Source organism: Primulina eburnea, chromosome 3, assembly GCF_022965805.1.
Source record: "Primulina eburnea isolate SZY01 chromosome 3, ASM2296580v1, whole genome shotgun sequence".
Taxonomy (NCBI): domain Eukaryota; kingdom Viridiplantae; phylum Streptophyta; class Magnoliopsida; order Lamiales; family Gesneriaceae; genus Primulina; species Primulina eburnea.
This window is the reverse complement of record NC_133103.1, coordinates 48,122,596-48,194,684: the sequence shown is the minus strand read 5'-3', so window position 1 is coordinate 48,194,684 and position 72,089 is coordinate 48,122,596. Positions and strand designations below refer to the sequence as shown.

Here is a 72,089-nt window from a genome sequence, read left to right as displayed (position 1 = left end):
ATCGGCCTAGCTAGGGTAGAACCGTCGAGTCTTTGTCAGAACCGCGAAGACTCTATACTTACGGTGTATCGATGAGTTTAGATGTAGATCGACGTCTATTGTAGACATTCGATACAGCATACCAAAGTCTAAATTAGATCGGGATCCCTAGATTAGAGATAAGATAAGATCAGATCACGAGTCATTGATTCATGTAGTCAGATTAGATACATGTTGTAATGATTGTTTATGCTTTTATATATGTTTTTATATGATTGCATTGATACATTGTTTATACTGGGATATTTATATCTCACCGGAGTTATCCGGCTGTTGTCTTGTTTGTAAGTGTGCATGGCAACAAGTGGGACATGTTCAGGGTCACAGAGATGAAGAAAGATCGAGATTAGAGTGGTGATTCCGGACTTGGATATAGATAAGTTTTATTACTTGATTGTAGTAGTTGAACCTTAGTTTTGAACTAAATACATGTTATACATGATTTGTATTATTATACTGGTTTGTATAATAAGAATGATTCCATTACCTTCCGCATTTTAAAAAAAAAATTAGACCATGTTTATTCTAATTGATTGAATTAGTCCCAATGACGATTAAGAAATGATTAGCGTCCGGGTCCCCACAACAGGTGGTATCAGAGCGATAGATCCTTTAGATTGAGATAGAAGAGGCTAGTGAGCGGGGTAGATTGAGGTTTTCTTTCCTGCTTTTGAATGCTAGCATGTCTTACTGCTTTAATACATGTTACTTCTTTATCTGATCGATATAGTAATATGTTTTATTGAGATTGGATCAGTACTGATTCTAGATCAACAGTAAGATGATCAGAGGAAGATTGAAACAGAATTGAGGTATATGTTACTAATCTATTTGATTATCAGATATGCCTCCGAGACGAGTACCAGAACAGGGAAGTACATCAAATCTTCCAATGGATGTCACCCCGAGTCCAATGGAAACGTTACTGAAACGATTTCAATCTTTTCACCCGCCAACTTTGAAAGGAACAGAGAATGCTGTGGAATGCCAGAGTTGGCTTGATGATATTGAAATGTTGTTTGAATCATTAGAATATACAGATGAGAGGAGAGTGAAATTGATTGGACACCAGTTACATGATGTTGCAAAGGACTGGTGGATTACGAGAAAAAGAGCCTGGGAGCATAGAGGTACGGCTATTACCTGGAATATATTTAGAACTGAATTCTACCAACGTTTCTTTCCAGTGTCTTACCGAAAGGACAAGGGGGCGGAATTTTCCAATTTAAAGCAGGGACAGATGAACATAGAAGAGTACGTGTCAAAGTTCTCCTCCTTGCTGAAATTTGCTCCACATGTGGCTGACAGCGAGGAAGCTACTGCTGACCAGTTCATCAATGGCCTGAACCCCGATATTTTCACATTGGTGAACACAGGGCGACCGAATAACTTCACTGATGCCCTGAACAGAGCTAAGGGAGCAGAAACCGGTCTAATGAGACAAAAAGGGGCTTCATTTGTGCCTCCAGCACCGAGACCACAACAACCACCTCCTAGATTTTAAGGTGGCAGCAACAGTGGAGGGAAGAAGGAATTTTTGAAAGCCAGAGGAAAGCAATTCAAGAAATCTGGCAGTAGTTCTTCCAGCTCCGGTGGTTCCAGACAGAGCCAGAGTTACACTGGAGTTTATTGTAAGACTTGCGGAGGAAGACATGCAACCGAGCAATGCCAGGGAGTGACTGGTAGTTGCAACATCTGCGAACAGCCAGGACATTTTGCTAAAGTATGTCCACAGAGGGGTTCTCAAAGATCTCAGGGAGCCGAGTCATCGGGATCAGCAGCACAGACTGAGAGACGACCAGCTGCTGTTCATACATTCCAGCCAGCGCCAGCTCAGTCACAGCAGAGGCCAGGAGGTAGCCAGAAGGTTAGCCAGCCTCCTAGACAACAGGCCAGAGTGTTCGCTTTGACAGAGGAGCAGGCCCAGGAAGCACCAGATGACGTAGTGGCAGGTAACTGTTCTTTATGTGGTTACCCTGCTTATGTATTAATTGATACCCGTGCTTCACATACATTTATTTCTGAACGATTTGCATTAAGTCATGCATTGCCTGTAGAGTCTTTAGCTACTGTAGTGTCTGTCTCTTCGCCTTTGGGGACATGTTTAATATCCGTAAATTCTGTTAAGCATTGTGTACTACAGTATGACGGACATGAGATTGAATTAGATTGCATCGTACTTGGGTTGTCCGATTTCGATTGTATTATCGGTATTGATATGCTGACCAAGTACAGAGCGACCGTTGATTGTTTCCACAAGATAGTGAGATTCAGACCAGATATGGCTGAAGAGCGGAAATTTTACGATAAGGGTTCTAGATCGAGAATTCCTTTAATATCTGTATTATCTATGACTCGATTGTTACAGAAAGGAGCAGAATGATTCCTTGTATATTCAGTAGATTTACTGATGTCGAGTCCAGCATTGGCATACCTGCCAGTAGTACGTGAGTTTGCTGACGTCTTCCAAGATGAGATTCCGGGATTACCTCCAGTCCGAGAGATAGACTTCAGCATTGAATTGATGCCAGGTACAATGCCGATCTCTAGAGCTCCGTACAGAATGGCACCAATTGAATTGAAAGAATTGAAGAATCAGCTGGAAGACTTACTGGCCAAGGGGTACATCAGACCGAGTGTTTCTCCTTGGGGTGCTCCAGTATTGTTTGTAAGAAAGAAGGACGATTCGATGAGACTCTGCATCGACTATCGGCAACTGAACAAGGCAATGATAAAGAATAAATATCCTTTGCCTCGTATTGATGATTTATTCGATCAGTTGCAGGGTTCTTCCGTATATTCCAAAATTGATTTAAGATTGGGATATCATCAGCTGAGAGTCAGAGATTCTGATATCTCAAAGACAGCATTCAGAACCAGGTATGGACATTATGAATTTATTGTCATGTCGTTTGGTTTGACGAATGCTCCAGCTGTGTTTATGAGATTGATGAACCGTATCTTCCAAAAATATCTCGATGATTTTGTGATTATCTTCATCGATGATATTTTTATTTATTCAAAGAATATGATTGAGCATGCTGAGCATTTAAGAACTGTGTTACGAATCTTAAGGGCTGAGAAGTTATATGCTAAACTGTCGAAATGCGAGTTTTGATTGAGACAGGTAGTATTTCTAGGGCATATAATATCCGGAGACGGGATATCAGTGGATCCCAGTAAAGTGGAAGCCGTGATTTCTTGGCCAAGACCGACGTCAGTGCCCGAAATTCGTAGTTTCATGGGTTTAGAGGGATATTACCGTTGTTTCATTAAAGATTTCTCAAGTATTGCTAAACCAATTACTCAGCTGACTCAGAAAAATGCTCCATTTGTTTGGTCTGAAGAATGTGAGACCAGTTTTCTGGAATTGAAGAAGAGGTTGACCAGTGCCCCGATAATGACTATTTCATCCGGTACTGGTGATTTTGTGGTTTATTGCGACGCTTCTCACAAAGGGTTGGGATGTGTTCTGATGCAACGAGGGCATGTTATCGCTTATGCCTCAAGACAGCTTAAACCACATGAGACCCGTTATCCAATTCATGACCTAGAATTGGCACCCAATGTCTTTGCATTAAAGATATGGCGACACTACCTATATGGAGAGAAGTTTGAGATATATTTTGATCATAAGAGTTTGAAATATCTGTTTTCACAGTCTGAATTGAATATGAGACAGCGAAGATGGCTTGATTTGCTTAAAGACTTTGATTGTGAAATCAAATACTATCCAGGAAAGTCTAATGCAGCAGCTGATGCACTAAGTCGAAAGGTATGTTCCTTATCCTTGTCGACGATCGGTGTTTCAAATTTGATAAAAGACTGCTGTTTGTCTGGATAAGCATTTGAAACAGATTATAGACCGTTGAGACTCTATACGGTGCAAGTAGAACCAGAACTGATTATGAAGATTAAGACAGCTCAGAAAGTTGATCAGAATATACAGAAATCAGTATCGATGGTCAGAACAGGACATCGATCGGAATATCAGGTACGTGATAACGTCTTGTATGTGAATAATCGTCTGGTTATGCCAAATGTTTCAGATTTGAGACGACAAATATTGTCAGAAGCGCACAACAGTCGATTCAGTATTCATCCTGGTGGCAGAAAGATGTATAATGATTTGAAAAGACAGTTCTGGTGGAAACAAATGAAGACTGACATTGCCGAATTTGTCTCCAAATGTCTGAATTGCCAGCAGGTCAAGGCAGAAAGAAAGAAACCAGGAGGGTTATTACAGAGTTTGTCTATTCCTGAATGGAAATGGGACCACATTTCCATGGATTTTGTAACGTAGTTGCCGCGTTCCTCCAAAGGTTGTGATGCGATTTGGGTCGTATTGATCGACTGACCAAATCTGCATGTTTTATTCTGTACAAGATGACATACAGATTTGACCAAATGGCAGAGATCTATGTCAGAGAAGTTGTTAGATTACACGGAGTGCCGAAGTCAATTGTATCAGACCGTGATCCTCGATTTACTTCGCACTTCTGGCAGAGTTTGCAGCAGGCTCTGGGTACGAAGTTACATCTGAGTACCGCGTATCATCCACAGACAGACGGACAGTCAGAACGGACTATCCAGACACTGGAGGATATGCTGAGAGCAGTAGTGCTTGATTTTAGCACTAATTGGCAAGATGCATTGCCTCTTTATGAATTTTCGTATAACAACAGCTATCAGACGAGTATTGAGATGGCACCATTTGAAGCGTTGTACGGAAAGAAGTGCAGATCCCCTCTATATTGGGATGATATCTCTGAAGTGCCTGAGATTGGACCTGATATGATCAGAGATATGACAGAAAAAGTGAAGCTAATTCGAAAGAAAATGAAGGCACGCAAGATAGACATGCCAAATATGCCAATGTCCGACGTAGACCGTTGGTATTTGAGGCAGGAGACCGAGTATTTCTAAAGATTTCACCTTTCAGAGGAGTTGTCAGATTTGGCAAGAAAGGGAAACTGTCTCCACGGTACATTGGGCCTTATGAAATTCTCGAGAAGATAGGAGGTCGTGCCTATCGACTTGCCTTACTGCCTTCATTATCCGGGATACATGATGTCTTTCATGTATCGTTACTAAGGAAATACCTTCCTAATGCTTCACATGCTATTCAACCAGACGAGGCCGAACTGGATGAGACGTTGAGCTTTGTTGAAAAACCGATTCAGATTATCGATCGTAAAGAAAAACAGCTCAGAACGAAGACTATTCCACTTGTAAAAGTTCAATGGACTCGTCATGGCACTAGAAGCAACCTGGGAAACTGAATCAGATATGAGACAAGAGTTCCCAGAGTTATTTCGATGATGTAATTTGTTTGTACAGTTGTTGTATGTATACTCCTTATTGATACGATTGATTACCTGAGATTTCGGGGACGAAATCGTATCTTAGGGGGGGAGAAATGTAATGCCCAAGATTTTATATCATGTTAAATTACGATTAGTAATTTTTAATCGAGACGATTATGAAAGGGCTAACCAAGACATGAAATGAGATCGCGTGTGAAAATTGATGTGCAAAGACAGTAGCATCGGCGCACATGCGCGACTATATGCGCGCACATGCGCGAGAAGTCCAGAGAGGTTGGCGCACATGCGCGACTTGGATTCGCGCACATGCGCGAGACAACCCGAGAGTTGGCAATTTGGAACAAAGGCCTCGCGCATATGCGCCAAGATGTGTGGCGCATATGCGCGAGTCTCCGTGAAGCTACGCGCCGAGACATATGGTCTCGCGCATATGCGCCAAGTTAGGTCGCGCATATGCGCGAGACGTGTGCTACAAAGAGTGAGCCACTCGTCCAGTTGCATGTGCTTGTATGTATATATATATATATATATATACGTCATCGTGTTCCTATTAACGACAGCTACAACATGACGTAAGTTTTGTTACGTTTACTAAGATTTGAAATTATGCTATGTCCAGAATCAGATACGATTCATATATAGTGTTCTTGACATAGTAGACATCATAGAATCGAAGTCAGATTAAGAAACAGATATCACATGGAATTGTTATGAATTTCAGAGTTAAATTGACTGAGATGTGATGTCAGATTTGTACGGTAGTTGATTATAAGTTAATGGAATTGGTATAGACTGATATGGTATTACCAGTATCGCAAGATTGTACTGTTGTATCGTCAGAATTTGATAAAACAGAGGTGTCGTGATTTGATTAAAATATTGATACAGTATATTTATATTGTCATTGCCAGATTGAACGTGACAGATTTTGAGTCCAGAATTCGATTGTATCAAAGCGACATCAAGAAAGGTATAAATAAATGTTGATTCGGGATTGCACAACTCGAGTTAGGTTTGACTTGAGTTTCCCTAAATCACAAACTTTATTTTATTGCATTGATATTTGCAAATTATCAGATTGATATGTTAATCTATTGACTTAGAGCAGAGTCATAATTTGAGTCTAGGGCAGAACCGCCGAATCTTTGTCAGAACCGCGAAGACTCTAGACTTACGGTGTATCGAAGAGCTTAGATGTAGATCGATATCTATTGTAGACATTCGATACAGCATACCAAAGTATAAATTAGATCGGGATCCCTAGATTAGAGATAAGATATGATCAGATCACGAGTCATTGATTCATGTAGTCAGATTAGATACATGTTGTAATGATTGTTTATGCTTTTATATATGTTTTTATATGATTGCATTGATACATTGTTTATACTGGGATATTTATATATCACCGGAGTTATCCGGCTGTTGTCTTGTTTGTATGTGTGCATGGCAACAAGTGGGACATGTTTAGGGTCACAGAGATGAAGAAAGATCGAGATTAGAATGGTGATTCCGGACTTGGATATAGATAGGTTTTATTACTTGATTGTAGTAGTTGAACCTTAGTTTTGAACTAAATACATGTTATACATGATTTGTATTATTATACTGGTTTGTATAATAAGAATGATTCCATTACCTTTCGCATTTAAAAAAAAAATTAGACCCTGTTTATTCTAATTGATTGAATTAGTCCCAATGACGATTAAGAAATGATTAGCGTCCGGGTCCCTACATTTATTTTGTGAAACCCAATTACGATTGACTTAAACATTATTAGTACTACTGAACAAGCTATTCATGTTAGAATAGAATGTTTGAGGACTAAAACTGTGGTCTGTGCATCTTTCATGTATGGTTTCAATACAATTGTCCAAAGAAGAGTACTTTGAGATGACTTGAAATGGTTTGGGTCAACATGCTCCTTGTCATGGTTAATCTTGGGTATTTTAACAGTGTGTTATCTCCAGATGAGAAAAAAGGAGGGCTCAAGGTTAAGAACTATTAAATTAGAGATTTTGTTGATTGTGTTGCTACACAGGATCTGTTGGATCTTCGGTTCATTGGTAGCCTCTTTACTTGGATGAGCCCAAAGTATGTAGTAAATTGGATCATGTTCTTGTTAATCACACCTGGAATTCATCGAATCTCGATGGCTTTGCTGAATTTGTGGCTCCGGATTGTATATTGGATCATACTCTTACTGTTGTTTACTTGAGCACCAGCAACAGAAAGTGAAACCATTCAAGTTCCTCAACATGTGGGCTCTCAGTGGTGAGTTCGTGGAACTAGTGATGAACAACTGGTATTTCAATGGCCATGGCACGTCGCAATATCGCCTTAAACAAATGTTCAAACGCTTAAAACAACCTCTGAAACTGCTGAATAGGAATCATTTCAGCAACATATCTACTAGGTAAAAGGCAGCGGTAAATAAGCTACAATCTATGAAAATGGACATGTTGCGATCAGGGGTGATGTAGATGATTATAGAGATGTGAAAAAAACACTGAGATGTTACTACAAGCTGAGAGATTGTTTGTCGCACAGAAAGCTAAACTTAAATACTTAAAACAAGGTGACAGATGCACATAATTCTTCCTTGACTTGATTAAGAGAAACAATAAGATGAATGCTATTAAGGCCATCCACAGAGAAAACGGTACCACAATCACGTGCATGAATGAGATGGCACATTATTTTACTGAATTCTACCGAGGACTTCTTGGACGAAAAATAGACATAATACAGACAGATCGGGATACAATCTGGGAGGGGCCGTGTGTCCCAGCAGCTGAATGGAATGCTTTGTTAGAAACAGTGACAGTGGAGGAAATTGAAGGGGCTCTACATGATATTGATAATGAAAAATCTCCGGGTCGGATGGGTTTGGGTTTTTGTTTTTCAAGAGAGCGTGAGGTGTTATTAAAGAAGATGTATGTGCGGCTATTGTGGGGACCCGGACGCTAATCAAGTTCTTAATCATCGTTGGGACTAATTAATCAATTATAAAACAGGGTCTAACTTTTTTTTTTAAATACAAAGCGGAAACGTAATGTAATTTACTCAAATTACATATTAAACATGAACATACATCTTAGTATAAAAGTACAAGTCCTGTACAACATACATTTATTCAACTAGGGTTTAACAGCTAATATCAAGTGTCTAACCCTATTTCTAAACCAAGTCCGGAATCACCACGCTATCTGTCTTCTCTCATCCTCTTCTTGACCCTGATCCAGCCCCACCTGTTGTCATGCACACATACAAACAAGACAACAGCCGGATAACTCCGGTGAGATATAAATATCCCAGTATAAACAATGTAAACATGCAGTCATATAAAAGCATATACGAAAGCATATATAAGAAGTATTCATAACATGTCTCAAATCAGAAACATAAATTCATATCAAACATTCAATAATCATGAATGGCATAAACAGTGTAAATCAACATGTCATATCAGACTCAACTCAACCGACGCGTCGTCTCAGACTCGACTCTACTGACGCGTCGTCTCAGACTCGACTCAACTCTATCCTAGGGATCCCGATGTCTGAATATAGGTATTATATCGAATCTCAGTCGATAGGAATGAATCAATTCCTAAACGGCATCGATATAATTCATATATCAGTGTCTGGGCGAATCAGCCACAGAATTGACGACTCAGTCAATAACCCGACGAATCAGCCGGTAATTAGGCGAATCAGCCCATAATCAGACAACTCAGCCTGTAATTAAGCGAATCAGCTTATATTTAGACGAATCAGTCAATCACCAGACGAATCAGCCGGTGACTAGGCGAATCAGCCTATAATGAACGTATCAGTCAATAACCCGACGAATCAGCCGGTGACTAGGCGAATCAGCCGGTGACTCAACGACTCAGTAATCAATACATACAGTCAGTATCTAAGCAAATCAGTCAATGACTAGCGAATCAGCAGTCATTACATGCAGTAGCTATAAATCAATAAGCTACAAATATCAATCTTATCACACAGTAGCTATAAATCAATAAACTACAATCATAAGTCTGATTAATTGCAAATATCAATGCAATAAGTAAAAGTATGTGATTTAGGGAAACTCGAGTCAAACCTCACTCGAGTTGTGCAATCCCAACTCAACATTAATTTATACCTTTCACTCTGATACTCTGACGCTGTCGAAGTCTCGAACCCCAAGCCTGTCAATACTCAATCTGACAACAACAATATCGAGGGTACGGTATCAATACACCACTCAATCAATACTGGGTATAATCAGAATTTAATCAAATTCTGTTTCAATATCATAACGTCATAATTTCAATATATCCAGCCCTACCATATCAGTCAGATATCAATCCCAACATCTCATAATCAAGAACAACTCAATTCTGATATCAAATATCAGTCAATCTAACTCTGAAATTCATAACAATTTCATATGGTATCCGTTTCTCAATCCAGTTCAGATTATACGATGTCTAATATGCCAAGAACATCATATATGAATCATATCAGATTCTGACAATACCAAAATTTCAAATCTTAACAAAACGTAACAAAACTTACGTCCTGTAATAGCTATCGTTGCTAGGAATACGGTGTCGTACTCGAATTCAAAATCAGACGGACGGATTTCTTGCAAAAAGCGTAAGGATTTTGCAATCCCTTCCTCGGCCCTTTCTCTGAATTTCTCTCTTTTCATTCTGAGAGAATTCGTGCATGTTTATATATATATATATATATATATATATATATATATATATATATATATATATATATATATATATATATATATATATATATACTAACGTACATGCAAAACGCCGAGTGGCACTTCCTTCACGCGACACGCCTCGCGCTCGAGCGGTAAGAAAGTACCGCTCGGGCGCGAGCTCGGCGCTCGGGCGGTGACAATCTGCCGCCCGGGCGCGAGGTTCTCTGTCCGGATGCTCCTCCATTGGCGCTCGAGCGGTACTATTCTACCGCTCGGGTGCCACCTCTTCTGCCCGAGACTCTTCTTTGTTGAACATTGGCGCTTGGGCGGTCTCTTTCTACCGCTCGGGCGCCACATGTTCGAAAATCACATAACTCATATGTGTTACCCAATTTGGTCTCGGAGTGGTCTAACTTTACTCATATCCGTTCCTTATCAATAAATCAGCTCAGATTACGTTAATCATTTCAGATTACATTAATCAAATTCTTGGGCATTACATTTCTCCCCCTCTTAGATCTGAGTTCGTCCTCGAACTCTCCACAAGCAAGCCAAATCTATTAGAAGAAATGAATAACAGAGTTTAACATCCAAACTCGTTTTACTAACATCATTCTGAGGTATTTTTCTTTGATCAAGCTCTGATTCTGGTCTGGAATCAGAAGTCAAGAATTATAATATCATAATCCTTCTTCAACTCGTTCTAGCCGAATCAATCCTGCATTACTGGCTATACAACATCCGTATATTCCAATCTGCAATCTATAACAAAACAATACCATCTGTAGTTGTTATCCTATCTGTTTATTCCAATCTAGAACATAATCAATCTTCATCTTCCACTACCAATCGTCATCATCCGACATTGGTTTCTTAAATCTATCCATTCTGAACTATCTTGATAGCTACTGTCATACAATCAATCATGTCATGACAATAATCTATATCAACTAGTACTAACATCCAGTACCAAAGCTCTACAATTATCTTTTAATATCTGATAATATACTCGGACTATCTGTCAATCCGCAATAAATCTGCACAAGAGAGCTTAGGATATAATCTATCACAAGTACAACTCCATCAAAATCATAATCTGATATCATCTAATTCTTGCATTCTCGTCAATCTGACTATTTCTTTGACATTGATCTATGTCATCTGGTTCTGTTTGTACGTAATCTGGTACAAACTGATAGATATAGATTGAATAATCTGTCAATCATAATCATATCATATCATAATCTAAAGAAAATGGCGATAATTTCATTACGAAAGCCATAGAAATGTACTCCCATTTCTGTTCAGAACTATACAAAATCTGTAATAATCTTCTGATTTCTATCTTTTCTGGCTTCTTCTGTTAGCAATTCAGACTTATCAGTACACTTTCTGCCAACATTTCTGTACAAATTCTGTTACAACTGATCTAATCTGTTTATATCACGACTATCTGTTCGAATACAATACATTCTCAATCATCAGACTGAACACTGAATCCATTACTGTAAGTTTCTGACACTATCTGTCATTTCTGATTCGAACTATTTGACATATACAATCAGTTAATAACATAAATTAAAGCGAAAATACCTACCTGGTATTCGGCTCTGACTGTCAATATCAAGCTTTGCTGTACAATTCTGACACATCTGACATCACAGAATAATCAATCTCATACAATACAGTATTACTTGCCTGGTATTCTGATCGACACTCTGTTCTGACTATCGATATTGAGTTCAAAACATTCTAATCAGCGTTTTGAACTGCTAACGTTTCAAAATCAGCTCTGGTTCAGACGGTACAATATAATCTTGATTGTCTACTATCTTTCTCAATCAGGATTCAAAATTCAACAATTTCTAAGATCAGTTCAAGACTAAAATCAATCTCTCTGATTGGAATCAGATCTGAAGTCTTATCAGAGAAAACATCGAGAACTTTCTTATCATTGGTAAATCAGCCAATGATAGACTCAACTTCAGTAAATCAACTGAATACATAAGGAGTTACTCTGCTCCTTTCTGTAATAATTGAGTCATAGCTAGTACGAATATCAAAGGAATTCTCAGTCTAGAATTCTTATCGTACAATATTCATCTCTTGATCATCTCAGGTCTGATTCTCACCATCTTCTGGAACTAATCTATGGTAGCTCTGTACTCGGTCAGCATATCAATATCAGTAATGCAGTCCCAACATCAGAGAACACTAGCACAACACAAGCCACCACATGATCTAATTCGATCTCATTCTCATCCTACTGTAGTATACAAGATCTAACAGAAATTACTGATACAAGATCTTTTCTCAAGGAAAGAAACACTACTACAGTAAATAAAGACTCAACAGATAATGCATACATCAATGCAAATCTTTCAGAAATAAAAGTATGTGAAGCACCGGCATCACTCAATACATATGCAGGATAATCAAACAAATCAGTTACCTGCAATATTATCATCTGGTGCTTCCTGAGCCTGCTCCTTGGTCAAAGCAAATACTCTGGCCTGCTGTCTAGGAGGCTGGCCAACTGTCTGGCTTCCTCCTGGCCTCTGCTGTGACTGAGACGGTGCTGGCTGAACTGGAGGAACGGCAACTGATCGTCTACCCCACTGTGCCGCTGATCCAGATGGTTCAGCTCCCTGGAATCATTGGGAACCCCTCTGTGGACATACTCTGGCAAAATGTCCCTGTTGCTTGCAGAAGTGGCAGCTACCAAGTACTCCTTGGCATTGTTCAGTGGAATGTCTCCCTCCACAATTTCCGCAGTAAACGCCAGTATAACTCTGCTGAGAATCACTAGAGCTAGAAGAACTGCCGCCAGACTTCTTAAATTGCTTTCTTCTAGCTTTCAGAAAATCTTTCGTTCCACCACTGCTACTGCCACTCTCAAATCTGGGAGGTGGTTGTTGTTGTCTCGACACTGGAGGAACAAATTCAGCTCCTCTCTGCCTTATCAGGCCTGCTTCAGCGCCCTTTGCTCTATTCATGGCATCAGCAAAGTTATTCGGTCGTCCTGTGTTCACCAATGTAAAAATATCGGGATTCAGGCCATTGATAAACTGATCGGCAACGGCTTCGTCATTTTCAGATACATGAGGAGCAAACTTCAACAAGGTAGAGAACTTGGTCACATATTCTTCAATGTTCAGCTGACCCTGTCTCAAATTGGCAAATTCCGCCCCCTTGTCCTTTCTGTACGATATTGGGAAGAATCTCTGATAAAACTCAGTTTTAAACACATCCCAAGTAATAATCGTACCTCGTTGCTCCAAGGCCCTCTTCATCGTTACCCACCAGCTTTGTGCAACATCAAGCAACTGGTGCCCAATCAATTTAATTCGGCGCTCATCACTGTACTCCAGTGAATCAAACAGCATCTCAATGCTACCTAACCAACTCTCACACTCGACTGATGTCTCAGTACCCGTCAGAGTGGGTGGTTTGAATGACTGAAACCTCTTCAGCAAGGTTTCCATTGGAGTCGGTGTTACATCCATTGGAGGATTCGATGTACTACCCTGTTCTGGTATTCTTCTGGGAGGCATATCTGAAACTCAAAAGGATTAGTAACCCAATCCAACACATCTGTTTCAATTCAGTCCTTCCTCCGACCATCTTACTGCTGATCGAGAATCAATTCAGATTCGTTCCCAATAATACATATTACAGAATCAAATCAGATAAATCAAGTAACATGTATTATATAAAGCAGTAAGTCATGCTAGCAATCACAAGCAAGGAAAGAAAACCTCAATCTACCCCGCTCACTAGCCTCTTGTATCCCAATCTCAAGAATCTACAGCTCTGATACCACCTGTTGTGGGGACCCGGACGCTAATCAAGTTCTTAATCATCGTTGGGACTAATTAATCAATTATAAAACAGGGTCTAAATTTTTTTTTAAAAAATACAAAGCGGAAACGTAATGTAATTTACTCAAAGTACATATTAAACATGAACATACATCTCAGTATAAAAGTACAAGTCCTGTACAACATACATTTATTCAACTAGGGTTTAACAGCTAATATCAAGTGTCTAACCCTATTTCTAAACCAAGTCCGGAATCACCACGTTATCTGTCTTCTCTCATCCTCTTCTTGACCCTGATCCAGCCCCACCTGTTGTCATGCACACATACAAACAAGACAACAGCCGGATAACTCCGGTGAGATATAAATATCCCAGTATAAACAATATAAACATGCAGTCATATAAAAGCATATACGAAAGCATATATAAGAAGTATTCATAACATGTCTCAAATCAGAAACATAAATTCATATCAAACATTCAATAATCATGAATGGCATAAACAGTGTAAATCAACATGTCATATCAGACTCGACTCAACCGACGCGTCGTCTCAGACTCGACTCTACTGACGCGTCGTCTCAGACTCGACTCAACTCTATCCTAGGGATCCCGATGTCTGAATATAGGTATTATATCGAATCTCAGTCGATAGGAATGAATCAATTCCTAAACGGCATCGATATAATTCATATATCAGTGTCTGGGCGAATCAGCCGCAGAATTGACGACTCAGTCAATAACCCGACGAATCAGCCGGTAATTAGGCGAATCAGCCCATAATCAGACAACTCAGCCTGTAATTAAGCGAATCAGCTTATATTTAGACGAATCAGTCAATCACCAGACGAATCAGCCGGTGACTAGGCGAATCAGCCTATAATGAACGTATCAGTCAATAACCCGACGAATCAGCCGGTGACTAGGCGAATCAGCCGGTGACTCAACGACTCAGTAATCAATACATACAGTCAGTATCTAAGCAAATCAGTCAATGACTAGCGAATCAGCAGTCATTACATGCAGTAGCTATAAATCAATAAGCTACAAATATCAATCTTATCACACAGTAGCTATAAATCAATAAACTACAATCATAAGTCTGATTAATTGCAAATATCAATGCAATAAGTAAAAGTATGTGATTTAGGGAAACTCGAGTCAAACCTCACTCGAGTTGTGTAATCCCAACTCAACATTAATTTATACCTTTCACTCTGATACTCTGACGCTGTCGAAGTCTCGAACCCCAAGCCTGTCAATACTCAATCTGACAACAACAATATCGAGGGTACGGTATCAATACACCACTCAATCAATACTGGGTATAATCAGAATTTAATCAAATTCTGTTTCAATATCATAACGTCATAATTTCAATATATCCAGCCCTACCATATCAGTCAGATATCAATCCCAACATCTCATAATCAAGAACAACTCAATTCTGATATCAAATATCAGTCAATCTAACTCTGAAATTCATAACAATTTCATATGGTATCCGTTTCTCAATCCAGTTCAGATTATACGATGTCTAATATGCCAAGAACATCATGAATCATATCAGATTCTGACAATACCATAATTTCAAATCTTAACAAAACGTAACAAAACTTACGTCCTGTAATAGCTATCGTTGCTAGGAATACGGTGTCGTACTCGAATTCAAAATCAGACGGACGGTCCCTTCCTCGGCCCTTTCTCTGAATTTCTCTCTTTTCATTCTGAGAGAATTCGTGCATGTTTATATATATATATATATATATATATATATATATATATATATATATATATATACTAACGTACATGCAAAACGCCGAGTGGCACTTCCTTCACGCGACACGCCTCGCGCTCGAGCGGTAAGAAAGTACCGCTCGGGCGCGAGCTCGGCGCTCGGGCGGTGACAATCTGTCGCCCGGGTGCGAGGTTCTTTGTCCGGATGCTCCTCCATTGGCGCTCGAGCGGTACTATTCTACCGCTCGGGCGCCACCTGTTCTGCCCGAGACTCTTCTTTGTTGAACATTGGCGCTCGGGCGGTCTCTTTCTACCGCTCGGGCGCCACATGTTCTGCCCGAAAATCACATAACTCATATGTGTTGCCCAATTTGGTCTCGGAGTGGTCCAACTATACTCATATCCGTTCCTTATCAATAAATCAGCTCAGATTACGTTAATCATTTCAGATTACATTAATCAAATTCTTGGGCATTACAGCTATACTCGAGTTCTTCGCCACAGGAAAACTACTAAAGCAGTGGAATTACTCTGTCATTGCACTTGTTCCCAAATCGGCAGATGCTTCATCGGTTAATGAGTACCGTCCGATTTTTTGTTGTACTGTTTTCTATAAAATCATTGCTAAAATTCTGGTTAACAGGTTAAGGAGAGTGATGGGAGACATAGCTGATGTCTCTCAAGCGGCATTCATCCATGGCAGATCCACTGTGGATAATATACATTTAGCATAAGAGTTGTTGAGAAAATATGCTCGCAAACGGGGAACACCAAAATGCATACTGAAAGTGGATATACAAAAAGCCTACGACATAGTTGATTGGGACTTTATGAGGGAGGTATTAACGCACTTGAATTTTCCTTGTAAGTTTATTGATTGGACTATGGAATGTGTGTCATCCGCCTCGTACTCTATTGCAATCAATGGTCAATTCCATGGACATTTTGTTGGTAAGAGGGGATTGAGACAAGGTGATCCACTTTCCCCGTTATTATTTACGTTGTGCACCGAGAGTTTCAGCTTCCACCCGAAATGTGGTAATCTTCGCATAACGCACCTAGCATATGCTGATGACTTGCTGCTATTTTCTCGGGGGGATGCTCGAAGTGTCTCGATGATTATGCAATGTTTAAATGAATTTGGAGACACGTCTGGCTTAAGAATATATGAGATGAAATCTAACATCTATTTGGCTAGTATGGATGAAACTGTAAAACAGGAAATAATCGAAATAACAGGATTCAATCCTGGAGCATTGCCATTCCGTTATTTAGGAGTACCTCTTGCGGCGAGACAACTAAGGGCAGCAGACTATAGCTTACTGGTTGGTTGAATTGACAAAAAGATAAGCTTTTGGCCTCGACAATCACTTTCTTATGTCGGAAAAATTGAGTTAATCAGAGCAGTGATTCAAGGAGTTGAATGTTTTGGTTATCTATATTGCCTATACCGAGTTGTGTAATTGATTCCATCCATTCGATCTGTCGGAAATTTGTATAGCCGACTAAACATCCACCCATTGCTTGGGACATTCTATGCAAATCTTTGGTTGATGGAGGAATTGGATTGAAGAATTTGAAAGCATAGAATCGTGCACTTCTAGCGAAGACCCTATGGAAAATACACTTGAGAAAAGATAGCCTTTGGATCCAATGGGTGAATCATATTTATAGTGCTTCGGAGGGGTATGGAACTGGGGTTGGCACAAAGAGGACTCACTACTCATTAAACAACTCTTGCTCATTCAAGATGATTTGGTCCGGCGTCACGACTCAGTGGATGCAGTAGTAGCGAGACTTAATAGTTGGTTTAGTACCACTGGGGGATTGGCCAAAGCGTATGAATTTTTTGTGCAGTCACGGGGCAATTGGCCATGGAAACCTCTATTGTCTAGATCTTGCATACTTCCCAAACATAGATTTGTTCTTTGGCTAATGGCTCATCGTAAACTTCTTACACGTGATCGAATGGGGCATGTCGCTGACAAAAGATGTGCGCTATGCCAGGATGTGGAAGAAACAGTTGTGCACCTATTCTTTAAATGTCATATATTGAAGCACATATGGAATGGAGTACGACAATGGCTGGGAATGAAGAAGAATAAAAGATCATGGGAACACCGACAACCTTACTTCGAGCATTTCGTAACTAATACAGAGGGAATTTTATGATAGCAAAAATGAGACTTACTGCTCTTGCAGCTACTGTTTATCATATATGGATTCTACGCAACAAGGTAATATTCGACAATGGACGGCCGGTTGTGGATGGCATCATTAGAAGAATTCAGATTCACACCTTCCGTTGCATTCCTGATGCTGCTGAGATAATTTCTGATTCATTATAAACTCTGTTGTGCGATTGTTTATGATTTGGCATGTCATTATCTCGTGGAGATGCCCAGTATATCGATAACTATAACGTTTTATATATTTTAATGAATTTTTCATTTAAAAAAAAACAAGAAGCATTTTTATAACGAGAACATCGCGTCTCTTTGGTATAATCGCATGAACTTTTTTTTGACGTGCCGACGCATCTTTTGCTCTTCTCTCCCCTCTTCCCCAAATTCCTCTTCTCTTCTCGATTCTCCATGCTTCAATCAGTAAATTGGCATCCTAAAATTGGATTAATCAATTCCCTGCATGGAAATTGTGTGAAATTTGAGGATGAACATGTGAAACTTGCTCCATCAATTTCCATTATTTAGAAAATTTGAAATTTTTTAGGTATGGGTGCTTCATCTCATAGAATGTCCCTGGGTGTATTGTTTTTATCCCGATTGTGTATTTTCTTTCTCTTTCTATTGTCCAATGCCGCCGGGGACGACGTCTCACGCGCCGCCTCAAGTGGTGCTCCTGCATCCTGTGGTAACGACTTCCGATTGGTATGATATTCTAATCCTAAGTAATATGTCGTTGTTTTTGTTCTTTGTTGTTTTCTGTTGCGTTTCAGTTACTTAAAATATTGTTATTGTATTGGGTGAATCTGCAAAGACATTTGTGAAAGGAAAGTAGCAACATTTTGCTGACATATTGGTGCAAACATGTGCATTTAGGATCCAGTGGCTGCTTGAAGTTTAAGCAATGGCATGTGTTCTTTGAATAACGATGTCAACATCCTTATTGACCACTAAGTAACACTGTAGTACTAAAGCATTCAGGATCGATGAGATAATAATGAGCAATTCCTATCACCTGATAGACTGATAGTGATTTGATTTTTAGGTTTTGAATGCATTTTATAAACAATATCGGGTAATTTGTGTTCATTTGTTTTTGATGGGGCGTTTGACTTTTTCAGTTCACAATTTAAGGAGATATGATGCAGTTACCCATTTTATCATGTGTGACAAACCCAATTATTTTAATCAAAATAAATGAAGGGGACAAAATTTGCATTTTTTGCTGCTTTTGTTTCGAGTTTTAGTGTTTGGTTGTCGATTGTATTTGATTCATGTGTACGTTGGGCTTGATTTCCATGACAGCCACTTGCGATAAATAGTAAGTTTTACTAGGATTTTTAGTCCTCGTGCTATTTACAAAGAAGGGCGGGACTGTTTGGGTACAAGATTATATGAACTTGAGTTTATTGATTGATGCTATGTTGATGAATTGGCTCCAAGGTGTAGTTACGCGACGTAAAAATCAAACTCTGGTTTTTGTTGTCTAGAGAGTGAAGTGAAACTTCATGGAATCTAAATTTTTCTTGCTGGCTACTGGCTTATTTGAAATAGCATACCAAAAGTGAAAATGATGTTTTCTTGGTTGATGTTAATTTTTAATTATCGTTCATTTTGTTTCCAGGTTAAGGTCATTTGGTGGGTAAATGGGGTTGAAAAGGATCCGATAAGTGGGATAACTGCAGCATTTGGCTCTATATTGCCCACTGACACTGAACAAAGTCACAGACTACCAGCTACATTTTCACTTCCCTTGAATAGCTGTTCATCCTCATCTGCGAAGGTATTTCTTCTATGCAGTCTTTTTTTCTTTTTATTTGGAGTTTCCTTTAGTTTTGGAGAGCATCAATTAATCTCTCCCATTCAGCGAGTGCACTGGGCAAGCATCCAGTTACCGATCATAACACACAGAGCGTCTGATATTTCCTTGTAGTTATCAGGATCTATTGTATTGGCACTACGTGGTGATTGCGGTTTTACGACTAAGGCTAACATTGCACAAGTGGGTGGAGCCGCTGGATTGGTAGTGATAAATGATAGTGAAGGTAGCTTTTATTATTTATGTAAATTCATAGAGCTTGTAGTCTGTTTCTGCCAATCTTGGCTTAGTTCATTCTTTTTGCCCTTAATGATGCATCCTTCCTGAACTTCCATAGATCTTTTGGAGATGAGTTGTGCTGCAAATGACACCTACTTCAAACATTACAATTCCAGTAGTTGCAATTACTAAATCAGAAGGAGCGGAATTAAACAATTCCCTGGTGGAGGAATGAGAGGTAATTCCATTTTCACGAACAAAAAATGCTTTATCTATTTCACCTAATTATACCAGATTACGTGCATTTATCGATGCATTTATTCATTTTTTTAGTTTCAGTTTTCTGTTGATTCAAACTGATTTGGTATTGGAATTATTTGAATTTTGCAATTTAGATGTGCATATATTATCAATTCTCTGAAAGACATTTGATTTAATTTAGATATCATGTAGGCAACTCAATCGAATGTGCTCTTATGCATCGTTTCTTTTTTTTTTTAAAAATAACAAACAATAATAATTGCTGAATAGGGTGAACTTTTTGACAATCCCTCTTACCTACCAAAACAATAAATCTACGAATAAAAAATTCAAAACAAACATGTGAGAATATCTTATGACTGGAGGCATGACCATGAACATGGACTGAACTCAATTGGATTAGCAACAGCAGAAGCCATTCCTTGATGGATATCTTCAATATTGTCAGGAAAATGACATAAGCTAGCTTTCAATCATGTTTGCCTTAGTCCGATACCCAAATTTTGTCATATTTATTAATGTTTTGCATGGTGCTCTTGAAATATCATGGTATCCGTGGATCTCATTCCAAGATATTTATTTTCTGAGGAATCTGTAGTGCTAAATTTTATGTTTTCAAATGCAGTGGAACTTTTGTTATATTCTCCAGATCGTCCAATTTTAGACTATTCAGTGATATTCTTATGGCTGATGGCTGTTGGGACGATAGTTACTGCATCACTTTGGTCAGAATTCACTAGGACAGAGCAAAGTGATGAGCGTTACAACGAATTGTCGCCCAAGGTTACATGAACCAGACAATTTTTCTTTATGTTCTTGTACAGTATAGATCTTTACTCTTTCTGGATAAACATGTTATTTACAAAAAAAATATATGTTGTTTCTTTTCTTGAATAGTGTCGTGAAGAATGTTATTGGGCATTATGATTGGCGTTTTTACTAACAATATCGAGTCAATTTGTGAATATTAAAAAGCTCCGTTGAATGGCGATTTAATTTATCACCACCGACTCCGATTTTATGTTTCACTTCTTTATATGTGATAATCATTTACAAGAGTTACATTTCAGGTATGTGTATGTTGTACAATAAGTATATCTGTAGTATTGATTCTCGGTGCTGATATTACTTTCTTTCGTTCCTTAACCAATTAGCCAGTTGTATCACAGCCTTTGTGAGCTAACTATTTATTTGATTTAGGCTATCGGGATCTGATCTAGTTTAAATCAGATTGTGATTTTTGTATTTTATTCTGTAACTTTCTCTCATTACTTCTTAAATTGATCCCTTGGTTCCTGAACTTGGTGACTAGGATGAAACAGAATAAGACTTAAATAGAACGTGAGAATAAAGTTTCCTATCAGAGTTTGTGGTGTTATAAAAAATTTTACTGAGTTATTGCATGATAAAGTCGTTGGCTTCTAGTTATTTATGTTGAGCATTAAGTACAAGAGTTCATTCTTACTTCAATTTGTATTTTTACCACTGAAAGTCGAAGCTTCGTCTGTTTTCCTATGGTGAACACAACCAGTCGAAGCTTCATCTGTTTTCCTATGGTGAACTCGGGTTGCATAAAGTCTCTTTTTTCATGTTAGGAGTCTAATGCTACAGCAGCCATGGATGAGGAAGACAAGGAAATCCTCCAACTTACTACAAAAAGTGCTGTAATTTTTGTTATAACGGCATCAACTTTCCTGGTCCTGCTTTACCTGTTTATGTCATCCTGGTTTGTCTGGCTGCTAATTATTCTCTTCTGCATTGGAGGTATCGAGGTAGATATTGACTTCAGTTACCTGTTTGCCATTTACATCTTGATATAGATGATACGGATTATATATTATGGCGATCTATAGTCACACAAATTACGAACATGAACTATCATGATTTTGGTGATCCTGATGGAGGCAGGCAAACTGTAAATACTCCGTGCATACCATGAAACTAACATGAAAAACACAGTTAAATTAACTACAATGAATGGAATAAGTGAATATTCAATCTATTATAATATACTGATTACATTATTGAAGAAAACAGTTAGAACTGTTAATAATGTTACGCAAAAGTTCTTGTCATCTGGCTATTATTAGATTGACAAAAATACTGTTTTAGGATGTAGCGTATTAACTTATAGAGACAAGTGACATTATTCTCTTACCATCATCATTGTCATCAGATTGTTAGTATGTGTGTTTATTCTTTAGTGCAGAATGACTTTAATGATACGAGCCTTTATAATTTTACTTATTCTTTAGTGCAGAATGAATGTAATGAGGCCTTTATAATTTTGCTACATAGCAGGCTGTATTTTTTATGACAAAAGCTACATGTTTCAATGTGGTTCATCATTCTTTGGCTGCGAAGTTAAATTAAAACCTTATTTTCAATAATACTGAATAAAGGCTGCAGCTTATGCTTTAGTGCAGAATGACTGTAATGAGTCTTTATAATTGCTACATTACAGGGCTGTAGTGTTAGTGACGAAAGCTACATTTTTCAATGTGATTGCATCATTCTTCGGCTGTGAAATAAAAGAAGTTGAATTAAAAGTTTATTTTGACTAATACTGATTTGGGGCTTATTCTTTAGTGCAGAATGACAATGAGCCTTTATAATTTGCTTCATAACAGGGCTGTAGTTTTAGTGACCAAAGCTCCATGTTTCAATGTGGAGCATCATTCTTTGGATGCAGTGAATTAGATAATAAAATAAGTTAAACAATAAAATAATTAAACGGAGACCTTGTTTTTACTAGTGCTGAATATTGGACAAGTGGTTCATGCATGGGCTTATGTCGGATATAAAAGATCAAGTCAAGAATCTCATGCTCAGACCTCAGTCTAGAGGTGCTTGAGTGTGTAGTCTCTCATCTGTCATATGCATGTTTTTGACTCTCACACTTATCATCAAGGCGTGTACCTATAATGTGTAGGGTCATCAGAACCCGCAGGTCCTGTCAGGACACTGTATCTCTCAATACCCAATCATCCACAATACAGAACATGACTGAGCAACCCAAACAAATGAAGTATCCGTATATCTCAAAAGATATCAGGCTCAACGTGATATTTCATACATAATATGTCAAAGTAGTAAAACATGTATCATGCAACAGATAAATATACAACATATAAGTGTTATACTACGTTTGAATATCTCAGTCAACACTAAAACAATCTTAACAGAAAGTCTACTCGTCTGAACCTAGACAATGCCAACATACTGAAAAATTACCTATGATGTCAAATCCAGAATTACTAAACATGTTTAAAAGTTATTCCTAATGATCCTTTAATCGTTAAAGGCTTTAGGATTATAGATGCATCCACCGTCAGCCCGTTGATGACGTTTCGATCTGTGTGTCTCGGTTCATCGACCCTTCTTCTAGTTGACACTAGTTCCGAAGCTTCCCGACACTAAACTGCCTTAGAAACTGACAAAAAACAAAAACCTAAGGCATACGGCTAGATTGAAGCTGAGAGAAAACGATATAGGCAACAAATGAAAGCAGCTTCTATTTATAGGCTGCATCCGGACTTGGTTCAGAAGATCCAAACTCAATCTTATCTGCCACGTGACATAATCTCATTCGTCTAGTTGAATTCATTTGAATAATGTAATTTGAAGTAGATTAGGTACTCCATGTTAAATTCGATGGATCCCAACTTATTGATCCTCAATTAGTCAATTCTTTAATAATGTTTAATAGTGCTTTGTTGAAATAAAGATTTAGGTCATTACATGATGCAAACTTTCCACATGGACCTATTATGTTATTTTCTGTTTTGGAACGGAAGTCTTGGCTTGTAATGTAGGGTTCCATAAACTCCCACATAGCTTGTTATTTTGGGCCCTCAATTATACATCAGTATGCGGCATTTTATTTTTTTACAAAACTATTGTAAAACTAAATATATTTATTAAAATATAACATAAACATAAACCAGGTTTTAGGTTGTAACCAGTCACCCAGTTCATAGTTACTTGAATATTTTATTTTCAAAAAATTAGAGGAGGCGAAGACTTGGAGGAGCCGCAGACCGAGTCCTAGGCTCCTAAAACGTTAATATAAATTTGGTGCTTTTGATTCTGCAAAGAGACGCGGACCTCGTGGAATCCAAAACACTGAATTTATGTTAAATATTCTTTTGAGGAGCTTCAGTCCACGTCTCTAATTATTTTAAAAAATATTTTCGAATTGGCAGCCTGTAAAATTCATCTGTGCTTTGCATTCTTGTACACAAAAAATTCTGATCCAATGCTCATCTATTTTTTTAAAAGTTATTTTTAGGAAACACCTATTCTTTTTTAAAAAAATATTTTAAAGAACATGTTCATCCTGGATCGGCGGGTACTACGAAACAACAGAGCTAGTCCGTGGTTTTTATAAAAACATAAACATTTAGTTCATGTTATATTTGGTAGATATATTAGTTTTTAATTATTTTTTTTAAAAAACCATCAATATTCATGATGCCATGAAATGTACTAATTCATATGCACTAGCTATGGGATATTTAGTGATATTATTAACAAGGAACTTTTGGTGATTAATACAATTTGTCATCTGCCCAAGACAAAAGAGGTACAACGAGTTGAATACCAAGGATAATGCAAAACCAAAAGTTATTGTGATGGAAGAACATAGGTGATGAGATGTATGACAGAATGAATGAATCAACTTGTATGAATAACAAAGAAGGCTGCTTGATTTCTGCAGCAGGCATGTGGGACCTATGAGTCCTGGTCACACATGCTGTTCAATTCACGTGGCTTCTCTAGTTCTGCTGGATTCTTATTGCCATTTTGTTTTCACTTTTCTATTGGGCATACAGTTTCCTATTCCTTTAGCACAAATCTTAATTTTATAAATCTAAGTTCCTGCATCATAATTGAGATTCAGTTTCATTAACGAGGATAGAAGTCCAAAAACCGTCTTGCTTTTTAGATATGTTGATTTGAGCTTGCTTTTGTTCTGTTATGATGAGTGCATGTTCTTGTCAAGTGAGATATATCTGTTGTGATGGGCGAAAGTTCTTGTTGAGTGAGACATACATTCAATATTTGATTAGTACAGATCTTAGTGTATTCAATAATTCCATGCTTCTTTTTTCTTGGGGATAAAAAAAACTCAAAAGGGTGCATCCAAGGAGTTATGTCACAGAAGGATGTTATGTTGCCTCTTTATATGTTTGGGTCTTTCTGTTTGCTGTGGACTAGATCCGAATTTTATGACTTGAATCAAATACTTACGGAACTGACTATTCAGTGCATTTGCGTTATAATGTGGTGAACTCAAGACTTATATCAGCTTTTACATCCTTACGAAGATGCTGTATAACACCTCCCATTAAAATATTGTTCATATCTATAAGCTATTAAGGTTACTCATGCTTCATCACACTTATTGAATACTTTCTGTAATCAGGGAATGCACAATTGTATTGTATCATTGGCGATGAGGTATGATCTGATTTGTTTGATAAACTTCAAAGTTTTTATTATTGCTGAGTCCCTTGTGTTCATGTATACTGTCTCTTCTGTGTTCTTGCTATTTGTGCAGCAAACGCAAAAGTCTTGGACAAAAGACATTGAATCTTCCCCTTGTAGGGGAGGTTTCCAGTTTTCTCTTTAGCTGTGCTGACATTCTGTCTGCTATTTGCCATTGTGTGGGCTGCAAATAGGAAGGCGTCATACTCTTGGTTTGGCCAAGACTTTCTTGTAAGCTGTCACCTGTTTCTTTCATGTTTACCCTGTTCCTGAATGTATTTGTTTCAGTTGAATTATTCCTACTTGCCCTGCTGATTTGACATGTTGGCTCCGCTGGTATGATTCAATCCTGCATATTGTAAAACAAATGTGTATATTCTGGTTTAGCCCTTCCGCAAACTGGAAAATTTTAGCAAGTGACTTATTTATATTAGCTTAGCATTGAACTTGGTTTGGTAGATTCTCCTGTGGTCTCTGAACATGAATCTCCAAGTGCTTTTCTGTAGAAATTCACACATGCCCTTTCATTTCATCAGAAACCCATGGTCACTTGCAAGTTGCAATATTTCCATGGATAGTTTACCATTGTAAATCAATAGATCTTATAAATCGCAGCGAGTTTGCTTTGACGTCCGGATTTATTTTTAGTAAGAGATAGGAATGGGAATGTTGATCTGAACACGAGTTAATTGGACCAAATATAAACAAGATTTTAATTCAGTATGAAGTATTGACTTTATTTGTGAAATCATTATTGGCTTACATTTCTAGTTTTCCATTTTTTTGAAATTTATCTTAAAAAAATTTGAACTGCTAAATTTAAATCATATCTACCATTAACACTCGATTTCTTATTGATTGAATGCAAAATATCAATGGTGGAAGCAATCTGTTTTTCTATTTGTCTTTGCATTTAAAATCGGGCTTCCTGGGTTTCATTTCACCTATGCACCTGTTTCCCTATTTTACTATAACTGTCTCTCCATTATGGCTTATGATGTTTATGAAAGATGTATGTATTAATATGCAGTAATATATTTGTGAGGTTTGGATTATTTGGTAGCTGTTTCCCATTTGGCCCTCTGGTATTGTTATTTAATTTGCATTTATGTTGCCATTTGACAATTTCTCTCAATATTTCTGAATCAATCCTTGAAAAGCTGTTGATTGTTGCACATGAAATAACATTGCCAACTATTTAATATTTTCTTGATTTCAGGGTATTTGTATGATGATAACTGTTTTGCAGTTGGCTCAATTACCAAATATAAAGGCATGTAGACAATCCATGCTTTGTAATTACACTGATGGGTCCATATTCATCAACTGATAATTTTTTGTTGTCTTCTAGGTTGCCACAGTACTTTTGTGCTGTGCCTTCATATATGACATCTTTTGGGTTTTCTTGTCTCCTCTTATATTCCATGACAGCGTTATGATTGCAGTAAGTTTGTATTTATTTGTCATTTCTCTCTTTAATTTTATGCGATTAGCTTATCAATTGTGAACGTGGTTCCTACTTCCTATATGGTCTGCTACTTTCCATGGGTAAACTCAATTTTTGGATGCTCTGGGCTCAATTCTTAAACTACATCCTTGTGTAGATGCGATATGCGTTCAACTTTTCACTACTTTTCCTTTAGATTGTTGTTTTGTGGACTAGAATTTGTTTGTCTTCTGATACAAGTACCCCAAGTGTTATCATTTATATGAAATATCTTCGAGCAAATGGGAAAAATACAAGTAAAAAAGCATTTGGAAACATCTCTTGTGTCATATATTATCTTTCAAAGTGATTAAAAGACCAATCTATATGTGAAGCATCGGCCCTTTTCTTTCTCAGTGTTACTTGATGTCTTGTGGATATTGTGCGAAAATGACTCTGCAGCAAGCTCAGATAGCTACTTTTGCCAATAATTCTTGAAAAATTACAAGCAAATGTGGCCATGTAGAATGTATGCATTAAACAACCTTTTGGTATCTTCTTATCAATCTCCTTCGTGTTTTACTCTTCATTTTAAGGTGTTTCAGGCACTAGAGTGCGTCAGTCCATGTCTTCTGTCCACTTTAACTGTGTAAGGGACCTCTGTCATTTATAAATAAAGGTTGAGAGGTTTTTGTGTCTATAGCTTTGACCATTAAGAAATCTGAATGATCTCACAGTTGTGGGTAAGATAGGTCTAGAACTACTGTAATGTACGGACATCTCCAACTCAACTTTGAAGTCTTGTTCAAAATGTTGGATGTCTGCTGAAAAGGTTTACACATATCAACAGGATTTATGAGTGTAATTGATGCTACTATAAGTGCAGGAGTTTGAATAAGTTAATGATATGTTGTTCAGTGCCAATAAAGTGAGATAAGCTTCAGAAAATATCTAAGATCAACTGGATAAAAAGCTAACTAATCATCGAAACGGATGTTAGAATTTTCTGTGCTAAATCATCTGTTTTCATTGTGCCACCCTTTGTAGATTTGTTGTCTTTGCATTACCTCTTAATATTCTTCTACATTGAAGGTTTTATGGAGTTTCTATATCAGGAAAGTGAGGAGATGCGTGCTTTTATGGATTATTTCCGCACTTTTGTTGTCTGCCAACAATTCGAATTTCTTTAATCTTTGATATTGATTTGGCTGAATTTAATGGTTAATTAGAATTTGGAGCACATGATACTTGCATTATTATTGCAATCCTTGTGAATTACTCGACTTGAAATAATTTTTTTTTCAAATAATTTAGGTTGCTCGAGGTGATAAAGCCGGTGGAGAATCAATCCCCATGCTTTTAAGGATTCCTCGACTCGCTGATCCTTGGGGTGGTTACAACATGATAGGTTTTGGGGACATTCTCTTCCCGGGTTTACTGGTTTCCTTTGCTCATAGGTACCTGTACGACATAGTTGTTGATAGTGATAAATATAATGATTTACTCTACAAATTTTTGTGAATTGCTTTGCATAAATAATCATTAGTTATAATGCATTTTTGGGGCAAGTTGAATAAATTGCAGAGTCATCAATAAAGATGCTGTATTTCGCTTTTTTTGGATGAAAATTTGTGAATGCTTTTTCAAAAACATCTATTGCTGTATATCAGTCTGATATGAACAATTACGTGCCCTCATTTAAGTATAATACTTACATATTTGTTTAAATGTTTTAATTGAAAAATCTGAGCTTTTAGGTAATCCACTGTATTATTTAACTGGAAAAAATTGTTTTGTTGCAGATTTGACAAAGCCTATAAGAAGAGTTCATTGAATGGATACTTCTTGTGGTTGACAATTGGTTATGGAGCTGGTGAGTGTATTTGCTGGATTTTGTGTATTGTTATATTCTAATGTATGGAACATTTGGGCTTGTGCTGCTTGGATCCAAAACAATACCTTTCTGGTTTCATCACCTCTTTAAATTCAGTTTCCCATCGGTGAATTATTTATTGATTAAGAACTACACAAATATGTTGGGCATATCTAGGAAAACCAAAAGCTCGCGACTTAAGGATCAACCTTTGTGGTTAAGAGTGGGGATACAATAAATACATGGAATTAAAAGCAAGAGTTTAATTTTACAAACAAGTACTTAATCAAGGGATTTCAGCATAAAATATCTCTCTTTCCTTGCTATCCAAACGTGGTAGATAATACTCCGCAGTCCCAGGATTCTTGCTAGTTATTTTGTTATCATTCAACATTACACGCATTTGATTTTTTTGCCATGTTCCATTACTGCATGAAAGCTCTGAGTTAACTTTGTTGAAGAACAAGGCAATTTTCCTATCAAGTTTCTCTCAATAAATGAGCTTGAACTAAATAATACAGTAATATTGAAGATGCTTTGCTGCAGGCCTATTATTTACCTACTTAGGCTTATATTTGATGGATGGGCACGGTCAGCCTGCTCTTCTTTATCTGGTTCCTTGTACACTCGGTATGAATCTCTTGCCATCAATTTATACAGTTAGAGAAACTATTCCCCCCTCTATATCGTTTGTAATCTTCAGTTCCATAATTGTTTCTCTGTTTCATGCATATAAATGAATGAAATTGCCATTTTCAAGTTTATTTCTAAGGAAATAGTAACGGCTACTATTATTCTTTTCCTTTTCTTTTTTTGTTTGAATTTTAGCTTTCCAACTTTTACAAATGCAATATATGCATGTGAACTTCAGGAACTTGTGTTTTGTTGGGTTTGGTGAGAAAGGAGCTAAAACAACTTTGGAGCCATGGCATCGTTTCTACCGAATCCACATCCACGTCAGGTGAAGCTTGACGGATCGGACTCGTTACCAATACACTCAGAATTGACTCATAGTTCGCCTTCCCCTTTCCCCGGAGCTTCTTCTGACTATGGGAATCCTGTAAACTTTGTACTTCATTTATGTGAAACTTAAAGGTTGAAAATGTGTATAGCACTCTGAAGGTAGTTACTTATGTATATTGCATATCTTTCTAACTTATAATGCCAAAAGCTTCTTTGGAGTTGAGTAATGTGATTGATTCTGTTGTGGATACTTGTTTCTATTCGTTCTTGCTAATTTTTTTGAAGTGATGGGATTTTTTTTAGCCTGCTCTCTGTGGAAATTCCTTCGCCTGAAACCCCATGTTGCTGTGTATATGATTGGTTTAGTTTTTCCATATTTGTAATGAGAAACAAAGGGTGTTTTTTTAATGTATTTGGAAACTTCGTGTGTGTTTTTGCTTTTGGAAAAATATCAAAATATTTGCAGCGGTCAAATCATAAAAAAATTTGTTATGGTATTTAATATTTTTAAATCATTTATGGTTATTTTTAATTTTAAAATATATCAGTAGTATGCTTGTTTAGGGGAAAAAAATAAGAATGTGATATAAAAGTAGTATTGTAAATATATTTATATATATATATATATATATATATATATATATATATATATATATATATATATATCCACTTACATATAAATATACGGGAAATTGGCCTTCGGTCTCCAGCCGCCGTTTTTTTTTTGTGTTCAGTCCCTAAGTACTTTTTTAGTACCACATTTCCACATGAAGTGTATCACATTTTGTATGACATAGTACCACAATTTTGTGGGTAGGGAGTGAACCCAAAGATATATTATGATTGGGGATTTTTCACCAACTTCCCCAATATACCACTTTCAATTGTGAATTTCCCTATATGTCTTTTTTTATCTAGTTTAGCAAGTTATATTCTTATATGAGTTAAGTTGTAATTTTGTTGTTTGTCTTAAATAAATATAACTATCTAGTTATTATTTTATTTTATTAAAAATATAAATATATCACTTCCAATTGTGAATTTCTCTATATGTCCTTCTTTATCTAGCTTAGCAAGTTATATTCTTATATGGGTTAACTTGTAATTTATTTGTTTGTCTTAAATAACTATAACTAATTACTTATTATTAATATATGAGCATTAATATTCATTGAAAACATTGAATTCATTCCTATTTTTTCCGTCTTGCGGTTCTACATGGCTTTTTCTTGTTTTTTTCCAGAGTTCGGTTAATTCTTGTCACTTTTCACAAAATTTAAAGATTATATCTTGGTCTCTAAGGATTTATTTTGATGGTTATTTTGAGCTCTTCTATCCAATTTATATAGTGTATATGTATTTTATTTTTATTACATTAATTTGTTTAATGCATTGGATCTTTTACTGTTTCATTTTATTTTAGTGTTTATCTATTTTCATCCCTCTATGAGTTTTTTAACTTATTTATTTGATGTTACGTTAGTTTATTTGATTTAATTAGTTTAATTTATCGACAGTTCGTGTTTTGTTACCATTTTTCCTTTCGTCTTTTTTAAGTTCTCCTCTTCCGAATTATTTTTTTTCAGAGTTCGGTTATTTCTTGCCGCTTTTCACAAAATTTGAAGATTATATCTTGGTCTCTAAGGATGTATTTTTATGGTTATTTTGAGCTCCGATCTCCTATCCAAACTATATAGTGTATATTTATTTTATTTTTATTACATTAATTTGTTTAATGCATTGGATCTTTTAGTGATTATCTATTTTCCTCCTTCTATTAGTTTTTTAACTTAATTATTTGATATTACGTTATTTTCTTTGATTTAATTAATTTAATTTATCGATTGTTCGTGTTTTGTTACCATTTCTTTTGCTTCATCTTTTTTACAGTTCGGTTAATCTATTTAATAAATTTATCATCTTTCACAAAATTATGATATTATATTAATTTCCAATGATTTATTTTGATAGTAATTTTAGTTTTCATCTTCCGAATTATATATTAGTTTATATTTATTTTAGTTTTGTTACATCAAGAACTTTTAACCTCATTTTTAAATTTCAAAATTGTTCATGTTGTTTACATATTATTCATGTACCACACCACATTAACTAAGTCATGATCACTAATAATATTAATTATTATTATTGAAACTCAACGGAGCATATGTGTGGGTAAATGATTGTCGTTATCACCTCTACATAAAATTTGTCATGATGAAATAGTTGAGGTAAAGTGTGGTTAGGATAGTATATTGGTTTGCTTTCGGATGATATCATTTGATTTGTGATCAGGTATAACTCGATTAATATTACTATAATTTAACTAAATTATTAACATGTTGTAAATTATTTGAAAAAAATATATTTAAGGATTGTGATTGAAAATGATAATAACCTTATTTCATTATTTGGTTGAATTAACGATAAATATTACAAAACACCTTAATATTACACTTTATTTTATTAAATTATGATATTTAATTAATATCTCAATATATATCTCAAGCTTATACTTTTCTACAAGTTTTATTAAAATCATGTCAGTAAATATCATTTATCTTATGATACTTTTTCAATGAAAATGAACATTGAGTTCATGTAGATTCTATATGATTTTTTGCAAAAAAAAAAATTATATTTTATTTACCGTATAATTTGATTAGTTTGATCTACTTCAACTTTATTCATATAAATAAAAAGTAATGATAAATTAAAAAGAATGAAAATTACTTTCTACTTTTTAAATAAATTTATGATATAATCCTGATAATTTTTTAATTAATATAATCATTATAATAAATATGAATTATATTGATAATTTATTATCATTTGTTATATATTACAATTTTATATATGATATTTTTTAACTGAGTATTACATATTATTTTATATATGTGTTTTACTACACTATTTATTTGAGTGATATTATGTTAAAAAATTTATTTCACTGAAATTATTAATCACCAATATTAATTTATAAATGATTGATTCTGATATAAAATTAATTATCTATAATATGTATTTAAAAAAACATAGAAAGTTAAATAAAATCCACAAGGGGTTAAAAGTTAGTAAAAGCACAAGTGATATTTAACTTAGTAACAAGTTTTAACGGTTTTTTAACATTATTATGACAATTTAGTAAATTAAGATAATTTTATTGGAAATTTGTATGGATTCTATTTAAGTACATTGTGGTTTTGATTTTGGTAAAATTCACTATTCTATTAATTTATTTTTATTGTTTTTCATTTTGAATGATATTTGGATGAAATATATTTTTGTTGATTTAAAAGAGCTGTCATTATGTTATAATCACGCGGATTGAAAAATGTCATATAAATAAGTGAATATATATGATTTATTGTCATAATGTATTGTTTTTTGATGTATTTAGATTGATAAATACTCATAAACAAAATTTTATTCAAACGATTTTAAATATTATCTAATTCTCGTGATTATATTTTTCATTATTAGCCCAATTTTTTTATTTAGCGACGGTTTTAGCGACGGTTTTTTGATAACCGTCGCTACTATTGCGACGGTGTTATAAACCGTCGCCGTTGGATCGGCGACGGTTTTATCAAAAGCAGTCGCAAATATTAGCGACGGTTATTGCTAAAACCGTCGCTAAATTATTAAAAAATAAAAAAAAGGTGGATCGGTGGTTTTAATTAGCGACGGTTTATTCAATAGAACATCATTACCACTTTGATGTTTTTAATGCAGCAATAGATTTCATTTTGATGGAGTTAAATACTCGGTTCAATGAGTCATCGGTGAAACTTCTTTCTCTTAGTATAGCTTTAGATCCTAAAAATTCATTTGACTCATTTAACAGTGATGATATTTGCAAGCTTGCGAAGAAGTTTTATCCTGGAGATTTCACAGATCAAGAAATTGTTGTTTTGAAGTATGCATTGATACATTTATAAACTCGATGTGATGCATAATTTAAAGGTTTCTACACTTGTTGAGTTGTGTCAGCAATTGACCGAGAGTGGACGGTCAAGTGTTTATGTTATGTTGACTAGATTGATTCATCTTGTTTTGACATTATCTGTGTCTACTGCCACTATTGAACGGGCTTTTTCAGCAATGAAGCATGTGAAGACGGCACTTCGCAATAAAATGGAGGATGACTTTCTTGCCGATTGTTTGACACTCTATATTGAACGAGATTTAGCTAAACATATTGATGTAAATTCTATTATTGATGAATTTTATGTTTTAAAATCCCGTAAGACACAACTTCGTTGAACGATATAATGTACTTTTTTTTTAATAATATATAATTTATCATATTAAGTTCAAGCCCACCCCAACTCCTATTCCTGGATCCGTCCCTGGTTCCTAGTATATATATATATATATATATATATATATATATATATATATATATATATATATATATATATATATATCGGCAAGTTAAATAAAAATAAGATGGTATCATTGACTCAGCTTTGTATCTCGTCAGATCGCATGATGCCTTTCATTGACGAGACTAATATGTTAAACATGACTTCAAATTCTAATATTTTCTCAACAATAAACGCATTCTGATTTTGTAAAGTACATCAACATGCAAGTATCATTAGATCACAACATTTTGCAAGACATTTCTTTTCAACCAAAATTTGAAGAGCAAGCCAGAAATTTTGAGCACCATCACTGCACAAATCACAACAGCAAAACAGAAACAGGCCAAAAAGAGTGTGAAATACCAACAAATCATAAGATGTAGAAAGTAAATTACAAGAACTTCAAAGGATGATACAGCATGATTCCTTGATTGACTCACAGACATGTTGAACAAAAAAATCAAAGGTATAACGATCAGTAACAGGATGCAATTTGTTTACATCATTGAAAATTATGAGCTTGATGTCACTATCTTCCCCGAGCACTTCCTTTGCCGAAGACACTGCTGCAGGCGAACATCCATTTAGTTCAATTATTTCAAGGGTCGAAATTTCTCCGATTTCACACGGGATTGCCTCCAGTAAACAGCAGTCCTGGAGGATAAGGTGCCGAAGGCTTGGGAAATGGTCCTTTTCAGTTTTCCACTCTGCTAAAGTTGAAAACTGAATCGAGAGGAATTTCAATCGCATGAATTCTCCTTCATTCGTCTCCCAGAATTTTCCTTTTGTGGCTCTGAGCTTCAGTTTGAGGACCTCGAGATTGGGCAAGATACCGATAATGGTCATTTTCTCCCAAGGAATTCGACAGCCTACTAACACCAGTTTTTTTAGCGAAAAAGGGAAGGCAAGGTTCTGCAAGTTATACTCACCTGGCCAGAAATCGAGGCGCAATGATTCAAGTTCGCACAAATAGACAAGATTGTGCATAGATTCAAATGGCCAGCGAACAGCATCCCTGCTGTACAAAAGTTTTAGCTCTTTAAGATTTGGGACCCTTGCGATGACCTCTCGCTTACAAGTGAAATCGATTATCTCTGAAAGTGTCTGGAGATATTCGAGAAAGTATGCATTCGTCCCTTCGCCTTGAACATCAGGAATATCAAGAAGATGAAAACCACCGATCAGAAGATGCCTTAGTTGTTTCATCTTCCAAATTTCAGATGGCATAGACTTTATCTGCATAACCCGGATAATAAGTGTTTGTAGGTTCCTGAGTCTAGATATTGAAGATGGGATTTCCCGGACATTGCCAAGATGAAGGTACTTTAGGTTGATGAATTCTAAAATTCCCATTGGAAACTTCGTTGATCCCATGCTAATGTTCAATACCTTGAGCAATCCTGAAGCTAGTTTAATTTGTTGTGAAGTATCAATACCATGACAAACTAAAGAACGGGTCGTTAACATAATATCCCTTATGTTGAATCGATATTCATGTTCATTTGCAGGAGTATTATCACTTCCATCATACTCAATATTAGTATCTGAATAGTTAGAATCTTCAGAGTACGAAGAATTACTGTCATCCCAAACAACATGATAGTCATCGTAATAATCACGAAGGGTTAAGTTACTCTCCATTGAAGGAGATTCGTAACCCTCTAGAACACAACGCCGTAAGTTATTTATCTCCAAAAGATCGTCGGGCGGTTCATCTGTATCCAAGACATAAAAAAGCTTTTCTTTTTTAGCCTCCCTAATGCATATGTCTCTAAATAAATCATGGATGCCACATCTCTTCGGCTTCCCAAACGAATCATATTTATGCACGAAAACAAGATTTCTCTCAATGACCTCTCTCAAGTATTCTTCTGCGACGTGTTCTATGCTATTCCATCTACTTGGCTTTACAAATCCCTCAGCAACCCACAAATTCACCAGTTTGAATACCTCTATGGGACGATCTTCTTGGAAAAATCCAAAATACAGGAAGCATGCTTTCAAATGATGGGGCAAGTAGTTATAACTCAGAGTTAATATCTCCAATGTCGGGTCATTAGTTGTCTTTAAGACCATATTTACATTTCCAGAAACATACTCCCAGCATTCTACTGTATGTTTCTCCTTTTTAAGATGCCCACCAATGGCAGATAGAGCTAGAGGAAGACCGTGGCATCGTCTTGCAATCTCCTTTCCAATTTCAACTAGTTCAGATGGACAATTTTTTTGGGGAAATATCTCTCGACATAGGAGACTCCAACTCGAATCCTCATCTAGAAGCTGCATCTCATGATAAGCGCCAAAAGAGTTGGCATATGCAGCCACTTTCGAATGTCTAGTAGTCAGTATGATTCGACTACCATTTTTCTTATCTGGAAATAGCCTTCTCAAGTCATTCCAGACCTGTATATCCCAAACATCATCTAATACAATTAAATACTTTCTGCCATATAAAGTTTGATATAGTTGTTGTTCGACATCCTTTTTTTTATCCAAAGGTACACCGATGTCTTTTAGAATGCCTAAAACAACTTCCTGGACTCTATATGTTTGAGATACTGTGACCCAACCACGAATGTCAAAAGACTCCTTGATCAGCTGACTATCAAACAAGATTCTAGCAAGAGTCGTCTTACCAATCCCTCCCATGCCAACGATCGGAATGACGTCGATTTGGGAACATCCTGCTACAAGTTGTTCCATCAGTTTCATCTTCAGATCATCGTCCAGTGCCTCCAAACTAGAGTTATTGCCCCTCAAAGCCTCCCTCGAGGAACCAGCAAGAGCTGAAATTCTCCGGTCATGAACATCATTCCCATCTAGCTGAATATTGCTCACCTCTGTGTTAATCCATTCAAGTTTTTCCACGATTTGTTCGAAGCTCATCTCTCGAAATCTCTTCAATCTGTGATAACCATCGCTTCCATCTTTTTGCAGAAAGTGAGTTGCTATTAGGGACTCGAGGATATCCTCTGCTCCATACGATACATCTCTGATTTCCCTTATCAAATCATTGATTTCTTGGCTGCAAATTGGTGGGCACTTATCAAGAAATGCCACTAAAGAATTGATTGTTCCTTGAAAAGACTCGATTTTTTCCCTTGTGAAAGGGAAGAAGCACATATCCAAATCAAGAAACTGGTCTGTGGCATGCAAAAGTGACACAAGAGCAGCATACGCCATTGTTTCAACAAAGAAACCGAAACCAGCCAAGCATCTCAGGAAACCCAAAATGCGAAGTCAGAGCAAATTATTGTCAATTGTTGTCTTAAAAGTCACTTTATCACTGCAATGTGTTTCCCTCACACTTCCACTAATCAACCTGCTTTTTCTTTTTCTCCACATTTCCATTAGCCATAATTATTTAGTAGTATATTTCACCTTTCACGATATTTTGTGGTCTCTCTCCTATCCTTTGATGATATAGCATGATCATCTAAATTTTTAAATATTATGTTACGTCTAATACTATGCATATATATTGTACCATATTTCTCATAATTGGATTCATGATCAAATATTTTAAATAAAAATATTTGGATCGATCGAACAAGAAAATCGTTATATTATATAAAATAATATAATTTAAATTACAAATAACTTAAACGTGCATATAAATTCTAAAAGATAAATTTATCAAATTTCAAATCTAAACAACATACATATAATCAAATCTAACATACATATAAATATATCACTTTCATTTGTGAATTTTCTTATATGACCTTGTTCATTTATTTAATTTAAGTTAGCAAGTAAATTAAGAGGTTATCTTAAAGGTTTTTTTTTGTAATTCATTGTCATCTTAAATGAACTTGGACATTAATACACATTCATCTTTATTTCCTAACTTTTATGCCAACAAAATTATTTATTTAAATTTTCTTGTTAATTTAATTTAAGTTAACAAATTAAATTAATAGGTTTTTTTTAAGAGTTTTTTTGTAAGTCATTGTCCATCTTAAATGGATTTGGACATTAATACACATTTATATTTTTTTAAAATTTTAGGCCAGAAAAATTATTTATTTTAATTTCTTAGTAAATTTTTTAATGAACTAATAAAATCATATATTATATAGATATTGAAATATAACAAAGATTAGAAATTTTTAGTTTAACATCTAACATACATATATGCCACTTTCAATTGTGTTTTCCCATATGTACCATTATATTTCTAGATTTTGCAATTTGGCTTCATGGAGGATTAATTTTTTCGCTGCTCACTACCATTTAATAGATATATTGACCCATTTATTTTCTTCCTACATTTCTTCCTTTCCTTCACCATGGTCATTACTGTTGATGGGTTATTTCATCCACCTTCCAGTGAACTCACCGATTTCTAACGGCTGCAATTTGTTTATGTCGCTGTGATCCTCAATTTCTCTCTGTTATTTTGGTTTTACTTCTTCTACTTTTCATGGCGTATGGTATACGGTCAGCTGCCATCTCGGGATTTGTATTAGGGTATGTGTTTCGCTCTCTTTATTTCTCTCTTGCTTGCTTTGTTGCGGCCCCTTTGCATCTTCCGAGTTCCTGTATTTTCTATGTGTTCTCCAAACGTTATTTTCCCTCTTAGCTATGTGTGTTATCTTAAACAGTTTCATGTAATCATTTTAATTTGGCAGTGGCGCTGCTCAATCTCGACGTGTTGGTGGTGCCGGTTTATCTACTTCCAACGATTAGCTGCTCTGTTATTTTCACCATGTTTATTTGCATCGATTGGATTGTTTTCCCCTCTTTGATATGTTTATACTTTTTTATCGCATGTGTTGTTGTCGTTCAATGATATAATTCCATCATACAACACATATTGTGTATGTTCCTCTGGCGTGTTCTCCTATTTGTAAGTAATATGTTGTTTTCATCGTGCCTTTATTTTACTTGGATTTTTTTGCTCGGCTTTCCTATATTCATTTTTTCGCACCTGAAATACGTTGGTTTTTTCCCCAATTGCATTTCTTTTTAAAATTCAGACAATGAAGGAGATATTGCTGGTATCAGTGTCTTGCCAATGGTTTCTTCATGTCAATTTTGTGGCGCAAGATTCCTTTGTGAAGCTCCATCTTTTTGTTGCGCATCTGGTAAGATTAGATTGGCATATTCTATTATTCAGATTTGCCTTGCTGGAATTATTCAAGGACCCATCATCTCCCGTGGTTATTTTATTCTGTTGTCAAGTACGATTGTACAACAATGTTTTCTCTTTCACTTCATTTGCGGTTAGGCTTACAAGAAATTAGCTTCTCTTCAACGTGGGGTATACACATTTCGTGCGCCTGGCCAGATTTTCCATTCATTGCCACCACTTATACCTAATTCGGATGGTCCAAGGTATTTCCAACTTTATTTTTGGGACAACGATAATGAGTTGGAAAATAGGATGTCCGTTTTCTTGGACGCTTATGTTGACAGAGAACTCATGGTTTTGCTGATAGACATAATGAAAGTAAACCTTTATGCACAACTTCTAAAGAGGATAAATCAGTATTCTTCAATCAGAAACTTAAGATTGCATATTTCCAAAAATATTCCTGTTGACCAGAGATGTTATAACAGCCCATCCGCTGATCAAGTTGCGGCTATTTGGGTCGAAGGCAATGATGATGCTAATATTCCACAAAGCAGGGACATAGTTGCTTGTCGTCGTGATGGTCAAACCCATCAAATACAACATTATTATGGTTATTATGATTCTTTGCAATATCCGTTTTTTTTCCCGTATGGGGACAATGGGTGGCAGCAGAATATTCTGAAGGTAAAAAATGAGTTTGCCCATGTTGGCGTGCATGAGAGTGTGCTACCACTTGCAGATGTTAATTCCTTCGATCGTATTATTGCTGGTGAAAGTCGTGGTGCATTTTTAATCTTTTACCCCATACTCAATTTTTGTAATTATTTTTTGCATTTTCCCCCAAATAAACAAGATAATGGTCGGCTGAATATATTTATATATTTGTCCTGCAACTAATTTGTGTGTATTTTATTTGTTTCATGCAGTCGTTCGTGGAAAAAATGATAAGATGGTTTCTTGTGGGAGTACTATTGTTACATGTTGCAAATTCATGGCAGCAACACTTCGTTAATATTGTATGGTGGTCGATTATTGCAGCAATTTGTTGTCGATATGTACATTAAACTAGAAACAACGAGATTAGATTACTACAGAAGGCACAAAAGTGAGATAAGATCGGAATTGTACCAAGGTGTGGTTGACAGTGTAGCCAACGGTGAATCACGTGGGAGTGAGGTCGGGCAACATATTGTTTTACCAGCATCTTTCATAGGAGGTCCAAGAGATATGCGACGTCGATATCTTGATGCAATTGCATTGGTTCAGAAATTTGGAAAACCAAACTTGTTTATTATGATGACTTGCAATCCGGATTGGAAAGAGATTCGAGAAAATTTATTCGAAGGTCAGCTTGCTCATGATCGTCCAGATTTGGTCTCTCGAGTGTTTCGTAAAAAATCACTTGATCTTAAGGACCAGATTCTTAAAAATCTATATTTGGGCCTGTTTTTGCTTATGTTTATGTTATCGAGTTCCAGAAACGAGGTCTACCTTATTGTCATCTGATTATTATCCTGCAATCTAATTATAAGATTAACTCGCCTGAAAGGTTCGACTCTTACGTTGTTGCTGAGCTTCTAGATAAAGATATTTTTCCTCGATTGTTTGGTTTGGTCTCATGACATATGATGCATGGACTTTGTGGCACGTTAAATTTATAATGCCCATGTATGGTTAATGAAAAATGAAAAAACCATTATTCTCGCCCTTTTTTAGAACATTCTGTTCACGATCTGATGGTTACCCTATATATGTACAGGAGGAGAAACGATGGTCGCTCTGTTGAGGTTCGGAACTGTACATTGAATTCTCAATGGATTGTTCCTTATAATCCTTATCTACTATATCGCTATGATTATCATATCAATGTTGAAATTTGTTTGGCATAACGGCTGTAAAATATTTATACAAATATATTTACAAGGGCCATGACAAAATAAGTGTTCATTTATCACCTCATAGTTCTAACTCATTTGTAGATGAAATACGAGCATTTCAGGATACTCGCTGGGTGTTTGCTCCATAATCAGTGTGACGCATTTTGAATTTGATATGAATGAAATCTCTCACGCAGTTATCAATTTGCCTCTGCATTTACCGGACAAGCACAAGACCACCTTCTCAAATTACCAAAACTTGGGCAATGTGTTGGCATCCGAATGTATCTCCAAAACTATGTTGACTTAATTTTTTAAGACTTGTTCGCACATTGTGGAAGCAACAAAGTTCTTATATTCTGAATTACCAGAGCATTTTGTTTGGGATCGACCAACTAGAACTTGGAAACCAAGGAAACAAAGACATGTTATCGGACGTGTTAACTCGGCAAATCCGGCAGAAGGTGAGAGGTATTATCATCGTTTATTACTTCTTCATGTTCGAGGCCCTAAGTTCTACTCTGATTTGCTCACTGTTCGTGGAATATTTTGTTTCGCTTTCAAGGAAGCAGCACAACGTAGGGGCTATTAAAAAGTAATAAGAGTAATTTTGAGTGTTTAAATGAGACAACAAGTTTTCACATGCCTACTGCTTTGTGTAGGTTGTTTGATACGATCTTAGTACATTGTGTAATACTTTGTTTTGTTGTTTGCAACCTTAACTGAAAATTATTATCGTACTATGTCTTATATAGACACGAAGTCTTATTATTATATAGATTTATCTCTCTATTGCTTAGTTTGAAAACTTTTGTCAATGAATTGCTTACTCCGAAAACTTTTGTAAATGAATTGCTTACTCTATAATATTTATTGCACAATTATTGAAACATATATCTCCACGTGCATCGCACGTACACCTACCTAGTATAATTATATATATTGATGTGCAATAATTATCTGTGCTGAGTAGAACGATCGGACTATGAAGTTTGGACTGCTCTACGGTTTAAAATATTTGAATTGCACCACTAGCTATAATTTTTGGTAAAATGACGTTCGGTCCTATAATTGGTATCGGAGCCAATGTCATGAGTTCGATTTTCATTGGTTGCAAAGAGTGTAATTATTGAGAAGGAGATTGTCGAGGTGTAATAATTGTTCATGATGTATATAACGATGGAATCATGACGCTTGGCTGCTATGTGATTTAAAATATTTGCGTTGTAACATTACCACTAGCTATAGCTTTTGGTAAAGCGACAAGCGCTCGGTCCTACAATATGTAGATTTTTTTAAAAAATATTTAAATCAATATAGTGTTTAGCATTACTAAAATAATATTTTTTTTATTACAACACGCGGGGATGAGACCATTGGGTTACAAGCCCGGTCTCACAAAAATAAAATAATATTTAAATATATTTTAAATCCAAATAATCATATATATTGTACGAAATCCTTGGGAAGCTGAATAAGATACACATATTTTTTTTTAATGAATTTAACATTCATTAAATAGATAAAAAGCGTTAGCGTACAAATACTCCACACATCCTCAGGAGATAAAGAAACAAAGAAAATAATTACATCATTACATCCACAATTTCACCAGATCTAGGGATAAATCTAAAAGTGTAAATTTTAATCTTCCTAACAATCTGATTGACATTAGGTACTTCATTGTCGAATAATACTCTATTTCGCAAGATCCATATGTAATAGACGGTTGCTGCTAGGGCCGCAATACGCATCCTTGATAGTATATAATTTCCTCTGTAGACAGATTTGAAGGCTCTTAACACAGCCGAAGGTGAGCCCATAATTTTCTTCATGTGTAACCATGCACGAACGCTATTCCAAATGTTCCTAGAGACATGACAATTTGAATAAAGATGTAGGAGAGTTTCCTCCGCCGCACCACAAAGAACACAAGATTTTTCCACCACGAATGGCAATCTATCTCGAGTGAGTAGCTTCCCATGTGCAAATAACCAAAGCAAAAATCTATGCTTGGGAAGGATGCTTGATTTCCCCAGAAGTGGTTTCCATGGCCGACCACCCCTGGAGTTCACGAAGAATTTGTAAGCACTCCCTATCCCCTGACTACCATCGAACCAATTGTTTAAGTCAATTATAGCTGTGTCAACCGATCCTAGTCGTCTCAATAATTCATCCCGAATAGATAGGATTTGCTTGATCAAAGGTGAATCATCTCTATGCCAACTCCAATGCCATACATCTCCAAGGCTTCTATATATGTGGTTAACCCAACGGATCCACAAGCTGTCTTTTTTCAAGTGTATTTTCCACAATGTTCCAAAGGCTTGCACAACACATCCCATGCAATTGTTGGATGCTTTGTTAGCCAAACAAACTTCCTACAGATTTTATGGTGTTGACAACACAAATCGGGATAAGCAAGATGGATAACCAAAAACACTTGACTCCCCAAATTATTGATTTGATAAGCTCAATCTTCCCCGCATAACATAAAGAATGCCTCGGCCAACAACTAATTTTTGACGCAATCGCATCCACAAGTAGACTGTAGTCAGAAGATCTCAATTGTTTAACCGCTAATGGAACACCAAGATACCAAAAAGGAAGAGTACCAGGGACAAAACCCGAGAGCTGTAGGATTTCATGTCTGATACTATCATCAATACTGGCCATATAAATGATTGATTTCAATGAATTGACCTTTAGTCCCGCCATATCACCAAAAGCATCTAAACGATTCAAAAGCATAGAGACACTACGAACATCCCCACGAGACAATAACAAGAAGTCATCTGCATAGGCAAGATATGTGATATGGATATTACGACACCTCGAATGAAACACAAACTTAGTTGAACGACACATGCAATGCAGAAAACGGGACAAAACCTCAATACATAGAGTAAATAAGAAAGGAGACAGCGGGTTACCTTGTCGAAAGCCTCGATTTCCGATGAACTGTCCATGATAAGTCCCATTAAGAGTTATAGAGTAAGTTGTAGTCGTTACATATTCCATTACCCACCGAATAAATATTGGAGAAAATTTCATAAGAGAAAAGACCTCGTCCAAGAACTCCCAATCCACTGTGTCATAAGATTTTTGTATGTCTACCTTCAAGATACACCGAGGGGAACCTCTTTTGCGGGCGTATTTAAGAAGAAAATCTTGAGCTAGATGAATGTTATCAACGATAGAACGTCCATGTATAAAAGTAGCTTGTGCTCCATCAATAAGTTTATCAATCACTAGCTTGAGTCTACGAACAAAGATTTTATAAATGATTTAGTATACCACTTAGCAACAAGAAATCAGCCGATAGTCATTTACAAAAGTTGCATTAGAGCATTTCGGAACATGTATGATGATTGAGTGGTTCCATTGTTTCAATAAACGACCCTCCACAAAGAATTCATTCACAGCCTCAATGACCCCGTGTTTGATTAGATCCCAAGCGTGTTTGAAGAAGGAGGAGCCAAAACCATCCGAGCATGGTGCTTTGTCATTATCTATGTCAAATAGAGATGCTCTGATTTAATCGATAGATATGTTAGCAGTCAGTAATTCCAGTCACTATTCAAGACACACGAGCCACTCAAGATAACATCTCTATTCACAGTAGTTATGTCCACTTTCTGACCGAGTAGCCCTTTGTAGAATCCACAAAATAGTTAGCAATCTCATTCGGGACATTTGTAATTATACCATCTGGCTTCTGTAATGAAACAATCGAATTTCTCTTATAAGTTCTTTTGATGAAGTCATGAAAGAACTTAGTGCACCTGTCACCTTGTTGGATATATCCAAGTTTCATCTTTTGATCAATAAATAATCTCTCTGCTTCTAGTATTAACTCAGCTTTCCTTCTTTCCTCCTTGTAAGTCACTAGCATGACCCCCGAATTGAGCATTAGCGCTTGCGAAGTTTCTAGCTCTTGTTTTGCAGCCTTCGCTCGAATTGAAATATGACTGAATTTGGTATGGTTGAGTTGTTTCAATGGTAGTTTAAGCCCATTCAACATCTGCTTGAGCCTATACTGAGTTGTACCATGCCCCGCGAACCTCCAATATCTTTCAACCAGTCCCAGAAAATCATCACTAATAGCCCACATGTTGAAGAACTTGAATGTCTTTTTTTCTTAGCTCTCGGTTCTAGCAAAGAAACAAGAGACACAATGTGGTCCGATATTCAACCAGGTGGCAAAAATTATCCCAGACCATCTAGATTAGAAGAGTTCTAGCAATAATTAACAAGAACTCTATCTAGTTTGCTACAAACTTTGGGGCTCATCCAAGTGAAGGAACAACCAATCGAATGAAGATCCGTCAAGTCAAGAGAGGTCACAAATCGACAAAATCCTTGGTTTCATAGTTCTTTACATGAAAGTCGCCTTTCTTCTCATTTGGAGATAAGATATTTTTAAAGTCACCAAGAATCATCCACAATGACTGGCAGGAGCCTGCTCGCAATATCAGATTTTCCCAAAATGTTCTCCTGTGTACAATCGTATTGAACCCATAAACAAAAAATGACATAAACTCAATCTTTGTCTTTAAAAAAACAATATGAACGTGAATAGATTGCTCACTCATACCCACAATATTAGGGTCGACAGTGATTGGGTTCCAAATCACAAGAATGTGGCCCTTATTATTAAGCGAAAAGTTATGCAAAGTTTTTATACCTTGAAGCCTAACTCTCAAAAAGGTATGAAGGTCTCTTTCATTGAGTCTAGATTCAAGAATCCCAAAAATACCAATCTTATTCATACCCACAAAAGGATTGAATGCTCTTTTGTTTTAGAGGCTTGTGAAGGCCTCTAATGTTCCAGCAAGCATGCTTCATTAACTACCGAAGGTAGTTTCGGGTTGCCGCCGCGCTACATCCTTCCCAAAGTTTTGCACCTTCTTGTTATCGCTATTCAAGCTTATAGATTCAGTATCACAAGAACTAGAATCTTCCATGTCTCCGAAGAAAACAATCATGTTTTTGTTATTACCTTGTGTCTTCCCAATAATGCTCGTACCTCCTTTTTTTTCTTTTTGTTATTCTTCTTATTCAAACCACCTCGAAACGATCGTCTCTTGTTACTCCGACACTTAGAGCTTCTACTGCCAACTCTCCCTCAATCAACACACCTTTGCCTTTATCCAACTTTCCAGCTTAAGGGGCATGTACTTGTTACTCCTCAATAGAAACCGGGTGTGTGTCCTTGACAATAGTAGACATCGCACCAATCTGAGGCTACGGATTATCAATTTCATGACTGTCCTTGACTTGAGATGGATGTCTGGATGGAGCGTGCTTGTAAGGTTTCCATAACTTAGATCTTCCTCTAGAATTGCTCTTCCTCCAAGCAACACTTTGAGATCTACTGCGAAACTTATTACCAGTAGCTTCGAGCCCCTCTTCTACCATATCAACACGTGCAGCCCGAACACAACTCACACTTGCATCACCTGTACTATGACAAACATAAAAAAAATTTAATATCTTGTTCATATTCAAATTTTATCATCACATCCCCAAATGTCAATTCTATTTCTAATTCCGAAAGCTTTGGTTTAGATGCCTCCATTTCAATCAACACTCTCGCATACTTGATTCGCTTTCGATCATGGGTAAGCATGTCCATATGAATTGCAAACGAGACGCTAGCTTGCTAAGTATATTAAAATTCCAACAATCCGGTGGAAGACCATGGATTTGTACCCCACGATGGCATAAAGTTCATATCTTCATCCCTGAACCTGAAGCACCTTGGCATCTCCTTAAGAAACAAATGATAGTCATACACCATTTATGACCCTCCACCCAAAATACGATCTCTTACTTCAACGCTAGGAAATGTGAAGACAATCCACCCACTATCATGAGTTTGGAAATGAATGTCCGAGCCTCACCTACGTACCAAATCAAATAAAGCACCAGTTGGAGGTTTTCCACTGATCACATACCCGAGCAGACCTATACTGTAAGTATCTTCAATAGAGTCAATATCATCAAGACCAAATTTCAGTTTCCCAGCACATGTGTCCTTAAACTCCAGCTTGTAATTAGCATTAGCCATTCTATTGTTTTGAATAAGCTAGCATACGACATTCGCTTTCTCTTGTTCAACATTTCTGGGCGATTGTACGTATTGCTAAGACATTCGCTTTGTTCGCCTGACTTAGCTAGAACATTTGATACAACTGATATACTGACATCATCACTTTATTTCAATTATCCTTGCATGATATTTTGATATGAACATGCGTTAAATCCATATGTCATTCATTATTATATTTTTATTTTGTTAATATCATACTGGGTTATTATTCACTATTGTGACTTGGGTTGAGAGATGAATCAACATATGCAATTCACTGATGAAAAATTATCAACGATATTTCTTTATCGTACATTTCTCGGTCTACATCATCTTTCGGACAAGGTAACAATTTCGTATTATCCCAAAATCATATCTCGAATCGATACAAAATATAAAGATGTCACCAGTAAAATGGAGACCAATATGAAATGCAATATCATGAATCGATGCTACGTATATCAAAAATATATATATGTAAAATATATTTTATTTTTCATACATCGATATTATTAAATGTCATAATACGTCATATAAACACATAAATATCACATATGTCAATATACACATTTACATGTTATATGTTACTCATGATTCTTATTATACATTACTGATGAATTACTGATTGAGCTTGAAAATAACTAGCATTCTTTTTCGGCCTGCGCTTGTTCTTGGAGAGAACCCTAAAATTGTGCCAACCTATTTTAATTTGTTTCATTTATGATATTTTTGGGGCCTTATATTGATTACGTGCATAATTTATTTTTCTTCCTTAAACCTGTCATGAAATTATTACCCGCGCATTCTTCATTTCAAAACTATTAAAAACACAAAATTATTAATTTTACAAACATAAGTATAGAAACAAATCAGAGGATTAAAGTGTGATGATTTATGAATTAGTATTTAAGTATTGGAAGGAAAAAAGATTAGTAATGGTTTGGTCAGTCCGGAGGCATACATAAGACTTGAGTTAAAACAATCTCACCATCTTCTCACGGAGAATAAAAGAAAATGTAACTTGAGTTATTGAGTTCTTCAATCTCCTGGCAGTAAAAATGGATATGTTGGAGATATAAATCTTTTTTTAGTTTTGTGTTGTGATAAAAAAATTTCAAGCTAGTATTTGAGTAATTTCGAATTATAGTTTAAATATGCTCAATTCAAGGTTGAATCATTTGAATGAGTTTGAACCAAAATTAGATGTATTTTTTAATTTCAATTACAACTACAATTTGAATATGATACAATTTTTCAAACTCAAATTCGGATATCCATTTTTTTAATATTATTCGGCTTTATTTGGTTCAATTATATCCATAATATTAATGACAATGTGATATTTCTTATCGTATGAAACTTATATTAAATGTAAAATAAATTAAAAGTACATCATGTAAGAACAAATTGAAAGACACTCATACTATTTTAATGAAATGAAAATCATGTTTACTTTCTCAGTGATCATTTGATTATTTCATAACTATTCATATAATTGAGAATAGGTCATGAAAAATATTATATTTCAATGAGTATCTCAGGAAGCCTAAAATACAAACTTAGAGCAAATTATTGTGGCAAATTTGGAAACTGGGGTTCAATTTTCTTCTAAATTCAGTCAACTTAATTTTACAATTTTGTTCATAAAAATAAAATTTAAATTAATCAAAATATAAATTTCACTCCAAATTTAACTTAGACATAAAACTTCATTCTAAAAATCATCTCAAAACTTTACCCAAATGTGTAAAACTCGATCCAAACACGAATAACTCGACTCATGCTAGAACAAAATGTGAAAACTTCGACCTAAATAAGAAAAATTCGACCCAAATGATCCAAACTCGACCTCGATATAATATGTATATAATTAGTTATTTACGTTAATATTCAATCAAACATATAGTATAGTAGTAATGTTTTGTGTTGTACAAAAACATATAGTTCGAATCTAGATTTGACTTTTTTATTTTATTTTAACAAACATGTATAAAAGTAATCTTATTCTTTAAATCATTCATTTTGGTCAAATTAAAAAGTCAAACGGTCTCTAATTAAAATAAATTAATAAAAAATTCATATATATTTTAACGAAACAAATTATTGTCTTAAAATTAACTTACCACTACAATATATTTCCCTCACACTTCCACTAACCAACCTTTTCTTCAACATATCCCTTAGCCATAATTATTGAGTTCTATATTTCTACTTTATTATTTATTGATGATTTGAACTATGATTTTATATATGTTCTATTCAGTTTCTAGGTACCCAAATTTTTTTTATAATTGGATCCATGATCAAATTGATTTAATTAAAATATTTTAATTGATCAGGTCGTAAAATCTTTATGTTATATAAAATAATATAGTAATTAATATATTTTAAATTATAAATATCTTAAATGTGCATATAAATCATTATCATTAAAAAGACAAATTTATCTAAATTTCAAATCTCAACAACATACATACAATCAAATATAATTATACCTATATTTTTATAAAAAAATTAAATCAATCAATATAATGTCTATTACTACAAAAATAATAATAAATATAGGTGAGTCGGTCAGACTGATTTTGAACCGGTTCTGAATGATTGGACCGTACAAACGGTTTATAAAATTTTTTTGGACTGGACTTGTGACCCATTCTCGATCGAACCGGCTAGTCTGATCTGATTTCATAATTAATTGTTCAACGTATATCACTATTTTTTGTTGTTAATGATATTTTTATTTAAAAAATGTGGAAAAATATTATAGATCAAAAACTATTTGATGAGTATTTAACTATAAATAATTTTTTTACGGGAAAAAAATAGACATGCATGATAAAGACGTATCATTGATACTTTTTCATCAATGAATTGAATATTTTGATTCATTTCTCGACCCAAGTGGAAGTCGTGATTAATAACTCAGTATGGTATGGCCGAAATAAAATAAAAAAAAATATTGTCATAATTAACGACATATAGATGTAAGCCATGTTCATGTCAAAATCTCATGCGTGGATAATTGAAATAAAGATAATGATATCAACAGATAAGTTGTATCAAATGTTCTAGCTAAATCAGGCGAACCAAGACTACAAGAGTGTAGGGGCACTTCTCGTCAATCAATTACATGCATATCTTATTTGTCTTCCAAAGGATTTCGAACACATTCTGCATTTTTCAGCCTATGTTGTCTTTCAAGCAAGACAACAGTTTCATATCATCTCAAAATCACACCTCAAATCCACACACAATATCAAAAGGTCGGAAAAATCAAGACACGATATAAAATACAATATCATGAATTGATACTACACACACACACACACACACACACACACACACATATATATATATCTATATATATATATCTATATATATATATATATATATAATATTTTATTTAAATATCACATAAATCATTTCAATATATATCAAACTATACTGTTACATGCATATAATATGATACTCATTCCTAATATACAGAAGTGATGAATTACTGATTGAGCTTGAAAATATCTGACGCTCTTTTTCGATGATATTATATAATATAATATTATAATATGTACGACAAGATAATTTATATGTACAAACACGTACAACATATATATATATATATATATATATATATATATATATATATATATGCACATTTATATTTATATATATGTAAAGTGACCATGCTTTATATTATTTATACATATATAAAAATGTAAGACTACGTTCTTTTAATTGGTTTCATTTACAATATTTTTGGGGCTTTATATCGATTACGTGCATAAATTTTTTTTTAAACCCTTCGTACAAATATCCATTTATTTTTATTTCAAAACTATTAAAAACATAAGATTTTTAAGGGTTTTTTTTATAAATAATTTAAAAATATAAAATGATTTCAAAATGAATTTTTTTAAAAAAATTCACATATACTTTAATCCATACTTACGAAGCACGGACGCTGGTCCACGTGAAGTATGATTTGTGCTTATAAAGCACGAACGCTCTATCGTCTGTGCTTCGCAAGCACGGATGCTCCACGTGTCGCATCTTCCCCCTCACACCCCTTATCCCTCCACCAATCCCTATCTTTCTCTTTTCATTCTCTCCTACTTCTTTTTTCTTTCACCCTTCTATTTTCATTTCCTTCCATTTTCATTTCTATGCAATTTCTTCCTTCATTACAATTTCTTTCTTCGTCACCGAACAACTTTTGAGATCGTTGCTCACAGTAGAACGAAGTTTAGAAGATCGACAATTTATTTCAGAATGACAGAGAATCGAGGCCTGGAAGATCCCAATGTCCTCTATTTACAAGAAACACATATGTCATCAACAGTTTCTTCATTAACCATTGATGATATTATCAAAGTGAAGAGTTCAAACAATTTGATTTGTAAGCTATACACTTATAACTTGTTACCGTTCGAGCGCGAGCTTTGCGCTGCAAAAATTTTTCACTGGCAGAAACGTGCGCGCTCGAGCGGTAATATTTTACTGCTCAGTCGCAAACATTATCCGACTATTTCTGTTTTTTTGGTTTTTTTTTTTTTAAATTAAATAAAAACCAATTAATTTTTAACATATCAAAGCGTTATTACAATTTAACAAAAGACTTCATCGGTGTCGTCTCTCTCTGACTACCGGTCCGTCCATCTCATTTATCAATCGAGTTGTTCTATCTCTACCAACTCTTCTTCTTTCACGTCTAACCGGGTTGTGATGCAACTCGAAAGTTGGAGGATCCCAGTATCGCTCATCTGCAAGAGGTTGAAATATGCCCTCGTACGTTGCTAAGTACTCGGCTATGTTATACCATGGCTGCACAAGTGTCGTCGAATCTAAGGAGTGCCACTTAGTGGTGCAAATAGAATGGGAACATGGGATGCCAAAAATCGTCCATTTACCAAATGAAAAATCACTCGTTGATAACTTGACCACCTGCATATGTTGGCCACGACTTGGTCTTCCAACAGTTGCAACCGAAGCAGTTTGCTCACGTACATCATATTTGGCAACACGATGTTCACTAGACTTTCTCGCCCATTTCTCATCTTTCCGACATGCATAATCTGGCCACAACTGATTTCTGAACCATACGACCACCTCTTGTCACAAGTTCAATGAAATATTGTACGCACCTCAGAAATGTCAAGTGTACTATGACAGATATAGGAAGTCTACGAGCACCCTTCAACACACTATTTAAACACTCCGACATATTGGTTGTCAACACCCCACGACGCCAACCACAATCATGAGCCAAACTCCATTTTTCTTTCGCAATTCCATCCAAATATCTGTACGCCAAAATGTTCTTTTGCTTGATTGCCTCCATTGTTGCTTCAAACTTACAAATTTGATTTTTTGTTCCTGCCACCCTGCATAAATCTTTCAAATGCGCGTCTTTGAATTTAGAATTAAAGTCTGAACACACATGTCTCAAACAAAAACGACGTGTTGGAATATTTCATGTTCGCAATCTTGATTTTGATGTTAACAAAACTTTTTATTGTGTTTCTAACATATTTACTCAAGTGTGAAGTTGCAAACACAAGAAGCAAGCTGAAACTGAATTTTGCACAAACTGAATTTCTGGCAAGCTTCGGTGTTTTGAAGATATCTCTCAACTGGATGATCCAAATGACAATCCGCAATTGGACTGATCAGAAAACTCAATTTGGAACAAGTTGTACTTCACGTCAGTTGGGCGAAATTGGATATTATCATGGTCTAACTGATCGCTTAATTACCGAACTGATCACACGAAAACAGCAATCAGTTGTGTTTGAGCAGCTGCCGTATTTTGGTCATATCTCTCAGCTCGGTTATCGAAACGAAGCGATTCAGTATGCGTTGGAAAGATAAGACAAATATCTACAAATCATTCTTATAAGTGAAAGTCTAAATCGAAACTTACGATGCTGATAAATGACGATGAAGCTACTGGTTCTGCACAAACTGAAATCAGCTAGACTGATTTCAGCACATCAGCTGAACCAGCTGCTGACCAGCTGAACTGAACCAGCTGCTGACCAGTTGAACTGAACGACCAGTTGAGTTGACCAGAGTTGACCAGTTGACCAGAGTTGATCGGTCGGGAAAATGTCCAGCAAGACGAATTTGACCGTTGCAATTCCAGAAACAGTACAGAAACTTTCCAACGGTCATATTCTTGTGTCTGACGTATATATCAGTGTTGGAGCCTATAAATACAACATATTGAAGATCAAACAAGAGCTTTGGAAGAGGATTCAAAGCATGGGCAGTTAGCAAGAAAAAATCAGCTAGTTGAGAGTACAAGCCCTTGTGTGAGGATACATTTGAGATGTACACTGTAACTGATATATTCCTCACATACGATCACTCACACATATACGAGAGAGTTGAAGTTCACAGATTAGTTGAGTGAGTCTTGCACAAAGACGTAAAACTTGTGTATGTAGTCTTTGCATATGAGACATTAAACAATATGCTGATTGTGAGGTGCTGCCTACAATCTTGAGTGCTAGGAGTTCAGTTTAGGCAGTGGGTAAGTCCTAGCTTAATGGGTTTGTACAAGGTGTTGTATAAATCAAAGTCTTCTAGTGAATCCTTCCCAAGGGGAAGAAGGGGTGACGTAGGAGTGTTGAAATCTCCGAACATCCATAAACAAATTCGTGTCTATTTGTTTATTGCATTTACTTATCATTTTCATAGTTTTAAAGATGCATTGTTGAAGTATTTTATGTGTTCTTCAAATACCAAAATATTGCATACCAAGTGTTTGATAAAATGCTTCAACTAAAATACTTTTACTCATTCAACTTGCATATATTTTAAATGCTTTACAAAAGATTTAATCGGTTTCTACGAATGATTATTTCGAGTATTTTCCGCTTGGTTTGAACACCAAACTCGATTTAATTCATCAGTGTTCAATATTTCAAGAACCAAGCTATTGTAGCTCAACGGTGCTCCCCGTAATCGATCCTAACACGATGTCTACCATATGGAGATTGAAAATATGGTTGATCTTCAGCTGCTCGTTCCCTTATGCCTATCAGAAATAAGAAACACACCATTTTCACCATGAACAACATGTCTTCCTAGGTTCTCAAAGAAGCATTTCCAAGAATCTGATGTTTCTTCATCCACAAAAGCAAATGCTAGCGGTAGAACCTGATTGTTCGCATCCAGAGTGACAGCGATCAACATTTTGTGCTTGTATTTCGTAGACAAGTGTGTACCATCGATACTAATTATTTTTCGACAATGTTGAAACCCATCAATACACGGTCTGAATGCCCAGAAAACATAGTTCAGTGTCTTACTCATTTCAGTGTTGGCTCTGAGATGCTTCCACTCCACAACTGCTCCCGGATTATATTTCGACAAAGCACACATATATTTTTGAATTAATTGAACGGAGCTCTCCCATGTACCATAATCAATTTCCATAGAACGTTTCAAACTTTGCCATGCGTTCATATACGAGATTTGATATCCATATTTATCTTTCAAATTTTCGACGATATATTTAATCTCGTACGAGGGATCACAACGAACAACTCCCAATAGCGTATGCGCCACCATATCACTGTTCAAATTCGTATGGTCTATATCAACAAAGGTAGATATATATGTGTGAGGCCCGCCATATTTTGTTATGTTCCAATAATCAGTTTTAGCCTTCAAAGAAGTGCGAAGTCCCCATCGACAAATGACCGTAGAAGAATTGTTTCTTCAACGTAATTTTCACAAACTGCGTGTGCTATCCACAACACGGTACTCAAGCCTGACCATTCTAACTGAATAATCCTTCACATATGCAATAAGATCATTCTTATTTTTAAATAACATATTAACGCATAATTCACCTCTATCCGGATTGTGATAGCTTGTTCGCATTCCAGAAGGTACATCGACAGAATCAGGAGACTCTTCCCAAAAAATTTATTGAAAAATGATGGTATTTCAGAAGTGTTTGGAAGAAATGGTACGGTCTGCCTATGTAATGTGTCACGAGGTGGTTGCCGAGACGATGTCCCCTCATTAGGATTTGTAAAAGTATTCACTTCTTCTTCTTCAGACTCGCTATATGACATATCGGGTTCAATCACTCCTACAAATATCATCATTAGTGGCCAACGAGCACTCGTATCTAATGTTGGATTCGGCCAATATGGAGTATGATTTTGTTCCGGTAATACATTGATATATTGATCTCAAGACCCACTTACGCCATTGAAATTTATATTACTGAGTCCTTCAGTAACCTGTGGCACATAAGATTCTAGATCCTGGAAATCACCGTATGTAGAACTACCGGGTTGGTTATTGAAACCTGAATCGGATGCATGTGAAACGTAGGATTCAGGATCATCAATCCAACATGATGATCAATAGAATTTGCTTCCACATATAAATTCAACATATGCATATTGTCACATTGTATTATAAACTGTAAATCGTCATTATAAACGAGATGGACTTGAATTTCATGCCAAGATGATCTCTCCACAAATGAATATTTTGTTGACAACTTCAAAGAAAAATTCGTTGGATCGATTCCTAAAATTTTATGCACAACTTCAATCAACTCCAAAAAATTAATAGATCGTAATACTCGTATCGGTCTAACAAATGGAATGTTATATTCAAGTGATCAATTATCGATAACTACATGACCACCTATAAGAGCACGTCGATGTTAGACATTTTCCCGATGAAATTTGAGAGAAAATTTATGTAGATTCAAAGAGGAAATTGATAACTCATTCGTCGAAATTCACAACAATTATGTAGACGAAAAATGGTGAAGAATATTTAGATTTAAATTATTGAACTTCACGTGAACATTCAGAGATTCAGTTCACGTGAAAGATCGAGGAAATGAATGGATAGAAATGAACCGATAAAAGAAAAAAGACAAAACAAAGTACGGGAAAAAATATAATATGCAGAGTAAGTGATTTGTAAGCATAGGCTCTCGCACGTTGAGCGTCCATGTTGGAGCGTATGTGCTTCGTAAGCACGGACACTCGCACGTGGAGCATGTTCGTGCTTGGTAAGCACGGACGCTCCACGTCTGCGAGCATCCGTGCTTACGAAACACGGACCATTATCCACGTGGAACATGGTTCGTGCTTCATAAGCACAGATTGCAGTAAATGTGAATTTTTTTAAAAAAAAAAATCATTTTTGAAATAATTTTTAAATATTAAATTAATTATAAAAACCCCGATTTTTAAAGTGTAGAAACAAATACAAGATTAAAGGGAATGACAGCAAAGTAATCTTTTTAAATTTTTATCCAAACATTTTCCAACTTTGATTTTTGACATCATTTTCATTGTGTCCTGTTCACCATCTTTGCACGGTAGATATTGAGATAATTAGGAGTGTAAAATTTCAGAGAAATTTTTTCAAAGATAAATTATATTAAATCTATGTAAAGTAGTTATCATATAACGAAAACATTTGCTAACAAATTATTTTTTAGTAGATGAATTTGAAGTCATGGCCACGATTGAAACAAAGTCCTTATCATTATCTAGATTATTTATAGTGGTTAAAAATTTGTGTGAGACGGTCATATGAGTCGTATTTTGTAGACAGATCTTTTATTTGAGTCATCCATGAAAAATTATTACTTTTTATGCTAAGAGTATTACTTTTTATTTTGAATATCAACAGGATCGACCCGTCTCACAGATAAAGATTCGTGAGATCGTTTCACAAAAAACCTACTCTTTATAGTTTTGCTTTAAAGTCAAATCAAAGACATTATAATTTCTTGTATCCTACACAACTTATTTAATTATTTATTTTTACCTATTGCATGTCAAAAGTTAACTTTAACAATTATGAAATTTTATGCATAATCTACAATAAGATTTTCATAACTTTCTGAGCATTTTTGTTTATTGGCTCCATTCATTGTTCATATTTTAATATAAATTAAATTTATTACAGATAAATTGATTAAAACTATTAAAAACATAAGATTTTTAAAGTGTAGAAACAAATAGAAGATTAAAGGGTGATAGATTTCCGAATTAGTGTTTTATCATTAGAAGGAAAAAGATCAGTATTGGTTAAATAATATCGCAATCTTCTCTTGGAGAACAAAAGAAAATTAAACTTAAGCTATTGAGTACTTCAATATGCTCGAGAGGAATCACAAGGATGTATAATATGTATTTATGTTATTTTTGGTCTTTCAGATATTATATATATGTAATATGAACCATGAAGTTATACATTTGTCAAATTCCTGAGTAATCGTACGCTGCATCATAATTGAGATTCAGTTTCATTAACGAGGATAGAAGTCCAAAAACCGTCTTGCTTTTTAAATATGTTGATTTGAGCTTGCTTTTGTTCTGTTTTGATGAGCGCATGTTCTTGTCAAGTGAGACATATCTGTTGTGATGGGCGAAAGTTCTTGTTGAGTGAGACATACATTCCATATCTGATTAGTACAGATCTTAGTGTATTCAATAATTCCATGTTTTTTTTTCTTGGGGATAAAAATACTCAAAAAGGTGCATCCAAGGAGTTATGTCAGAGAAGGATGTTATGTTGCCTCTTTATTATATGTTTGGGTCTTTCTGTTTGCTGTGGACTAGATCCGAAGTTTGTGACTTGAATCAAATACTTATGGAACTGACTATTCAGTGCATTTGCGTTATAATGTGATGAACTCAAGACTTATATCAGCATTTACATCCTTACGAAGATGCTGTATAACACCTCCCAATTCCCATTAAAATATTGTTCATATCTATAAGCTATTAAGGTTACTCATGCTTCATCACACTTATTGAATACTTTCTGTAATCAGGGAATGCACAATTGTATTGTATCATTGGCGATGAGGTATGATTTGATTTTGTTTGGTAAACTTAAAAGTTTTTATTATTGCTAAGTCCCTTGTGTTCATGTATATGTCTCTTCTGTGTTCTTGCTATCTGTGCAACAAACGCAAAAGTCTTGGACAAAAGACATTGAATCTTCTCCTTGTAGGGGAGGTTTCCATTTTCTCTTTAGCTGTGCTGACATTCTGTCTGCTATTTGCCATTGTGTGGGCTGCAAATAGGAAGGCGTCACACTCTTGGTTTGGCCAAGACTTTCTTGTAAGCTGTCACCTGTTTCTTTCATGTTTACCCTGTTCCTGAATGTATTTGTTTCAGTTGAATTATTCCTACTTGCCCTGCCGATTTGACATGTTGGCTCCGCTGAATCATATCAATCCTGTATATTGTAAAACAAATGTGTATATTCTGATTTAGCCCTTCTGCAAACTGGAAAATTTTAGCAAGTGACTTATTTATATTAGCTTAGCATTGAACTGGGTTTGGTAGATTCTCCTGTGGTCTCTGAACATGAATCTCCAAGTGCTTTTCTGTAGAAATTCACACATGCCCTTTCATTTCATCAGAAACCCATGGTCACTTGCAAGTTGCAATATTTCCATGGATAGTTTACCATTGTAAATCAAAAGATCTATAAATCGCAGCGAGTTTGCTTTGACGTCCGGATTTATTTTTAGTAAGAGATAGGAATGGGAATGTTGATCTGAACACGAGTTAATTGGACCAAATATAAACAAGATTTTAATTCAGTATGAAGTATTGACTTTATTTGTGAAATCATTATTGGCTTACATTTCTAGTTTTCCAATTTTTTTGAAATTTATCTTAAAAAAATTTGAACTGCTAAATTTAAATCATATCTACCATTAACACTCGATTTCTTATTGATTGAATGCAAAATATCAATGGTGGAAGCAATCTGTTTTTCTCTTTGTCTTTGCATTTAAAATCGGGCTTCCTGGGTTTCATTTCACCTATGCACCTGTTTCCCTATTTTACTATAACTGTCTCTCCATTATGGCTTATGATGTTTGTGAAAGATGTATGTATTAATATGCAGTAATATATTTGTGAGGTTTGGATTATTTGGTAGCTGTTTCCCATTTGGCCCTCTGGTATTGTTATTTAATTTGCATTTATGTTGCCATTTGACAATTTCTCTCAATATTTGCTGAATCAATCCTTGAAAAGCTGTTGATTGTTGCACATGAAATAACATTGCCAACTATTTAATATTTTCTTGATTTCAGGGTATTTGTATGATGATAACTGTTTTGCAGTTGGCTCAATTACCAAATATAAAGGCATGTAGACAATCCATGCTTTGTAATTACACTGATGGGTCCATATTCATCAACTGATAATTTTTTGTTGTCTTCTAGGTTGCCACAGTACTTTTGTGCTGTGCCTTCATATATGACATCTTTTGGGTTTTTTTGTCTCCTCTTATATTCCATGACAGCGTTATGATTGCAGTAAGTTTGTATTTATTTGTCATTTCTCTCTTTAATTTTATGCGATTAGCTTATCAATTGTGAACGTGGTTCCTACTTCCTATATGGTCTGCTACTTTCCATGGGTAAACTCAATTTTTGGATGCTCTGGGCTCAATTCTTAAACTACATCCTTGTGTAGATGCGATATGCGTTCAACTTTTCACTACTTTTCCTTTAGATTGTTGTTTTGTGGACTAGAATTTGTTTGTCTTCTGATACAAGTACCCCAAGTGTTATCATTTATATGAAATATCTTCGAGCAAATGGGAAAAATACAAGTAAAAAAGCATTTGGAAACATCTCTTGTGTCATATATTATCTTTCAAAGTGATTAAAAGACCAATCTATATGTGAAGCATCGGCCCTTTTCTTTCTCAGTGTTACTTGATGTCTTGTGGATATTGTGCGAAAATGACTCTGAACTTTTGCCAATAATTCTTGAAAAATTACAAGCAAATGTGGCCATGTAGAATGTATGCATTAAACAACCTTTTGGTATCTTCTTATCAATCTCCTTCGTGTTTTACTCTTCATTTTAAGGTGTTTCAGGCACTAGAGTGCGTCAGCCCATGTCTTCTGTCCACTTTGCTTTTCGAAAAATATCAAAATATTTGCAGCGGTCAAATCACGATTACTTAAATGAGCTTGAGAATTAAATGAGATCTTCACGATTACCTTCCTCATTTTCCCAGAATTTCAACAATAAAGGCATTCTGATTTTGTAAAGTACATCAACATGTAAGTATGATTAGATCACAACATTTTGCAAGAAATTTCTCTCCAACCAAAATTTGAAGAGCAAGCCAGAAATTTTAGACCATCACTGCACAAACCACAACAGCAAAACAGAAGCAGACCAAAAAGAGTGTAAAATACCAACTAAGAAAAAAGAGACGTTTACTTTCTCGGAAAATGTAACCCCCAAAGATCCCGGAATTGTTTAACTATGCTAGCTTACTATCTTGGTCAGAATTTGTACTCATAAGTTTCAGAAAGTATCAACATATCATAAGATGTTGAAAGTAAATTACAAGAACTTCAAAGGATGATACACCATGATTCCTTGATTGACTCACAAAGCTTTTGAGCAACTAAATCAAAGATATAACGATCAGTAACAGGAAGCAATTTGTCTACATCATTGGAAATTATGAGCATGATGTCACTATCTTCCCCGAGCACTTCCTTTGCCGAAGACTTTGCTGCAGGCGAACAATCCTGTAGTTCAATTATTTCAAGGGTCGAAAATTCTCCGATTTCTACCGGGATTGCCTCCAGTAAACAGCACTGGAGGATAAGGTGCCGAAGGCTTGGGAAATGGTCCTTTTCAGGTTTTCCACTCTGCTAAAGTTGAAAACCGAATCGAGAGGAATTTCAATCGCTTGAATTCTCCGTCATTCGTCTCCCAGATTTTTCCTTTCGTGGCTCTGTGCCTCAGTTTGAGGACCTCAAGATTGGGCAAGATACCGATGATGGTCATTTTCTCCCAAGGAATTCGACAGCCTACTAACACCAGTTTTTTTAGCGAAAAAGGGAAGGCAAGGTTCTGCAAGTTATACTCCCCTGGCCAGAAATCGAGGCGCAATGATTCAAGTTCGCACAAATAGACAAGATTGTGCAGAGATTCAAATGACCAGCGAACAGCATCCCTGCTGTACAAAAGTTTTAGCTCTTTAAGATTTGGGACCCTTGCGATGACCTCTCGCTTACAAGTGAAATCGATTATCTCTGAAAGTGTCTGGAGATATTCGAGAAAGTATGCATTCGTCCCTTCGCCTTGAACATCAGGAATATCAAGAAGATGAAAACCACCGATCAGAAGATGCCTTAGTTGTTTCATCTTCCAAATTTCAGATGGCATAGACTTTATCTGCATAACCCGAATAATAAGTGTTTGTAGGTTCCTGAGTCTGGATATTGAAGATGGGATTTCCCGGACATTGCCAAGATGAAGGTACTTTAGGTTGACGAATTCTAAAATTCCCATTGGAAACTTCGTTGATCCCATGCTAATGTTCAATACCTGGAGCAATCCTGAAGCTAGTTTAATTTGTTGTGAAATATCAATACCATGACAAACTAAAGAACGGGTCGTTAACATAATATCCCTTATGTTGAATCGATATTCATGTTCATTTGCAGGAGTATTATCGCTTCCATCATACTCAATATCACTGGTTGATATATTGCCATCATACTCAATATTAGCATCTGAAGAGTCATAATCTTCAAAGTCCCCATGGTACGAAGAATTACTGTCACCCGAAACAACATGATAGTCTTCATGATAATAGCGAAGGGTTAAGCTAGTCTCCAATGAAGGAGATTTGTAACCGTCTAGAACATAACGCCGAAGGCTATTTATCTCCAAAAGATCATAGGGTGGTGCATCTGTATCCAAGACATAAAAAAGGTTTTCTTTTTTAGCCTCCCTTATGCATATGTCTCTAAATAGATCATGGATGCCACATCTCTTCGGCTTCCCAAATGAATCATATTTATGCACGAAAACAAGATTTCTCTCAATGACATCTCTCAAGTATTCTTCTGCAACCTGTTCTGTGCTATTCCATCTACTTGGCTTTACAAATCCCTCAGCAACCCACAAATTCACCAGTCTGAATACCTCTATGGGACGATCTTCTTGAAAAAATCCAAAATAAAGGAAGCATGCTTTCAAATGATGGGGCAAGTAGTTATAACTCAGAGTTAATATCTCCAATATCGGGTCATTAGTTGTCTTTAAGACCATATTTACATTTCCAGAAACATACTCCCAGCATTCTACTGTGTGCTTCTCCTTTTTAAGATGCCCACCAATGGCAGATAGAGCTAGAGGAAGACCGTGGCATTGTCTTGCAATCTCCTTTCCAATTTCAACTAGTTCAGATGGACAATTATTTTGGGGAAATATCTCTCGACATAGGAGACTCCAACTCGAATCCTCATCTAAAAGCTGCATCTCATGATAAGCGCCAAAAGAGTTGGCATATGCAGCCACTTTCGAATGTCTAGTAGTCAGTATGATTCGACTACCGTTTTTCTTATCTAGAAATAGTCTTTTTAAGTCATCCCAGACCTGTATATCCCAAACATCATCTAATACAATTAAAAACTTTCTGCCATATAAAGTTTGATATAGTTGTTGTTCGACATCCTTTTTTTTATCCAAAGGTACACCGATGTCTTTTAGAATGCCTAAAACAACTTCCTGGACTCTATATGTTTGAGATACTGTGACCCAACCACGAATGTCAAAAGACTCCTTGATCAGCTGACTATCAAACAAGATTCTAGCAAGAGTCGTCTTACCAATCCCTCCCATGCCAACGATCGGAATGACGTCGATTTGGGAACATCCTGCTACAAGTTGTTCCATCAGTTTCATCTTCAGATCATCGTCCAGTGCCTCCAAACTAGAGTTATTGCCCCTCAAAGCCTCCCTCGAGGAACCAGCGAGAGCTGAAATTCTCCGGTCATGAACATCATTCCCATCTAGCTGAATATTGCTCACCTCTGTGTTAATCGATTCAAGTTTTTCCACGATTTGTTCGAAGCTGATCTCTCGAATCTCTTCAATCTCTGATAACCATCGCTTCCATCTTTTTGCAGAAAGTGAGTTGCTATTAGGGACTCGAGGATATCCTCCGCTCCATACGATACATCTCTGATTTCCCTTATCAAATCATTGATTTCTTGGCTGCAAATAGGTGGGCACTTATCAAGAAACGCCACTAAAGAATTGATTGTTCCTTGAAAAGACTCGATTTTTTCCCTTGTGAAAGGGAAGAAGCACATATCCAAATCAAGAAACTGGTCTGTGGCATGCAAAAGTGACACAAGAGCAGCATACGCCATTGTTTCAACAAAGAAACTGAAACCAGCCAAGCATCTCAAGAAACCCAAAATGCAAAGTTAGAGCAAATTACTGTCAATTATTGTCTTAACAGTCACTTTACCGGACCCGGATCACCTAAAGTCACACGGCATGTGTTGGGAAAATTTAGAAAAATTGACCTCCTCACAGTCCCATTTAAGAAAATAGCCCTTTTTTGTCAAATTCTCAATTTACCCCTTTCTTAACTAATTGAAAACCATTCTTTAAGTAATAAAAAAATGCTTTAAGCAAATTTTAATTTTAAATTTTAGCCTTTTAAAATTTAAAATTTGATAAATAACATTTACTTAAAAATAAAAATTAATTAATTAAAAAACAAAAGAAGCATACAATACAAAATAAAAAGTGGAGAAAAGCTTCATTCTTCTCATCCTTCTCACAACGCTTCTTCTTTTCTTCATCAATCACTTATTGGTCTTCTCTTCGATTTTTTTTCTTCCTCTACATTAAGCAAGAGAATATTGTAGTCATTTGTTTTCCTAAAAAAAGTTTCAATTTTTCTCAACATTGTCAAAGATTTTAAATCAGGTGTAAATTCTAATGTCATTTCAATTTTTTTTATCGATTTATCGGTTTTTATTACAATGTATATATTGTAAATATAATTTTTCATATATTTCATTCTTAATTGTTCGGTCGCCCACACATTATGGGTTCAGTCGCCTAATTCTAGGGGTGTCAATGGGGTTTGGTTGGGTCGGGTTTCAGGTCAACCCGCGAATTTTTTTTTATTTTTTTTCAACCCGAAAACCCCCAACTCGAACACGAACCCTTATAACCCGACTCAACCCGTCTAACCCGCTTAACCCGAATTTTATTAATTTTTTTTAATTTTTAAAAAAAATTAATGAAAAAAATTCAAAAAAATAAAAAATAATAATATTTTAATTTACACACATAATAACAAAATTTTTGATTTAAATTTGAAAGTTTAATCATAGAAAATTAAAACTATATTTACTAAATCAAATAAAAATTTGTTAAAAAAATAAAAATATGAAAAATAAATATTAAATAGTGAAAATTTATCATATAAATATACAATAAATTTTGTTCAAACATACAATATATAAAAATATAGGTAATATTTTCAAAAAAAAAAAGTTCGCGGGTCAACCCGCGACCCAACCCGAAACCCGCCTAATATGACACTAACCCAAATCCACCCAACCCGAACCCAGCCCGAACCCGAAAAACCCCAACCCGAACCTGATTTTTTTCGTGTTGGGTCGTGTCGGGTTGACGGATCGTGTCGCATTTTGACACTCCTACCTAATTCTGTTTTCAGTCGCCCACTTTGATATGTTATGTCATCCGATTATATGTTAAATCATTTAATTTTTATGACATCTTTATTGCTTATTTTGTACTTTTACTAAAAAATATTGTGTTTTGAAAGTTGATGGTTGGATGTTTTATTTAAATGTAATTGAACATTAATGATTTAGTATGAAAGAATCGAAGATATTTTGTATTATTCAATGTATAAAGGTGATCAAGTTAATGTTTTGTGGACTACTTACTATATTATAGTATATTATAATAATGTGAGAATAAAATATAAAAGTGGCATAAAATAATTCAAAAAGCGACTGAGAGCGACTGAGTGATATATGATTCTTATAATAGAAAATGCGGGCAACTTCACGTTTGGGAGTCTATTTACTCTATTCAAGTATAGTATAATGGAGTGATATTGTAAAAAATAAAAATAATATCATAATACAAAGAGTGACTGAGTGATATATGAGTGATCTAATAGATACACTTGATGTACTAGAGAATATTGTTTTTACCTTATTTCACACTATTTTATCATTTTATAATCTATTATTCATAAAAATATATCATAATATATTAAATAGCATATAAAACATGAATTTGCTACTATTTTTTACTATATAACTCAGTCGTCATTCGGTCGCCCTCAGTCATTTTTGTCTTATTTCATGATATGTTTAATCTCGTAATTTCTTATACATGAAAACATACCATAATATAGTAAATAAGATAAAACACGAATTTGCTCACTTTTTTTTTACCATATCACTCAATCGTCATTCGGTCGCCCTCAATCGCTTTTTAGCTTATTTCACACTATTTTTCATTTTATAATTTTTTATCTATAAAAATATGTCATAATATATTAAGTAGGATATAAAACATGAACTTGCTCACTATTTTTTACTATATAACTCAATCGCCATTCGATGCCCCTAAGTCGTTTTTGCCTTATTTCATACTATGTTTAATTTCGTAATTTCTTATCCATGAAAACGTACCATAATATAGTAAATGTGATATAAAACACGAATTTGATCACTTTGTTTTTACCATATCACTCAATCATCATTCGATCGCCCTCAATCGCTTTTTAGCTTATTTCACACTATTTTTCATCTTATAATCTCTCATCCATAAAAATATATCATAATATATTAAGTAGCATATAAAATGATACCCCCGGGTGGAGGATGGGCTCGGCCCGCTCTCGATAGCCCATCCCGAGGGAAGCTCAGCATTCATTTGCGGTAATCCGCGGGAGGTCACCCGGGAGGTCATCCCTGGCCGACCTCCCATGCCAGCAGTTATGACGACCGGAGAGGTCGGCCGAGCTCCCGGGCCAACCTCCATGTCCGACCTCCCCAGCCGAACCGAGCTCCAAAAAGGTGATATCGGGACGATTGGGGATCCTCGACCGACCTCCCGAGCCGAGCTCCCATAAACTCCTCTCTTCAGGCGGGCTCGTACCGACGTGAGCTCTTACTCGAATGTTAAGCGCGTAGCCCTCAAGGATCAAAGCCCAGAAAGGTAAGCCCATTGAAGATCTAATCAAATCTGGCACAATATCTAAATCAAATCTGGGCAAGATCTAATCAAATCTTCCAAAGATTCTGAGGATCCTAATCTGCCAAACTAGGACTCTATTGTTCTCCTATAAATACCAGGTTCCGTTCATTGTTTTATGGATTCAGACTTTTTCACATTCTCTCAGCACACACATTACTCTCTCAATTTTCTGTTATCTGACTTGAGCGTCGGAGGGGCTACGCCGGAACAACCTTCTGGCCCCCTTCTCACACTCTTGTTTGTGATTTCAGATTTCGGAGATCTGACCCGAGCTCCCTCAAAGTGCAATCCGAGCTCCCCGCTCACTCTTGCAAGTCCAACCCGAGCTCCCTGAGTGACGTGCCGACTTTCCAGCCAGCGTTCCAAGGTTTGATCCGAGCTCTCCAAGCAAGGATTTGACCTCCCAGTTAGCATCACCGATTTCAGCAATATCAATTGGCGCCGTCTGTGGGAAAATACTGAGAAGACGTAGACATGTGGGGACGAACAGGTAGAAGAACAGGCCCTGCACGTGGTAACCGAGGTCCCGAAGGTGGCAACCGAGGTCCCGGAGGGGGCAACCAAGGTCCCAAAGGTGGCAACCAAGGTCCCGGAGGTGGCGACCGAGGTCCTGGAGGTGGTCAAGGTAGAGGCGTGGCTGATCTTAGTCTAGACCAATTGGCCCAGTTGATTAATAGGTCTGTGAATGAGGCCCTCCGTCGAAATCGGACTCCATCACCACCGCCACAACAACCTCCTCCTCCTCCTCCTGAGCATATAGAAGCCATTTGGGAGGAAGTCAGGAGGCTTGGCAGGCGGATGGGGGGCCGACCTCCCGTGTTGGACAGAGAAAGCCCACTCTCCCTCGAGATACTAAATGAGGACCTCCCCGTTAATTTCCGCCAACCAACCGTTAAGGATTATGATGGAAGTACTGACCCCGAATAACACCTTGGAAGGTTCAATAATTCTGCTTTACTCCACCGATACTCAGATGGGGTAAAATGCCGGGTCTTCCTTACCACCCTAGTAGGACCCGCCCAGAGGTGGTTCGATTTGCTCCCGCCACATTCCATTACCAGCTTTCGAGAATTCAGCACTCTGTTCATAAACCAGTATGCTACAAGTAAGAAATACTTGAAAACCTCATTGGGCCTGTTCAATTTGAAACAAGGAGATACAGATTCACTGAGGGACTTCATTAGGCGATTCAACAGTGCGGCCTTGGAGGTCCCAGCTGCAGCAACGAAAACTCTGGTAAATGCTTTCACACAAGGGCTCCGAGGGGGACAATTTTTCAATTCCTTGGTCAAAAAACCCCCTCAAAGCTATGATGAGCTCCTTAGCCGAGCTGAGAAATACGTGAACCTTGAGGACGCACAGAGGCAGAGGCGAGTGGATATCCGACCCGGTGAAAAAGATAAGGGGAAGGAGAAGGTGGAACCAAGTAGGAATAGGCATGTAGAAAGAACAGGGGAAAGGAGCCGAGGTCCTGGACCTTTCCCTTATGCCCCGTTGGCCATGAGCTTGGAAAGAGCCATGGCAATTTGCGAAGAAAGAAGAAAGCTGGAGCGCCCGAGACAAGCCGAAAAGGGACCGCGTTTACCTCCCTCAGATAAATTTTGTGAGTTCCATCAAGAGTACGGTCACGTTACGAATTATTGCCAGAAGTTGGGTGAAGAGGTCCAAAGAATCATGCAAAGAGACCCTCACATGAAGAACCTCTTAGCTCGATCAGAAGAAAGGTACCGAGATGATAGAAGGGATCGAGGACCTCCTGGGATAAATCAAAGGCCACAACCCCGGGAGAACCGACCCAACCGGGGAGGTCGAGATGACCCCCCGCGACATCAAGGACCTCAGGTCCAGCAGATTGCTAATGATCCGACCAGAGGTATAATCCATATGATAACGGGCGGGGCCACCGACGGAGATTCAGGCAGAGCTCGTAAAGCTCATGGTCGGAGATTGGAAAGTCTGGGGTTAGACCTTGCCCCCAAAGATGACCCCGTCATCGGCTTCGGGCCGAATGACTTGAAAGGTGTCGCCGCGCCTCATAACGACGCTTTATTAGTCACTCTTACGGTCGCCAACTATGACGTCGCAAGAATCTTTGTTGACACTGGAAGCTCAGTTAATATTCTTTTTAAAAGAACCCTGGACCAAATGAAGGTAGAAGGTTTCGAGTTTGATCATATCTCTACGCCTTTATTTGGCTTTACAGGACATGCGGTCCAGACCATTGGACAAATCATGCTCCCCTTATCTCTAGGGACGGGACCGCACCGCATCACAAAAATGACATGTTTTACTGTGGTGGATGCCCCTTCTTCTTACAACGGTATATTTGGCCGACCTGCTCTGGCCGATTTCCGAGCTGTAAGCTCCACTTACCATCAAAAGCTGAAATACCCTGTGGGGAATGAAGTGGGAGTCGTCGGGGGAGATCAGAAATCCTCTCGACGATTCTATGTAGATGAGGTAAGGCAGGAAGTCAAAAGATCTCGGACCGAGGTAGATGATTGTGACCCAACCAAATATGACCTCCAGAAGAGAGGTTCAGCTCACATCAGAAGAGGAGCCAAAAACGGTAGAAATAGGGGCCCAACAGAGTGTCAGAGTGGCGGCTGATCTTGATCCCGAAACTAAGCATGATCTGTTGACTTGTTTGAAAACTAATCTTGATGTATTTGCTTGGTCCTCACAAGAGCTCCGTGGGATCAGCCCCAGGATAATGGAACACCGCCTCAACATAATTCTCGAAGCTCGACCAGTCAAACAGAAGAAAAGACATTTTGGTCCCGAGAAGGACAAGGTGATAAAAGAGCAGGTTGACGAGCTCCTCAAAGCAGGGCATATTAGGGAGGTCTTTTTTCCAACATGGCTATCAAATGTTGTCTTGGTCCCCAAGAGCTCGGGAAAATGGAGAATGTGCGTCGACTTCAGAGATCTTAATAAAGCTTGCCCGAAAGACTGCTACCCCTTACCAAGGATTGATCAGCTGGTCGACTCCACCTCGGGTCACCAATACCTATGTCTAATGGATGCTTTTCAGGGGTACCACCAGATACCCCTAACAGGGGAAGACCAGGATAAAGTGAGCTTCGTCACCTCTGAGGGAACATTTTGTTATGTGGTAATGCCTTTCGGGCTAAAAAATACAGGGGCTACTTATCAGAGGCTCATGGATAAGGTTTTCTCAAATCAGATAGGAAGGAATGTGGAGGTCTACGTGGACGATATTTTGGTGAAGTCCAAGAATTCGGCGAACCTTATAGCAGACCTCCGTGAGACCTTTGCCACTCTGAGGTCTTATGGGTTAAAGCTAAACCCACAGAAGTGCACTTTTGGGGTCAAAAGCGGAAAGTTCCTGGGATATATGGTAACAGAAAGGGGAATTGAAGCCAACCCCGAGAAAGTAAAGGCCATCCAATCCATGTCACCTCCTGGGAATCTCCAAGAGGTCCAGAAGCTTGCCGGAAGAATCGCGGCTTTATCACGGTTCATTTCGAGGGCGGCGCACCGAAGTCTGCCTTTCTTCCGCGTCCTCAGAAAAGCCAAGAAATTTGAATGGGATGAAGAGTGCACGAAGGCATTCGAAGACCTGAAGACATATCTGGCTGAGCTCCCGATACTAGCAAAGCCATCAACAGGGGAGCAATTGTATGTTTATGTAAGGCTCGAAGATTTAGTTATCATAATCAGACTGATTTTGTTAATAATTAAGGTAATTGTTGATGTATTATATTGGATTTAAAAAGGAAGGCAAAATGTATAAAAGAGAGGAGAAAGGTCGAAGCTCCAGCGCACATGCGCGAAGATATGCGCGCACATGCGCGTAAATTCCAGTAGCTTCGGCGCACGTGCGCGAGATAATGCGCGCATATGCGCGATACCTCCAGCAGCTATGGCGCACATGCGCGAGTTTAGTCGCGCATATGCGCGGTCGGTCCAGAAGCATTGGCGCATATGCGCGAGAGTAGTGGCGCATATGCGCGGAGCGTCCAGACACATTGGCGCATATGCGCGAGTTGAGTGGCGCATATGCGCGAGTGTTAAAATCTACGAGACAGTAGGTCTCGCGCACATGCACGAGTAATGCCGCGCATATGCGCGAGACGTGTGCTTCAAAGGGTGAGCCATGTGTTCGAAACATGCAAGGTATATATATATATATGATTGCCTCGAATTCTTCTTATTTCAGCAGCAAGGATCGAGGTTTCTGAGGAGAAAAGGCTTTCAAATTTCTCCTTCACTTATAATGGTGATTTTGTAAGATTTAAGCATCCAAACTTTGATCCGACTTCGGTTTTGAACTCCTCTCTTCATTATCTACAAAGTGATGTAAGTTTTCTTCAATTCCAGCATGTTTTGAAATATATATGTTGGGAGAATTATGGTTTAAGCTTTAGAATGTGTTCTTGTAGTTATTGATACCGTAGAAATACAATCGGATCGAAGAACGGATATCGTATGCTATTATTATGATTTTTCAGCATGTATATAATGAAGTATATGCAAATTTTGAGATCTTGACTTGGATATTGTGATGATTATGAATTGAGGATATAGTTTTGGGTTGATTATGTTGTATGGATTGACCGGTATCGAGAAATACGCCGTTATGCCGTCGATGGTGTTGAAATGCACTAGTGAATTGATAGTATAGGTGTTGATTTGGATTAGTAATTGATAAATTGTGTATCAACATTCCATTTCAGATTCATCTTACCTCACTTCGACATCGAGACCTCGACATCGTTAAAGGTTTAGCGACGAAAGGTATAAGTCATGTTTTGTTTGGGGAGATGTAACTCAAATAAGATATTATTTGAGTTTCCCAATCAAAATCACATACGAGTATTATTAGATATATTGTAACATGTTTATGAATTGTGTATAGCATTATATTCAATCTTTTAACATGTTTATGCTTTGATTTCAGAATTGTATTCAAGCATGTATGATCAGTATGATATTCAGATATGAATATGATTATACTTTGTTTACATATTGATATTCATTGCATCTAAGATAGGAGAGTCTTTGACAGGCATTGTCAAATAGCTAGACGTTTCGGTGTATCTCAGCATAGGAGTAGGTATTACTCTTATCGCCGCCGTTGATACAGCTCAGACCGAAGTCTAGGAATGAGACGTTCATTACCCCGACTGGAGGGTAGGTAGTGACGTCTTATTCACACCGTGATCCCTAGAGTTCTAGTCGAGTCGAGTCCAGACATGGTTTGATTCGCATTGCATTGCATGTGCATATGATGTCATTCATGATAGCATGTTTCATGTTTAATTGATTATATGCATGTATACATGTTATACTGGGATTTGTTCTCACCGGTTTTCCGGCTGTTGTTATGTCTGTATGTGTGCATAACAACAGGTGGGGCAGGATCTGGGTCACGCAGAGGATGAGAGATGGACATAGCGTGGTGATCTCGGGCATAGCAGAAGAACTAGTAGTTGTACTTTTGGCATGTACTGTATTTAGTTACTAGTTGTCGAATATGGTTTGGAACCAGACATATTTGTATCTTTTGTTATAGATTATGTTGTTAATATCTATGGTGTATGCTTGAGTTATATAACATTAGAATTAATGTTAAAAGCAAAAAATTTGACCCACTTTTTATATTAATGATCCGTTTTAATCCCAAAGAAAAGTATTAGAGCCCGGGTCCCCACAACAGGTGGTAT

At 36.4% G+C, this 72,089-nt stretch overlaps 5 protein-coding genes across 5 annotated transcripts; 1 reads left to right on the top strand and 4 right to left on the bottom strand.

The window, feature by feature from the left end:
• The first annotated feature begins 18,134 nt into the window (after positions 1–18,134).
• On the top strand, positions 18,135–30,098 carry LOC140827748 (signal peptide peptidase-like 3). The gene is given in 17 exon segments (XM_073190562.1): positions 18,135–18,529; positions 19,449–19,607; positions 19,758–19,869; positions 19,981–20,015; positions 20,017–20,083; positions 20,086–20,100; positions 20,749–20,906; positions 21,719–21,895; positions 25,552–25,586; positions 25,687–25,744; positions 25,746–25,844; positions 26,833–26,886; positions 26,965–27,057; positions 28,354–28,496; positions 28,842–28,912; positions 29,459–29,542; positions 29,784–30,098. Coding segments are annotated over 17 exon segments (1,617 nt in total). The 5' UTR covers positions 18,135–18,373; the 3' UTR covers positions 29,885–30,098.
• A 4,380-nt stretch (positions 30,099–34,478) lies between these two features.
• LOC140827419 (putative late blight resistance protein homolog R1A-3) lies at positions 34,479–37,428 on the bottom strand. Its single transcript, XM_073190087.1, has 2 exons — positions 34,662–37,428; positions 34,479–34,555 (listed from the first exon to the last, which is right to left on the bottom strand). Exons 1-2 carry the CDS (start codon positions 37,426–37,428, stop codon positions 34,479–34,481), a joined length of 2,844 nt encoding a protein of 947 aa, XP_073046188.1.
• Positions 37,429–51,913: 14,485 nt separating this feature from the next.
• On the bottom strand, positions 51,914–52,634 carry LOC140827417 (uncharacterized). Its single transcript, XM_073190082.1, has 2 exons — positions 52,438–52,634; positions 51,914–52,385 (listed from the first exon to the last, which is right to left on the bottom strand). The coding sequence occupies exons 1-2, from the start codon at positions 52,632–52,634 to the stop codon at positions 51,914–51,916; spliced, it is 669 nt and encodes a 222-aa protein (XP_073046183.1).
• Positions 52,635–54,313: 1,679 nt separating this feature from the next.
• LOC140827416 (uncharacterized) lies at positions 54,314–54,871 on the bottom strand. Its single transcript, XM_073190081.1, has one exon. It carries the CDS (start codon positions 54,869–54,871, stop codon positions 54,314–54,316), a length of 558 nt encoding a protein of 185 aa, XP_073046182.1.
• Positions 54,872–60,531: 5,660 nt separating this feature from the next.
• LOC140827747 (late blight resistance protein R1-A-like) lies at positions 60,532–63,616 on the bottom strand. The gene has a single exon (XM_073190560.1). The coding sequence runs from the start codon at positions 63,037–63,039 to the stop codon at positions 60,979–60,981; it is 2,061 nt and encodes a 686-aa protein (XP_073046661.1). The 5' UTR covers positions 63,040–63,616; the 3' UTR covers positions 60,532–60,978.
• Between the last annotated feature and the right edge of the window lie 8,473 nt (positions 63,617–72,089).

What these genes read in the sequence shown, in the direction of transcription:
- LOC140827747 (XM_073190560.1), bottom strand. Translation starts at nt 63,039, where the DNA reads ATGAAACTGATGGAACAACTTGTAGCAGGATGTTCCCAAATCGACGTC.
- LOC140827416 (XM_073190081.1), bottom strand. Translation starts at nt 54,871, where the DNA reads ATGGTGGCGCATACGCTATTGGGAGTTGTTCGTTGTGATCCCTCGTAC.
- LOC140827419 (XM_073190087.1), bottom strand. Translation starts at nt 37,428, where the DNA reads ATGGCGTATGCTGCTCTTGTGTCACTTTTGCATGCCACAGACCAGTTT. An exon ending in GTCAATCAAGGAATCATGCT is followed by an intron (nt 34,556 to 34,661) that starts GTATCATCCTTT and finishes TGATTTGTGCAG; the next exon opens with TGATGGTGCTCAAAATTTCT.
- LOC140827417 (XM_073190082.1), bottom strand. Translation starts at nt 52,634, where the DNA reads ATGGAGGCAATCAAGCAAAAGAACATTTTGGCGTACAGATATTTGGAT. An exon ending in GTACACTTGACATTTCTGAG is followed by an intron (nt 52,386 to 52,437) that starts GTGCGTACAATA and finishes CGTATGGTTCAG; the next exon opens with AAATCAGTTGTGGCCAGATT.